General features: G+C 39.0%; 1 protein-coding gene across 1 annotated transcript; it reads left to right on the top strand.

Annotated features, from left to right (window-relative positions):
* The first annotated feature begins 19,272 nt into the window (after positions 1-19,272).
* On the top strand, positions 19,273-49,935 carry zbtb11 (zinc finger and BTB domain containing 11). The gene is made up of 10 exons (XM_061978403.2): positions 19,273-19,813; positions 30,625-30,842; positions 35,580-35,811; positions 35,891-36,876; positions 40,538-40,849; positions 43,133-43,529; positions 46,841-46,958; positions 47,017-47,175; positions 47,250-47,425; positions 49,285-49,935. Exons 1-10 carry the CDS (start codon positions 19,504-19,506, stop codon positions 49,791-49,793), a joined length of 3,417 nt encoding a protein of 1,138 aa, XP_061834387.2. The 5' UTR covers positions 19,273-19,503; the 3' UTR covers positions 49,794-49,935.
* The last annotated feature ends 17,565 nt before the right edge of the window (positions 49,936-67,500 follow it).

The following is a 67,500-nucleotide window of genomic DNA, read 5'->3' as shown; positions in this document are numbered from 1 at the left end:
GGCAAGTATCAAAATCCATGAATTTTAGGTTCAAAGGAGTAAAATTAGCTAAAATACTAGCCTAAACCATTAGCACGCAAACATAGGAAAATTTAGCCTACTTCTAAGATGGCGCCAAGTATCAATATCCATGATTTTTACGTTTGATTGAATAAAATTAGCTAAAATACTAGCCTAAAACATTAGCATGCTAACGTAAGGCATAATTAAAATTGTTTTGTAAACGGTCTTTTACCTCAGCTTTTTGTAAACATTGCGGATAATTTACGAATGCGTGTTTTGGTAATTCTCACCTAAAATATGTGTTTTTGTAAATATCGGAGATAATTTAGCGTGTTCGATAAAGTAAAAAAAAACGGTTAAAAGTCAAAACATTGAGGAGGATGGACGTGTCAGTGAAGTTTTTAGTGAATCAGAAAGGTGGTACAGTCAACGTCAATGAAATTCAAACATTTTGGGGTTTTCGTAAACGTCAAAAAGACAATTAAGACTTTGATTAACCTAAGCGTAGAGACATTTTGTTTTTTGAAAGGCTTTCAACAATAGTTTTTTGCAGAAAATACGTGATTTTGTAAACAGCGGCGATCATTTGGCATGTTCAGTGAAACCAACGCATATGCTGCTCCGCCGCTCCCAGTCTGTGGAACGCTCTCCCTGACCACCTGAGGGCACCACAGACTGTGGATGCTTTTAAAAAAGGCTTGAAAACACTTCTTTTTAAAAAAGCCTTTTTTTTTTTTAGATATATTATATATAAAAAAAATGTTACCTTGAAAATCATTTTTTACCTTGAAAATCATTTTTTACCTTGAAAATCATTTTTTACCTTGAAAATCATTTTTAACCTTGAAAAAAAAATTTTACCTTGAAAATTTTTTTTTACCTTGAAAATCATTTTTTACCTTGAAAATCATTTTTTACATTGAAAAAAAATTTTTTCCTTGAAATTTTTTTTTACCTTGAAAATCATTTTTTCCTTGAAAAAAAAATTTTCCCTTGAAAAATTTTTTTTACCTTGAAAATCATTTTTTACCTTGAAAATCATTTTTTACCTTGAAAATCATTTTTTACATTGAAAAAAAATTTTACCTTGAAAAATTTTTTTTACCTTGAAAATCATTTTTTCCTTGAAAATCATTTTTAACCTTGAAAAAAAATTTTACCTTGAACATTTTTTTTTACCTAGAAAATAATTTTTTACCTTGAAAATAATTTTTTACCTTGAAAATCATTTTTAACCTTGAAAAAAAAAATTTACCTTGAAAAATTTTTTTTACCTTTAAATTTTTTTTTTTACCTCAAATCATTTTTTACCTTGAAAATCATTTTTTTACCTTGAAAATCATTTTTAACCTTGAAAATCATTTTTTACCTTGAAAATCATTTTTTACCTTGAAAAAAAAATTTTACCTTGAAAAAAATTTTTTACCTTGAAAATCCTTTTTTACCTTGAAAATTTTTTTTACCTTGAAAATCATTTTTTACCTTGAAAATCATTTTTAACCTTAAAAAAATAATTTTACCTTGAAAATTTTTTTTTACCTTAAAAATTTTTTTTACCTTGAAAATCATTTTTTACCTTGAAAAAAAAATGTTATCTTGAAAAAAGTTTTTCAAGATACGAGTTTTAGCTATTTGGCTGTTCTAGTTTTTATTTTTTTAAATTTTTTATTATCTTTTTATTTTTATTTTTTTTAATACACTGCAGCACTTTGAGGTTGTTTACCCAATGTAAAGTGCTTTTTACAAATAAAATCTATTATAATTATTATTATTATGTTAGCGTACACGTCAAGCGTGGAAAAATGTCGATTAAGAATCTTAAGTGAGGTTATTCTGGTAATCACCAACGACGATGTAAGCCTCTGTTAGTCTAACTTACATGTTTTTATAAGCATCATAAAGTAATGCAAAGTCTTTGATGAAACTAAAAAACTTGCGTAAACATCGACAGAGTCAAAACATCAAAGTCGAGAAGTCAACAACACCCATGTTTTTGTTAACGTTAAAGAAAGCAGACTTGTGTTTTTGTTAACATAAAGACGAAACAAGAACCGGAAGCACATTGGAGACAACGAGTGACGCGCCATATCCCAAACAAGCTAATCTGTTCTTTGTGCTAACAATCAGTAGCAAAGATTAGCATGCTAACGCTAGGCTACGTCATTATCTTGACCTCGTCTTGGCGCGTTGATGAATACTAAAGCCGTCTTATTGGCTATTCATCTGAGATCCGGTAGTTTTTATCTGGAAACACAAAGTGCTTGAAAGTGTTGAAGGCTTAAGAGTGCAAGTCAACACAGATAAGTGACTTATCTCCGCACCCTTCAGGGGGGGTTAGCGTGTTTTCTGCCCGAGTATCGGTTTTCTACGGACACACCGAAACATCTAGACTGTGGAAACATCACCTTGTTGCTGGACGTAGATACATTCTAGCTCCTCGTTGAACGGCTGACTTAAAGCTACATATTATGACATTTATAGGATTGGCTAACTTTAGCCACGCGTTTACTTGTACTCATAAAACATACGCTAAGTTACTTTTGGCCTAAATTAATATAGATTTATGGCTAAATGAACTAAAAATATCAATACAACAGTAGAATTTAGCATGCTAACAGTTAGCATGTGTCAAGTACATTCTAGCTCCTTGTTGAACGGCTGACTTAAAGCTACATTTTACGACATTTATACGATTGGCTAATTTTAGCCACGCGTTTACTCTCATAAAACATACGCTAAGTTACTTTTGACCTATATTAAGATAGATTTATGGCTAAATGAACTAAAAATATCAATACAACAGTAGAATTTAGCATGCTAACAGTTAGCATGTGTCAAGTACATCCTCGCTCCTTGTTGAACGGCTGACTTAAAGCTACATTTTACGACGTTTATACGATTGGCTAACTTTAGCCACGCGTTTACTTGTACTCATAAAACACATGCTAAGTTACTTTTGGCCTAAATTAAGATAGATTTATGGCTAAATTAACTACAAATATCAATACAACAGTAGAATTTAGCATGCAATCGTTGCTAACGGTTAGCACATGTCAAGTACATTCTAGCTCCTTGTTGAATGGCTGACTTAAAGCTACATTTTACGACATTTATACGATTGGCTAACTTTAGCCACGCGTTTACTCTCATAAAACATACGCTAAGTTACTTTTGGCCTTAATTAAGATAGATTTATGGCTAAATGAACTAAAAATATCAATACAAGAGTAGAATTTAGCATGCTAACAGTTAGCATGTGTCAAGTACATTCTCGCTCCTCGTTGAACGGCTGACTTAAAGCTACATTTTACGACGTTTATACGATTGGCTAACTTTAGCCACACGTTTACTTGTACTCATAAAACATATGCTAAGTTACTTTTGGCCTAAATTAAGATAGATTTATGGCTAAATGAACTAAAAATGTAAATACAACAGTAGAATTTAGCATGCTAACAGTTAGCATGTGTCAAGTACATTCTAGCTCCTCGTTGAATGGCTGACTTAAAGCTACATTTTACGACATTTATACGATTGGCTAACTTTAGCCACGCGTTTACACTCATAAAACATACGCTACGTTACTTTTGGCCTAAATTAAGATAGATTTATGGCTAAATGAACTAAAAATATCAATACAACAGTAGAATTTAGCAGGCTAACAGTTAGCATGTGTCAAGTACATTCTAGCTCCTCGTTGAACGGCTGACTTAAAGCTACATTTTACGACATTTATACGATTGGCTAACTTTAGCCACGCGTTTACTTGTACTCATAAAACATACGCTACGTTACTTTTGGCCTAAATTAAGATAGATTTATGGCTAAATTAACTAAAAATATTAATACAACAGTAGAATTTAGCATGCAATCGTTGCTAACGGTTAGCACATGTCAAGTACATTCTAGCTCCTCGTTGAATGGCTGACTTAAAGCTACATTTTACGACATTTATACGATTGGCTAACTTTAGCCACGCGTTTACACTCATAAAACATACGCTACGTTACTTTTGGCCTAAATTAAGATAGATTTATGGCTAAATGAACTAAAAATATCAATACAACAGTAGAATTTAGCAGGCTAACAGTTAGCATGTGTCAAGTACATTCTAGCTCCTCGTTGAACGGCTGACTTAAAGCTACATTTTACGACATTTATACGATTGGCTAACTTTAGCCACGCGTTTACTTGTACTCATAAAACATACGCTACGTTACTTTTGGCCTAAATTAAGATAGATTTATGGCTAAATTAACTAAAAATATTAATACAACAGTAGAATTTAGCATGCAATCGTTGCTAACGGTTAGCACATGTCAAGTACATTCTAGCTCCTCGTTGAATGGCTGACTTAAAGCTACATTTTACGACATTTATACGATTGGCTAACTTTAGCCACGCGTTTACACTCATAAAACATACGCTACGTTACTTTTGACCTATATTAAGATAGATTTATGGCTAAATGAACTAAAAATATCAATACAACAGTAGAATTTAGCATGCTAACAGTTAGCATGTGTCAAGTACATTCTAGCTCCTCGTTGAACGGCTGACTTGAAGCTACATTTTACGACGTTTATACGATTGGCTAACTTTAGCCACGCGTTTACTTGTACTCATAAAACATATGCTAAGTTACTTTTGGCCTAAATTAAGATAGATTTATGGCTAAATTAACTAAAAATATCAATACAACAGTATAATCTAGCATGCTAACAGTTAGCACGTGTCAAGTACCTTCTAGCTCCTCGTTGAATGGCTGACTTATAGCTACATTTTACGACATTTATACGATTGGCTAACTTTAGCCACGCGTTTACACTCATAAAACATACGCTATGTTACTTTTGGCCTAAATTAAGATATAAATTATGGCTAAATGAACTAAAAATATCAATACAACAATAGAATTTAGCATGCTAACAGTTAGCATGTGTCAAGTACATTCTAGCTCCTCGTTGAACGGCTGACTTGAAGCTACATTTTACGACGTTTATACGATTGGCTAACTTTAGCCACGCGTTTACTTGTACTCATAAAACATATGCTAAGTTACTTTTGGCCTACATTAAGATAGATTTATGGCTAAATGAACTAAAAATATCAATACAACAGTAGAATTTAGCATGCTAACAGTTAGCACGTGTCAAGTACATTCTAGCTCCTCGTTGAATGGCTGACTTATAGCTACATTTTACGACATTTATACGATTGGCTAATTTTAGACATGCGTTTACTCTCAGAAAACATACGCTACGTTACGTTTGGCCTAAATTAAGATATACATTTTGGCTAAATGAACTAAAAATATCAATACAACAGTAGAATTTAGCATGCTAACAGTTAGCACGTGTCAAGTACCTTCTAGCTCCTCGTTGAATGGCTGACTTATAGCTACATTTTACGACATTTATACGATTGGCTAACTTTAGCCACGCGTTTACACTCATAAAACATACGCTATGTTACTTTTGGCCTAAATTAAGATATAAATTATGGCTAAATGAACTAAAAATATCAATACAACAGTAGAATTTAGCATGCTAACAGTTAGCACGTGTCAAGTACATTCTAGCTCCTCGTTGAACGGCTGACTTGAAGCTACATTTTACGACGTTTATACGATTGGCTATCTTTAGCCACGCGTTTACTTGTACTCATAAAACATATGCTAAGTTACTTTTGGCCTAAATTAAGATAGATTTATGGCTAAATGAACTAAAAATATCAATACAACAGTAGAATTTAGCATGCTAACAGTTAGCATGTGTCAAGTACATTCTAGCTCCTCGTTGAAAAGTTAGCCCGCTTGTAAAATGGCGCCAAGTATCAAAATACATGAATTTTAGGTTCAAATGAGTAAAATTTGCTAAAATACTAGCCTAAACCATTAGCATGCAAACCTAGGAAAAGTTAGCCTACTTCTAAGACTAAGTAACAAAATGCATGATTTCTAGGTTTGAATGGGGAAAAAAATAGCTAAAATACTAGCCTAAAATGTTAGCATGCTAACGTAAGGCATAATTTAAAAAAATTATTTGACAATACAAATCTGTGTGTTTTGTAAACAGTCAGTTCTCAACTCAGCTAATTTAGCGCCTTATGAAACTAAAGCACGTTAACGTACGCATCAACAACTAAAAGTCAAAGACTTAATGAAAAACAGTTAAAACTTGGACTAACCTAGCGTAAGCGTAAAGACATTCATGTTCGTTTTTAAGTCTTCAACAATACAAATGCGTATTTTGTTAATTCTCACCTAAAAATGTTAAGGTTTGATTGAATAAAATTAGCTAAAATACTAGCCTAAAACATTAGCATGCTAACGTAAGGCATAGTTAAAATTGTTTTGTAAAACTGTCTTTTAACTCAACTTTTGGTAAACGTTGCAGATAATTTACGAATGCGTATTTTGTTAATTCTCACCTAAAACATGTGTTTTGGTAAACATCGGAGATAATTTAGCGTGTTCGACATTGGCGTTGTTAGGCCTATTTTAGGGGGGCTCAAGCCCCCCTAAAATATTCTTAAGCCCCCCTAAATAATTTGGTGTTTTTTGTTTTTTTTTTTACAAATAAATGCCGACATATTCATTATAAAGTGGCCCAAATATGAGTTTAAATAAATAATCATATAACCTGTTATTATTCACTCAGTTTCCCCTCACTTCGTAGCGTAAGGTAGAGAGCCCCTTTAGTGCGTCGGTATCCAATCCATTCCACTTGTTCATATAGAAAATGCCCACATCACTCAAATTCCAGCCCGCATTTTCTCTGCGACCTTGCTTGCGGTCCTGCAGGTGAACGAAGCACATTATCTTCCTTTACAATGTGTGTGCAATTGTAAATCATTTATTTTTTAAGTTTTGTGTTTCTTGTAGAATCTATATAAAGTAATATACATTAGCCTATTGTTAAAATAATGAAAAAAAACATCATTAAATATATTTGTTTTATTTTATTGTTACATTAATAGCTGTTTGATTATTATAGGATGGCTTGTTAAACATTTAATAGGATTTTAAGAGGGAGGAAAAACCAAGACATTTAATATAAAATGTAAAATGAATAAATACATAAAAAGAAAAAGAAAATATATGGTTAAAAGCCAAGACATTTCATTTCGTCCCGTGCATTTTTTTAAAATAATAATAATAACAATGAATAATTTCTAAGTCTTTGTTAGCCGTTTGTGAAGTTTTGTGCTCGTGCGTAACATTCGCTCGCATCCTGTGCATCTCCTGGGGGCAAAGCCCCCCCTGTCCTTAAAAGCTAGTGACGCCCCTGGTGTTCGATAAAGTCTAAAATAAAAAATACAAAAATAAAAAAGACAAACTTGGCTTATCTAAAGTAATATGATAATATAATAACCTTTTCTAGGTTGCTGTCTTTTATAAATATGACAAAATGTAATATCTAAACATGTCAATGGAGATATCTAACTCCCATTCCAAAAAAAATGATTCACACAAACAACAATTATTAACCACAAAAATTATTAGAAATGTTTTTTTCCACCAATAATTTGACATTGTACTTCTCTAACTTCAGGAAGATTTACATATGTCATAAATATTGTCCTTATTTTTGCTTGGCTAAACTCTTGGGATTCTTAACGTATTATTTTCTTAACGACGTCCTCGTGTATTTGTTATATTATCACACAAATTACGTGAAGTTTTCTCAGAAAATGAGTTGTTTTATAATGTAACATTTGTTGAGTCCGCAAAGATCTGAGGGTATTGGTATGATGTCATGATGTTATAAAAACTTCAAAAACAAAACTCCTTTAGAGTTCCACTGGATTTTCTGTTAACAAGAATATGCCGGTTGTTTTTAATGGTGTATTATGGGGAGAAAAGTTGTGTTTAAACGTTCATTTCCAGTAAAGTAGGGTCGTCTTCGGTTTGTAAAACAAGCCTTTGATTACGGCGCCATCTTGTGGCGTACCATTGTGGCGTTCACTTCCGCCCTGCCTGACGCAACATCCGGTTGTGCAGCAGCCATTTTGTCTGTTCGGCCACTTCTACTCCGACGTTTGGGAAACTGCCGTTCCACCTTGATAGACACTCCCAAAAATAGTTACAATGCCCCACTTTAAAGTTTTATAGCAGCAGAACGTCGGGTAAAGTCCTTCATACCGACAGCCATCAGACTGTATAATGCATATGTTCCTTTTGACTGTACATGTACTGTAAATGTATAACGTATGTATATTATTCACATGTATAACAGACTGTATTTATATTATTCACATGTGAATAATGCTGTATAATAGACTGTATTTATATTATTCACATGTGAATGATGCTGTATAATAGACTGTATTTATGTTATTCTCATGTGAATAATGCTGTATAACAGACTGTAGTTATATTATTCACATGTGAATAATGCTGTATAATAGACTGTAGTTATATTATTCACATGTGAATAATGCTGTATAACAGACTGTATTTATGTTATTCACATGTGAATAATGCTGTATAATAGACTGTATTGATATCATTCACATGTGAATTATGCTGTATAACAGACTGTATTTATATTATTCACATGTGAATAATGCTGTATAATAGACTGTATTTATATTATTCACATGTGAATAATGCTGTATAATAGACTGTAGTTATATCATTCACATGTGAATAATGCTGTATAATAGACTGTATTTATATTATTCACATATGAATAATGCTGTATAATAGACTATATTATTCTCATGTGAATAATGCTGTATAATAGACTGTATTTATATTATTCACATGTGAATAATGCTGTATAATAGACTGTAGTTATATTATTCACACGTGAATGATGCTGTATAATAGACTGTATTTATATTATTCACATGTGAATAATGCTGTATAACAGACTGTATGTATATTATTCACATGTGAATAATGCTGTATAACAGACTGTATTTATATTATTCACATGTGAATAATGCTGTATAATAGACTGTAGTTATATTATTCACATGTGAATAATGCTGTATAACAGACTGTATTTATGTTATTCACATGTGAATAATGCTGTGTAATAGACTGTATTGATATCATTCACATGTGAATTATGCTGTATAACAGACTGTATTTATATTATTCACATGTGAATAATGCTGTATAATAGACTGTATTTATATTATTCACATGTGAATAATGCTGTATAATAGACTGTATTTATATTATTCACATGTGAATAATGCTGTATAATAGACTGTATTTATATTATTCACATGTGAATAATGCTGTATAACAGACTGTATGTATATTATTCACATGTGAATAATGCTGTATAACAGACTGTATTTATATTATTCACATGTGAATAATGCTGTATAATAGACTGTAGTTATATTATTCACATGTGAATAATGCTGTATAACAGACTGTATTTATGTTATTCACATGTGAATAATGCTGTATAATAGACTGTAGTTATATTATTCACATGTGAATAATGCTGTATAACAGACTGTATTTATGTTATTCACATGTGAATAATGCTGTGTAATAGACTGTATTGATATCATTCACATGTGAATTATGCTGTATAACAGACTGTATTTATATTATTCACATGTGAATAATGCTGTATAATAGACTGTATTTATATTATTCACATGTGAATAATGCTGTATAATAGACTGTATTTATATTATTCACATGTGAATAATGCTGTATAATAGACTGTATTTATATTATTCACATGTGAATAATGCTGTATAACAGACTGTATGTATATTATTCACATGTGAATAATGCTGTATAACAGACTGTATTTATATTATTCACATGTGAATAATGCTGTATAATAGACTGTAGTTATATTATTCACATGTGAATAATGCTGTATAACAGACTGTATTTATGTTATTCACATGTGAATAATGCTGTATAATAGACTGTATTGATATCATTCACATGTGAATTATGCTGTATAACAGACTGTATTTATATTATTCACATGTGAATAATGCTGTATAATAGACTGTATTTATATTATTCACATGTGAATAATGCTGTATAATAGACTGTAGTTATATCATTCACATGTGAATAATGCTGTATAATAGACTGTATTTATATTATTCACATATGAATAATGCTGTATAATAGACTATATTATTCTCATGTGAATAATGCTGTATAATAGACTGTATTTATATCATTCACATGTGAATAATGCTGTATAATAGACTGTAGTTATATTATTCACATGTGAATAATGCTGTATAACAGACTGTATTTATGTTATTCACATGTGAATAATGCTGTATAATAGACTGTATTGATATCATTCACATGTGAATAATGCTGTATAACAGACTGTATTTATATTATTCACATGTGAATAATGCTGTATAACAGACTGTATTTATATTATTCACATGTGAATAATGCTGTATAATAGACTGTATTTATGTTATTCACATGTGAATAATGCTGTATAATAGACTGTAATGTGAATAATGCTGTATAACAGACTGTATTTATGTTATTCACATGTGAATAATGCTGTATAATAGACTATAATGTGAATAATGCTGTATAACAGACTGTATTTATATTATTCACATGTGAATAATGCTGTATAATAGACTGTATTTACATTATTCACATGTGAATAATGCTGTATAACAGCCTGTATTTATTACTCACATGTGAAAAATACCTAAGTGTTTATTGTCTATTGTGAGCGAACTGTGGTCAATAAAGTACTTTCTATTCTATTCTATTCTAAAATTGTATTTGAATCATTCAACTTCTAAGATAGCGCCAAGTATCACAATCCATTATTTTAGGTTTAAATTAATAAAATTAGCTAAAATACTAGCATAAAATGTTATCATGCTAACATAGGAAAAGTTAGCCCACTTCTAAGAAAGCGCAAAGTATCGAAAATCTTATTTTTTTTTAGGTTCAAATGAATAGAATTAGCTAAAATACTATCATAAAACATTAGCGTGCCAACATAGGAAAAGTTAGCCCACTTCTAAAATGACGCCAAGTATCAAAATCCATGAGTTTTAGGTTCAAAGAAGTACAATTAGCTAAAATACTAGCCTAAACCATTAGCATGCAAACCTAGGAAACGTTAGCCTACTTCTAAGACCAAGTAACAAAATGCATGATTTCTAGGTTTGAATGGGGGAAAAAATAGCTAAAATACTAGCCTAAAATGTTAGCATGCTAACGTAAGGCATAATTTAAAAAAATTATTTGACAATACAAATCTGTGTGTTTTGTAAACAGTCAGTTCTCAACTCAGCTAATTTAGCGCCTTATGAAACTAAAGCACGTTAACGTACGCATCAACGACTAAAAGTCAAAGACTTGTTGAAAAACAGTTAAGACTTAGACTAACCTAGCGTTAGCGTAAAGACATTTATGTTCGTTTTTAAGTCTTCAACAATACAAATGCGTATTTTGTTAATCCTCACCTAAAATTTTTTAGGTTTGATTGAATAAAATTAGCTAAAACACTAGCCTAAAACTTTAGCATGCTAACATAAGGCATAGTTAAAATTGTTTTGTAAAACTGTCTTTTAACTCAACTTTTGGTAAACATTGCAGTGTTTTGTTAATTATCACCTAAATATGTGTTTTGGTAAACATCGGAGATAATTTAGCGTGTTCGATGAAGTCTAAAATAAAAATACAAAAATAAAAAAGACAAACTTGGCTTATCTAAAGTCTAAATGTGTCTAACAAAGATAATACATTGGGGGCTTTCCTGTCATTTTACATTGTCTAAGTTTTAACTAAAAAAAGAGAAATGAGAGAAATTGGGTTTCACTTTTTAAAAAAATCTACTTTTGCATATGAGAACATTTCCCCAGCAACCTGATAATATAATAACCATTTCTAGGTTGCTGTCTTTTATAAATATGACAAAATGTAATATCTAAACATGTCAATGGAGATATCTAACTCCCATTCCAAAAACAAATGATTCACACAAACAACAATTATTAACCACAAAATTTATTGGAAATGTTTATTCCACCAATAATTAGAGACCGCAATGTCCCTTTGGGACAGAGGACCCTATTGTATTTTGTGCGTTTTATTATTATTATTATTCCGCCGCCTCTTTGAGCTGTAATTTGACCCCCTTAACATGCTTCAAAACTCACCATATTTGACACACACATCAGGACTGTCAAAAATTGCCATCTAATCAAAAAACCAAACCCCAAAACTCAAAATTGCGCTCTAGCGCCCCCTAGGAAAAAACACAGACAAAACTGCTTGTAACTTCCAGTAGCAATGTCGTAGAGACATGAAACAAAAACCTCTATGTAGGTCTGACTTAGACCTAGATTTCATACATTGACATCATACAGCAAAAATTAACAGGAAGTTGGCAATTCCCCCTTCAAAACAAAAGTTTACTAAAAACAGTCACTTTTGCCTCTTTGAGCTGTAATTTGACCCCCTTAACACGCTTCAAAACTCACCAAAACACACATCAGAACTGGCAAAAATTGCGATCTAATAAAAAAGCCCAACCCCAAAACTCCAAATTACGCTCTAGCGCCTCCTAGGAAGAAAACAGACACAACTGCTCCTAGGAAGAAAACTCAGACAAAACTGCCTGTAACTTCCAGTAGGAATGTCATAGAGACATGAAACAAAAACCTCTATGTAGGTCAGGCCCGGCCCTAACCAATCTGGCGCCCTAGGCAAGATTTTAGGTGGCGCCCCCCCACATCGGCAGTGAAGTGTATATACTCACAAGAAACCGAATAGCTTTGTCTTTGACCTTTTTTTTTACTTAAAGAAAGCAAATTAACAATCAGAATAGTTAACAAGATAAAAAAAATATGAATAAATAAATGAATGCAAAAAATAAAAAATGAATATATGAAATACAATATTTTTTACATACCGGTACATATTGCTTAATTTACATTAATGATGTGCACTTTAACAACTAGGCTTACAACTATACCTAATATATAAAGGGGTGGAAAAGTGACTATTACCTGCAGGGCAAACATTAGCTAACCAGAAGGCAATAACAATGTAAACAAAAAACACCTGCTTAAAAGATCTAATACAAATGTCCCTGAGGAATGTAAGGTGGGAGTACTGTAATTACCTAACGTTACATTATTATTGTCCATAACAATTTAGCCCCCTCCACAATATTAACCCGACGTTAAAACAGAACTTTATTGATTAGCAATTGCCGAATCATGTAACATTAGCTTAATGCTAAAAAGCCAGGTTACTATCACATTCTGTAACAGACAAATAATTTCATGTAGGCTAACGTTACCTACCTGCTACCTCTGTCTTTTCTTGTTTCTCCTCCACTTCTTTTCTCTTATTTCTTCCCTGGGCACCTGACAGTTTTGGCCGTTTTGACATCTTGTGTTGATTTTTTGATGTGGTGATGTCCAAAAAGAGTCATGATACGGGAAGGGAGGGGGCGGGGGCGGGGGGGTGTAATGTTGTAACAAATAATATTTCTATTATATAGGCTTTACTTTGCATTTTAATTAACGTGGGATTATTTTTTGTATTTAGAAATAATAGTACCAACTTTTTTTTTTTTTTCTCCAACATTTGTGGCACTGGCGTGGCGCCCCCTGATGGACGGTGCCCTTAGCATTTGCCTATACGGCCTATGCCACGGCCCGGCCCTGATGTAGGTCTCACTTAGACCTACATTTCATATATTGACAACCCCCAGCAAAAATCAACAGGAAGTTTGCAATTCCCCCTTCAAAACAAAAGTTTTGTAAAAACAGGTCACCTATTTTCAAACATTATCTCCTCTGAGCGCGTTTGTTGTGTCGGCTTCAAACTAGCACAGGAGAGGGATTGAAACCTTCTGATTAAAAGTTGACCAAAGAGTTTTAATTACTGTTTCGGTTTGGATTTTATGTGCCGTCAAAGTCGGTCCCGTCCATCGCTGCTTGCAGCTTTAATTTGACATTGTACTTCTCTAACTTCAGGAAGAATTCCATATGTCATAAATATTGTCCTTATTTTTGCTTGGCTAAACTCTTAGTATTATTAACGTATTATTTTCTTAACGACGTCATCGTGTATTTGTTATATTATCACACAAATTACGTGAAGTTTTCTCAGAAAATGAGTTGTTTTATAATGTAACATTTGTTGAGTCCGCAAAGATCTGAGGGTATTGGTATGATGTCATGATGTTATAAAAACTTCAAAAACCAAACTCCTTTAGAGTTCCACTGGATTTTCTGTTAACAAGAATATACCGGTTGTTTTATTGGTGTATTATGGGGAGAAAAGTTGTGTTTAAACGTTCATTTCCAGTAAAGTAGGGTCGTCTTCGGTTTGTAAAACAAGCCTTTGATTACGGCGCCATCTTGTGGCGTAACCATTGTGGCGTTCACTTCCGCCCTGCCTGACGCAACATCCGGTTGTGCAGCATCCATTTTGTCTGTTCGGCCACTTCTACTCCGACGTTTGGGAAACTGCCGTTCCACCTTGATAGACACTCCCAAAAATAGTTACAATGCCCCACTTTAAAGTTTTATAGCAGCAGAACGTCGGGTAAAGTCCTTCATACCGACAGCCATCAGACTGTATAATGCATATGTTCCTTTTGACTGTACATGTACTGTAAATGTATAACGTATGTATATTATTCACATGTATAATAGACTGTATTTATATTATTCACATGTGAATAATGCTGTATAACAGACTGTAGTTATATTATTCACATGTGAATAATGCTGTATAATAGACTGTAGTTATATTATTCACATGTGAATAATGCTGTATAATAGACTGTAGTTATATTATTCACATGTGAATAATGCTGTATAACAGACTGTATTGATATTATTCACATGTGAATAATGCTGTATAACAGACTGTATTTATATTATTCACATGTGAATAATGCTGTATAACAGACTGTATGTATATTATTCACATGTGAATAATGCTGTATAACAGACTGTATTTATATTATTCACATGTGAATAATGCTGTATAATAGACTGTAGTTATATTATTCACATGTGAATAATGCTGTATAATAGACTGTATTTATGTTATTCACATGTGAATAATGCTGTATAATAGACTGTATTGATATCATTCACATGTGAATTATGCTGTATAATAGACTGTAGTTATATTATTCACATGTGAATAATGCTGTATAATAGACGATTTATATTATTCACATGTGAATAATGCTGTATAATAGACTGTATTGATATCATTCACATGTGAATTATGCTGTATAACAGACTGTATTTATATTATTCACATGTGAATAATGCTGTATAATAGACTGTATTTATATTATTCACATGTGAATAATGCTGTATAATAGACTGTATTTATATTATTCACATGTGAATAATGCTGTATAATAGACTGTAGTTATATCATTCACATGTGAATAATGCTGTATAATAGACTGTATTTATATTATTCACATATGAATAATGCTGTATAATAGACTATATTATTCTCATGTGAATAATGCTGTATAATAGACTGTATTTATATCATTCACATGTGAATAATGCTGTATAATAGACTGTAGTTATATTATTCACACGTGAATGATGCTGTATAATAGACTGTATTTATGTTATTCACATGTGAATAATGCTGTATAATAGACTGTATTGATATTATTCACATGTGAATTATGCTGTATAACAGACTGTATTTATATTATTCACATGTGAATAATGCTGTATAACAGACTGTATTTATATTATTCACATGTGAATAATGCTGTATAATAGACTGTATTTATGTTATTCACATGTGAATAATGCTGTATAATAGACTGTAATGTGAATAATGCTGTATAACAGACTGTATTTATGCTATTCACATGTGAATAATGGTGTATAATAGACTATAATGTGAATAATGCTGTATAACAGACTGTATTTATATTATTCACATGTGAATAATGCTGTATAATAGACTGTATTTACATTATTCACATGTGAATAATGCTGTATAACAGCCTGTATTTATTATTCACATGTGAAAAATACCTAAGTGTTTATTGTCTATTGTGAGCGAACTGTGGTCAATAAAGTACTTTCTATTCTATTCTAAAATTTTATTTGAATCATTCAACTTCTAAGATAGCGCCAAGTATCACAATCCATTATTTTAGGTTTAAATTAATAAAATTAGCTAAAATACTAGCATAAAATGTTATCATGCTAACATAGGAAAAGTTAGCCCACTTCTAAGAAAGTGCGAAGTATCGAAAATCTTATTTTTTTTTAGGTTCAAATGAATAGAATTAGCTAAAATACTATCATAAAACATTAATGTGCCAACATAGGAAAAGTTAGCCCACTTCTAAAATGACGCCAAGTATCAAAATCCATGAGTTTTAGGTTCAAAGAAGTACAATTAGCTAAAATACTAGCCTAAACCATTAGCATGTAAACCTAGGAAAAGTTAGCCTACTTCTAAGACCAAGTAACAAAATGCATGATTTCTAGGTTTGAATGGGGGAAAAAATAGCTAAAATACTAGCCTAAAATGTTAGCATGCTAACGTAAGGCATAATTTAAAAAAATTATTTGACAATACAAATCTGTGTGTTTTGTAAACAGTCAGTTCTCAACTCAGCTAATTTAGCGCCTTATGAAACTAAAGCACGTTAACGTACGCATCAACGACTAAAAGTCAAAGACTTGTTGAAAAACAGTTAAGACTTAGACTAACCTAGCGTTAGCGTAAAGACATTCATGTTCGTTTTTAAGTCTTCAACAATACAAATGCGTATTTTGTTCATTCTCACCTAAAAATGTTAAGGTTTCATTGAATAAAATTAGCTAAAATACTAGCCTAAAACATTATCATGCTAGCGTAAGGCATAGTTAAAATTGTTTTGTAAAACTGTCTTTTAACTCAACTTTTGGTAAACATTGCAGATCATTTAAGAATGCGTCCATCCATCCATCTATCCATCCATCTTCTTCCGCTTATCCGAGGTCGGGTCGCAGGGGCAGCAGCCTAAGCTGTGGGACCCCGAGGCGTTCCCAGGCCAGCCGGGAGACATAGTCTTCCCAACGTGTCCTGGGTCTTCCCCGCGGCCTCCTACCGGTCGGACGTGCCCTAAACACCTCCCTAGGGAGGCGTTCGGATGGCATCCTGACCAGATGCCCGAACCACCTCATCTGGCTCCTCTCCATGTGGAGGAGCAGTGGCTTTACTTTGAGCTCCCCCCGGATGGCAGAGCTTCTCACCCTATCTCTAAGGGAGAGCCCCGCCACCCGGCGGAGGAAACTCATTTGGGCCGCTTGTACCCGTGATCTTCTCCTTTCGGTCATAACCCAAAGCTCATGACCATAGGTGAGGATGGGAACGTAGATCGACCGGTAAATTGAGAGCTTTGCCTTCCGGCTCAGCTCCTTCTTCACCACAACGGATCGATACAGCGTCCGCATTACTGAAGACGCCGCACCGATCCGCCTGTCGATCTCACGATCCACTCTTCCCTCACTCGTGAACAAGACTCCGAGGTACTTGAACTCCTCCACTTGGGGCAAGATCTCCTCCCCAACCCGGAGATGGCACTCCACCCTTTTCTGGGCGAGAACCATGGACTCGGACTTGGAGGTACTGATTCTCATCCCAGTCGCTTCACACTCGGCTGCGAACCGATCCAGTGAGAGCTGAAGGTCCTGGCCAGATGAAGCCATCAGGACCACATCATCTGCAAAAAGCAGAGACCTAATCCTGCAGCCACCAAACCGGATCCCCTCAACGCCTTGACTGCGCCTAGAAATTCTGTCCATAAAAGTTATGAACAGAATTGGTGACAAAGGGCAGCCTTGGCGGAGTCCAACCCTCACTGGAAACGTGTCCGACTTACTGCCGGCAATGCGGACCAAGCTCTGACACTGATCATACAGGGAGCGGACTGCCACAATAAGACAGTCCGATACCCCATACTCCCTGAGCACTCCCCACAGGACTTCCCGAGGGACACGGTCAAATGCCTTCTCCAAGTCCACAAAACACATGTAGACTGGTTGGGCAAACTCCCATGCACCCTCAAGGACCCTGCCGAGAGTATAGAGCTGGTCCACAGTTCCACGACCAGGACGAAAACCACACTGTTCCTCCTGAATCCGAGGTTGGACTATCCGGCGTAGGCTCCTCTCCAGTACACCTGAATAGACCTTACCGGGAAGGCTGAGGAGTGTGATCCCACGATAGTTAGAACACACCCTCCGGTTCCCCTTCTTAAAGAGAGGAACCACCACCCCGGTCCGCCAATCCAGAGGTACCGCCCCCGATGTCCACGCGACGCTGCAGAGTCTTGTCAACCAAGACAGCCCCACAGCATCCAGAGCCTTAAGGAACTCCGGGCAGACCTCATCTACCCTACTCTAAGAATGCGTGTTTTGTTAATTCTCACCTAAAACGTGTTTTGGTAAACATCGGAGATAATTTAGCGTGTTCGATGAAGTGTAAAATAAAAATACAAAAATAAAAAAGACAAACTTGGCTTATCTAAAGTAAACTAAATGTGTCTAACAAAGATAATACATTGGGGGCTTTCCTGTCATTTTAAATGTTCCAAGTTTTACCTAAAAAAAGAGAAATGAGAGAAATTGGGTTTCACTTTTTAAAAAATCTACTTTTGCATATGAGAACATTTCCCTAGCAACCTGATAATATAATAACCATTTCTAGGTTGCTGTCTTTTATAAATATGACAAAATGTAATATCTAAACATGTCAATGGAGATATCTAACTCCCATTCCAAAAACAAATGATTCACACAAACAACAATTATTAACCACAAAATTTATTGGAAATGTTTATTCCACCAATAATTTGACATTGTACTTCTCAAACTTCAGGAAGAATTACATATTGTCCTTATTTTTGCTTGGCTAAACTCTTAGGATTATTAACGTATTATTTTCTTAACGACGTCCTCGTGTATTTGTTATATTATCACACAAATTACGTGAAGTTTTCTCAAAAAATGAGTTGTTTTATAATGTAACATTTGTTGAGTCCGCAAAGATCTGAGGGTATTGGTATGATGTCATGATGTTATAAAAACTTCAAAAACCAAACTCCTTTAGAGTTCCACTGGATTTTATGTTAACAAGAATATGCCGGTTGTTTTTATTGGTGTATTATGGGGAGAAAAGTTGTGTTTAAACGTTCATTTCCAGTAAAGTAGAGTAGTCTTCGGTTTGTAAAACAAGCCTTTGATTACGGCGCCATCTTGTGGCGTACCATTGTGGCGTTCACTTCCGCCCTGCCTGACGCAACATCCGGTTGTGCAGCAGCCATTTTGTCTGTTCGGCCACTTCCACTCCGACGTTTGGGAAACTGCCGTTCCACCTTGATAGACACTCCCAAAAATAGTTACAATGCCCCACTTTAAAGTTTTATAGCAGCAGAACGTCGGGTAAAATTTTTATTTGAATCATTCCGCGCCCGGAGAGGCCAAAGTTAGCCCCGTCCGCTCGGAAACATGTCGTGCGAGGAGAGCTACTTGGCCATCCTTCGCTATCTGACGGATGAAGGAGAGCCGTACGCCCCCGGCACTCCGGGCAACACCAAGAGGAAGATACGCAAAGCGGCGGCCTGCTACGTGGTGCGGGATGGCGTTTTGTTCTACCAGCGCCGGCGGAAGGGCCAGGACGCGTTCAGCGAGCTGGAGGTGGTGCTGCAGGACCCCCGCAGGAAGGAACTGATCAGCCGCGCACACGTCCTGGAAGGCGGGGAGCACCTCAACCAGCAGCTCACCTGGGAGACCATCTCTCAGAAGTACTGGTGGAGAGGTAAGGCGCGCTGCTACGGCTTGAGAAAAATCAAGAAAAAAATCAAACAAAAATAAATAAAAGGCCAGCTAGTGTGACGAGAAAGGAACGTGACGTTAGCATGTTAGCATCAAGACAACGTCACAGCCGACTACACATTGTATATACATAAATGTCGCCATCGTGTGGCGAGATGAAGTACCGTCCCGGTATTAAACTTCTAAACAATTATCCATCCATGTAAATCAGCATTTTTCAACCTTTTTTGAGCGAAGGCACATTTTTTCATTGAAAAAATACGCACATAATATAAATATGTATGTATATATATATATATATATATATATGTATGTGTGTGGGAAAAAAAATCACAAGACTACTTCATCTCTACAGGCCTGTTTCATGAGGGGTTCCCTCAATCATCAGGAGATTTTAATGGAAGCATTCACATACCATGGTTTATATAGGGCACAGAGTGGGTGGGTACAGGCTGGCGTAGAGGCGTGGCGATTGGCTCATGTGTTACCTAGGAGGTGTTTCCGTCTATGGCGGCATGTTGTTACAATTTCGCTGCGCTTGTTGAGGGATGACAGGTCTGGACGGTAAATAATAAACAGTTTCTCTTTCAAGCATAGGTTGCATCTTTTATTACCACTATTGTAAGGTGTGCTGGATGCAAGAATTTGCCATGTTATTGAATATTCAACATTATTGTCTTTCAGGTCCCAAATGTGTTTGCTGAGTTCTGTGGTATTCCGCAGGTTTTGGTTCCTGAAAGAAGCCTTGTGATTGTTCCATCTGGTTTTGAACTCTCCTTCGGTTAATCCTACATATGTGTCGGATGTGTTAATGTCCTTGCGTGTTACCTTAGATTGGTAGACAACTGATGTTTGTAAGCACCCCCCGTTGAGAGGGCAATCAGGTTTCTTGCGGCAGTTGCAGCCTTTGTTGGTTTTGGGGTCGCTCTGTCCGGGGGCCGACGGCTCATTTGCAATTGTTTTGTTGTGGTTTGAGATAATTTGTCGTATATTGTTCATACAGCTGTAGCTCAATTTAATGTTGTTCTTGTTGAATACTTTTCTTAGGGTGTTGTCTTTGGGAAAGTGTTTGTCAATCAGATTGAGGAATTTGTGTCCAATGTTAGTTGAGACGTTTTTGCTGTATGGGGGGTTGTACCAGATGATGTCGTTTCGTTTTCTGTTCTTTTTTGGTTGGTTTCCTGGCGTGGGTTCATAGGTGAGGGTGAAATTGTATCCGCTTTCATCAAGGGCTTTTTGGTACGGGGGGGTTGCTTGGTCAAATTCAGCTTTGCTAGATGACAGCTGTATGAACAATATACGACAAATTATCTCAAACCACAACAAAACAATTGCAAATGAGCCGTCGGCCCCTGGACAGAGCGACTCCAAAACCAACAAAGGCTGCAACTGTCGAAAGAAACCTGATTGCCCTCTCAACGGGGGGTGCTTACAAACATCAGCTGTCTACCAATCTAAGGTAACACGCAAGGACATTAACACATCCGACACATATGTAGGATTAACCGAGGGAGAGTTCAAAACCAGATGGAACAATCACAAGGCTTCTTTCAGGAACCAAAACCTGCTGAATACCACAGAACTCAGCAAACACATTTGGGACCTCAAAGACAATAATGTTGAATATTCAATAACATGGCAAATTCTTGCATCCAGCACACCTTACAATAGTGGTAATAAAAGATGCAACCTATGCTTGAAAGAGAAACTGTTTATTATATACCGTCCAGACCTGTCATCCCTCAACAAGCGCAGCGAAATTGTAACAGCATGCCGCCACAGACGGAAACACCTCCTAGGTAACACATGAGCCAATCACCACGCCCCTACACCAGCCTGTACCCACCCACTCTGTGCCCTATATAATCCATGGTATGAGAATGCTCCCATTAAAATCTCCTGATGATTGAGGGAACCCCCCCTCATGAAACAGGCCTGTAGAGATGAAATAGTCTTGTGATTTTTTCCCCCCACCCACGACCACGCCCCCCACCCCCCACCTCCCGAAATCGGAGGTCTCAAGGTTGGCAAGTATGGTCTGGTGTGCCGTGGTAGATTGTCATTTCACCTATTTGGGTTAAAAATATTTTTTGCAAACCAGTAATTATAATCCGCAAATAAATTTGAAAAGTCAAATAATTTTATGACCTTTAATTTGAGTTGAATTTGTTACACCTGGGGATGTAACGGTTAAAAAAAATTCTTATCATGATGATTGTGACCAAAATGATCACGGTTATTGTTATCGCGGTATTGCTGAAAGTGCTCAAAAAGTACCTTTACACACACTAAAATGTTTTAACCAAGTTTATTTCTTAAATAACTAAATAAAGACACAAAATACTTTCTTGGCAGAGGAAACATTAAATATTGTTAATCTTATTGCATTTTAATTTCTAATTGTTTTAGAATTTTTTTTTTTAATAAATGCAATTTGGGTGATCAGTTCGCTTCACTTCCTGTTTATGTGACGTCGCGCTTGTTGATATTTCATATTGGCAAAGACGTTATTTCCTGTTTTCATGTTAGCATTTAAGCTAGCTAGCAAGGTAACGATAGGCCGCCCACCGTTTTATCAAAGTGCAGTTCTCAATCACGTTTTTTGATCATTTTAGTTTAATACGTTAATACTAACCTGCCATAGCTCGGTTGGTAGAGTGGCCGTGCCAGCAACTTGAGGGTTCCAGGTTCGATCCCCGCTTCCGCCATCCTAGTCACTGCCGTTGTGTCCTTGGGCAAGACACTTTGCCCACCTGCTCCCAGTGCCACCCACACTGCTTTAAATGTAACTTAGATATTGGCTTTCACTATGTTAAGTGCTTTGAGTCAATAGAGAAAAGAGCTATATAAATATAATTCACTTCACTAGTCGTCTGGGAATTTTACAGTCGTTATCGTTATTACTGTTTCCACATTCTTTTCAAGTTAAACAAAAGATATGGCTTGAACTCCAAAAATAACGTCTCAAATTCTAAAAACTAAATGGAAACATTTAAATAATGTCTATTATAGCATCACTTGAAATGAACAAATTACATTTGTGGTAAATTGTAACTTCTGATTACGGTCTTTAATATTGTGTAGTGCATACTTGCCAACCCTTCCGGATTTTCCGGGAGACTCCCGAAATTCAGCGCCTCTCCAGAAAACCTCCCGGGACAAATTTTCTCCCGAAAAACTCCCGAAATTCAGGCGGACCTGAGTGACGTGTATGACAACACACAACAACAGTGTCTACCGTAAAGCAGTTCGTCTGCCGTAAACAGCAATGTTGTGACACTTTTAAACAGTACAATACTGCCATCTACTGTACATGCATATGTGACCCACCCATAATGTGTCACATTTTTGTGTTGATTTATTTATTTTATTTTGTGGTTTGAATTCGTTTTTGGAGCTGTCATTACACATTTATCAGTATTCACATTGGTCAGTAGGGGGCAGTAGGGCGTTTCTTCCCTATTGAATGCTATCACCTGCAGACCGGAAGTGTCTTGTCATTCTGATGAGAGCGACCAGTCTGTGAACAATTGAAACGTCCTGTGTGCTTTTTCCTCCTGTATAACAGGTTAGGTTTGGTGAATCAACTCACTGAATAATATCCATGTGATCTTTATAAGTTTAAGTACACATTCTGATGGTGGAGCCTAACTCTAAAGTGTTTGTGAGTTGTAGTTTGTAAATGAACACTGAAATTCAAGTATTTATTTTATTTATATATATATATATATATATATATATATATATATAGCTATAATTCACTGAAAGTCAAGTATTTCTTATATATATATATATCTTAACCACGCCCACAACCACGCCCCCGCCCCCCATCCCCCACCTCCCGAAATCGGAGGTCTCAAGGTTGGCAAGTATGGTGTAGTGTAACATTGTTAGACTAATTGTTCAAAGTTTCATCATTTTGATGACAATGTATTTTACACTATTTTGAAGTTATAATGCATCACATTAAATGACTTGTTTTATAGAAGATACTTTAATTCCTAATTGCCGATGAGAAACATTGACTGTGATTTAAAATGTACATGAGGTTTATAGTAATCATTCTATGAAGTAAGTCGAAATGTGTCGCATATGGCGTCATGTATGTTTTTCTTCTTTGCGGTTTAATGAACATTCTGGTCCAGCAGCTTGTGCGTAGCGTTGAAACAAGCGAGAGTGAGTGTAGAGTTTGGGCAGAAAATGCCGACTTGCTGTTCTTTTCTTGGGTGGTCCAATTGTTCAAATCTAGAGATAGGAAAGCGCTTTCAGAGAGTCCCGAAAAAAGTGGTTCATAAAGGCAATAAAGTCAGGGGAAACAAAGGAAATGGCTCTAAAAAATATCACTTTCAACATCTTGTGTCTGCAGTGATCACTTTGTAAAATGTTTGATCACTTGATCTGTTTGAGAAACTTTCAGGTTTTGTTCTCTACCGTATTAGTAGTGTTTGAGAGCAGAACTAAACGTAAAGAAAGGACAAGCGTTCCCGTTTGTTTGTTCTTTTGTGGTTGCTATGCCTAAATATAACTAAAAAGACCCGATTGTAAGAAATAAACTAATGTTACATTATGTCCTAGTAGCGGTGTAACGGTACTAGGGATGTCCCGATCCAGGTTTTTGCACTTCCGATCCGATACCGATATTGTTTTTGCACTTCCGATCCGATACCGATACTGACCGATACCGATACTGACCGATAATGGCCTATCTGAGCATGTATTAAAGTTTAAAGTTATTTAGCCTACTTAGTTGTCAGAATCATGTTGAAAAGGGTTTTAGTACTCTTGATAACAACTAGCCAGCTGAATTAGGGGAGTTTGAATAATACACAATGGTTGGTAACAAGAAACTGACCTGTTTATTCAAGGATAAACACAAAATAGACAAAATTATACATGACAAACAGAAATGGCATCATTGAAACTAGGGCTGGGCGATATGGCCTTTTTTTAATATTGCGATATTTAAGGCCATATTGCGATACACGATATATATCTCGATATTTTGCCTTAGCCTTGAATGAACACTTGATGCATATAATCACAGCAGTATGATGATTCTATGTGTTTTGATTGATTGATTGAGACTTTTATTAGTAGGTTGCACAGTGAAGTACATATTTCGTACAATTGACCACTAAATGGTAACACCCCAATAAGTTTTTCAACTTGTTTAAGTCGGGGTCCACTTAAATTGATTCATGATACAGATATATACTATCAGATATATACTATCATCATAATACAGTCATCACACAAGATAATCACATTGAATTATTTACATTATTTATAATCCAGGGTGTGGAGGGGGGCGCCGGATGTAAGTGTCAAAAAGACAACTAAAAGAGTTTGATATGAGAATAAATCTAAAGTTAAAATATAGGGTAGAAATGAACCCATTTGCAGGAAATGTAGTCTTGATTTTCAAAATGTTCTTTCAAGGTTTGCATGTCTACATTAAAACATTCTTCTTCATACTGCATTAATATATGCTACTTTTAAACTTTCATGCAGAGAAGGAAATCACAACTTAAAAAAATCACTATTTTTTTCATACGGTGTTGATGTGGAAATGTTTGCCTCGGCATTTTGATGGTGTGGACGTGTGGCACCGAATGGAGATAAGCGTCTCGACAGACCTTACAATATTTGAACAATGATGACGAAAACTGTTTTCTCTGTCGTGTCCGTGTGTCGAAAATTGTTATGCGCTTATTTTTTTATTTGATTTTGTGCGTGGCATAGATTTGTCGTGCGCAGAGGACGCTTGAGCAGGCGCGCACCTTAGCGGCTGCGCTAGCATCACAGCTAACGTTAGCCATGCTGCTACCTCGCTCTCTGCTGGGAGAGGGCGTATACGTATATGACGTATGACGTGACAGTATGTGACGTGTGTAAGAAGGTGCGCTCGCTGTCTGTGAGAGGGAGACACAGGAAAGAATGAGAAGAGCCTGTCGTGTAATGCCAGCAGCTAAAAGTAACTGCGTTAGAATCCACCTGTGGACCTGTGGATGTGCTGAAGGTGTACTGGAAAATGCGGAACGGAGCTTAGGGAACAGCAGAAAAGTGGAATGTATTATTTAAATCGGTGCGTTGGAAAACACGGACCGGAGTTTTTAAACTGGATCTGGATCGGCATTTTCCCATGCCTTACCGATACGCATTTTTTTGCGAATATCGGCATCCGATCCAAATATCGGATCGGGACATCCCTAAACGGTACACAAAAAATTTGGTTCGGTACGTACCTCGGTTTAGAGGTCACGGTTCGGTTCATTTTCGGTACAATAAGAAAACAACAAAATATAAATTTTTGGGTTATTTATTTACAAAATTTGCAAAATCTTCCAACAAAAATATTTTTCTTAGTGTAATATTTGATGTGAAGTAATGGGAACCTTGGATAGGTCAATAATTCATAATAACATTGATTTTGATTCAGTATTATGTTTTGAGCAATGAAAATTGCTTATGTTTTGAAAGAAAAAAAAAAACAGCTTTGTTTTATTAGTCAACATTGCAACTTTTTCTAAATTACATTTAACCTTTAAGCTTTTTGATTTCAGTTTTGTTATGTTTCTGTTTATTTTAATAGTATTTTTAGAATGTGCCGTGGGCCTTTAAAACATTAGCTGTGGGCCGCAAATGGCCTCCGGGGCACACTTTTGACACCCCTGCTATAGATAATAAAAAATTAAATCTATGGATAAAAAGCAGAGCCTGGCGACGCATGCACGTTTATTATAACTCTCTCTCTCTCTCTCTCAGTCTCTGCCCCTCCCTCACCAATGCTGCTGCACACACAATTTGTTTTGTTTTTAACCCATTCTTAGCCCTGAACGTACATTGAAAATTCTCGCAACTCTAACTCAAAATGCCGGACATTTGAGGCATTTAAGAAACTCCGCCCTGACAGCTCCGCAAAAGAGGACATGTCCGGTGAAAAGAGGACATATGGTCAGTCTATCCTAGCCCGTTAGCTGCTAGCATGCCGTGTGTTGTGCCTCGGTGTGCATTGTTTACACAACGTGCGTTACGCTACTTCATATGTCCGTGTGGAAACTCGTTCGGTACACCTCCGAACCGAACCGGAACCCCCGTACCGAAACGGTTCAATACAAATACACGTACCGTTACACCCCTAAGTCCTAGTAATAGTTATTGTTGGTCCAATCCACCATCTTTTCTTTGTCGATTTTCATAATAGAAACTCAAAGCTAAATTGTTGTGCGGGAAAGCCAAGTGCTTTACTCTCCATAGATGACCACATTATAATGTCTTTGGTGATATTTGTTAGCATCAAGAAATATCCTTAATATATACTAGATGAATAACTCTCTAGTCGAACCTCGGATTCAGGAGGAACAGTGTGGTTTTCGTCCTGGTCGTGGAACTGTGGACCAGCTCTATACTCTCGGCAGGGTCCTTGAGAGTGCATGGGAGTTTGCCCAACCAGTCTACATGTGCTTTGTGGACTTGGAGAAGGCATTCGACCGTGTCCCTCGGGAAGTCCTGTGGGGAGTGCTCAGAGAGTACGGGGTATCGGACTGTCTGATTGTGGCAGTCCGCTCCCTGTATGATCAGTGTCAGAGCTTGGTCCGCATTGCCGGCAGTAAGTCGGACACGTTTCCAGTGAGGGTTGGACTCCGCCAAGGCTGCCCTTTGTCACCGATTCTGTTCATAACTTTTATGGACAGAATTTCTAGGCGCAGTCAAGGCGTTGAGGGGATCTGGTTTGGTGGCTGCAGGATTAGGTCTCTGCTTTTTGCAGATGATGTGGTCCTGATGGCTTCATCTGGCCAGGATCTTCAGCTCTCACTGGATCGGTTCGCAGCTGAGTGTGAAGCGACTGGGATGAGAATCAGCACCTCCAAGTCCGAGTCCATGGTTCTCGCCCGGAAAAGGGTGGAGTGCCATCTCCGGGTTGGGGAGGAGATCTTGCCCCAAGTGGAGGAGTTCAAGTACCTCGGAGTCTTGTTCACGAGTGATGGAAGAGTGGATCGTGAGATCGACAGGCGGATCGGTGCGGCGTCTTCAGTAATGCGGACGCTGTATCGATCCGTTGTGGTGAAGAAGGAGCTGAGCCGGAAGGCAAAGCTCTCAATTTACCGGTCGATCTATGTTCCCATCCTCACCTATGGTCATGAGCTTTGGGTTATGACCGAAAGGACAAGATCACGGGTACAAGCGGCCGAAATGAGTTTCCTCCGCCGGGTGGCGGGGCTCTCCCTTAGAGATAGGGTGAGAAGCTCTGCCATCCGGGAGGAGCTCAAAGTAAAGCCGCTGCTCCTCCACATCGAGAGGAGCCAGATGAGGTGGTTCGGGCATCTGGTCAGGATGCCACCTGAACGCCTCCCTAGGGAGGTGTTTAGGGCACGTCCGACCGGTAGGAGGCCGCGGGGAAGACCCAGGACACGTTGGGAAGACTATGTCTCCCGGCTGGCCTGGGAACGCCTCGGGGTCCCACGGGAAGAGCTGGACGAAGTGGCTTGGGAGAGGGAAGTCTGGGCTTCCCTGCTTAGGCTGCTGCCCCCGCGACCCGACCTCGGATAAGTGGAAGAAGATGGATGGATGGATGGATGAATAACTCTCTGGTAGGTTCAACAGCATATACTGAATCCTGATAACGCTAGCAATTATTGATGAACAACAGGACATCTACAGCTAAATAATGAGACAATAGGAACTTGACATCATAACAACACCCGCAGACATGAATTCTAGATGACAGGCTAATATTTGTGGCAGGAAATCAACTGCAAACAAACATCCTTTTTCTCATTAGCGTGACGATGCATGAATAAATCGATTGTTTAATTTGTGCACCCCTCAGATGTAAAGATTCTCTAAATCCGAGTGTCGAAAGTGAGGTCGTAGCGAGCGGTACCGTCTTGATGATGAATGGTTTAAATCTTTAAAATAGTATTTTTCATAAGAGTGTATACATCCACTCCATCCCATTTAAAAAAAATAAAATAAAATAAAAATCCTGATCGCTGGTATATTTGCCTCTACACCTTTCAAAATACACTCAAATCGCGCTGATGCAGATAAATCAACAGTCTGGTGTGCCGTGTGAGATTATGTAATTTCACCTAAATGGTTTAAAAATATTTTTCAGAAATCTGTAATTATAATCCACAAATAATGTGCCGTTGTTGAGTGTCGGTGCTGTCGAGAGCTTGGCAGAGTAACCCTGTAATACTCTTCCATATCAGTAGGTGGCAGCAGGTAGCTAATTGCTTTGTAGATGTGGGAAACAGCGGGAGGCAGCGTGCAGGTAAAAAGGTGTCTAATGCTTAAACCAAAAATAAACAAAAGGTGAGTGCCGCTAAGAAAATGCGTTGAAGCTTAGGGAAGGCTATGCAGAATGAAACTAAAACTAAACTGGCTACAAAGTAAACAAAAAACAGAATGCTGGACGACAGCAAAGACTTACTGTGGAGCAAAGACAATGTACATCCGAACATAATAATAATAATAACTGGGATTTATATAGCGCTTTTCTAAGTACCCAAAGTCGCTTTACATGTAGAACCCATCAATCGTTCACACCTGGTGGTGGTAAGCTACTTTCATAGCCACAACTGCCCTGGGGTAGACTGACGGAAGCGTGGCTGCAATTTGCGCCAACGGCCCCTCCGACCACCACCTATCATTCATCATTCAATTCACCGGTGTGAGTGGCACCGGGGGCAAAGGGTGAAGTGTCCCGCCCAAGGACACAACGGCAGCGATTTTTGGATGGTAAGAGGCGGGGAGCGAACCTGCAACCCTCAGGTTTCTGGCACGGTTGCTCTACCCACTACGCCATGCCGCCCCAAAGACAATGTACATCCGAACATGACATGACAATCAACAATGTCCGCACAAAGAAGGATAAAAACAACTGAAATATTCTTGATTGCTAAAACAAAGTATATAGGAATATCGCTCAAAGGAAGACTTGAAACTGCTACAGGAAAATCCGAAGGCACACCACCAGCAGAAATCATTAAAAAACGAAACTCTGTTGACAGTAAAAAGTTGTTTTCGCAATTGTTAGAAATGACTTTAAAGCATAACCAAGCATGCATCAATATAGCTCTTGTCTCAAAGTAGGTGTACTGCCACCACCTGTCACATCACACCCTGACTTATTGGACTTTTTTGCTGTTTTCCCTGTGTGTAGTGTTTTACTTCTTGTCTTGCACTCCTATTTTGGTGGCTTTTTCTCTTTTTTTTGGTATTTTCCTGTAGCAGTTTCATGTCTTCCTTTTGAGCGATATTTCCCGCATCTACTTTGCTTTAGCAATCAAGAATATTTCAGTAGTTTTTATCCTTCTTTGTGGGGACATTGTTGATTGTCATGTCATGTTCGGATGTACATTGTCTTTGCTCCACAGTAAGTCTTTGCTGTCGTCCAGCATTCTGTTTTTTGTTTACTTTGTAGCCAGTTCAGTTTTAGTTTCGTTCTGCATAGCCTTCCCTAAGTTTCAATGCCTATTCTCAGGGGCACTCACCTTTTGTTTATTTTTGGTTTAAGCATTAGACACCTTTTTACCTGCACGCTGCCTCCCGCTGTTTCCGACATCTACAAAGCAATTAGCTACCTGCTGCCACCTACTGATATGGAAGAGTATTACACGGTTACTCTGCTGAGCTCTAGACAGCACCGACACTCAACAACAACACATCACTTGCAGACTATAATTAGTGGTTTCATTGCATAGCAACACATTGTTGTTGATACAGCAGTGTGGTTATTGCATGAAATGCTTGACTTCTATCCGCGATGTGGCCTCTTGACGTCCTAAGGTATCCAGAAGCAGTTGAAGGACCACATACGAGAGTGTGAGAACTGCGCACGTCGGCGGGCCACAGATGAAGGGTCAGGGCGAGGGATGTCCATCTTCGGCCGACTGACCAAACGCAAGGTGGCCGACGACGAGGATCTGGAGGAGGAGGAAGAGCTTGATGATGGCCTGTTTTTCATGGACAGATCCAAGGTGTCAGACAATGAGGAACTGGTTTATGTAAGTCACTTATACTTTCTCATCTAAGGCAACTATGGTGATTTATAGTAGTCAGTTATTTGTATTCATGTGAGTCAATTATGCTGATTTATGCAAATTAACTGTGGGGATTGATGTAAGTTAATTATGATAGCTTATGAAAGTCAATTGTTTTTGTAAGTTAATTATGATAGCTTACGAAAGTCAATTGTTTTTGTAAGTTAATTATGATAGCTTATGAAAGTCAATTGTTTTTGTAAGTTAATTATGATAGCTTACGAAAGTCAATTGTTTTTGTAAGTTAATTATGATAGCTTATGAAAGTCAATTGTTTTTGTAAGTTAACTTTGATAGCTTACGAAAGTCAATTGTTTTTGTGAGTTAACTATGATAGCTTATGAAAGTCAATTGTTTTTGTAAGTTCATTATGATAGCTTATGAAAGTCAATTGTTTTTGTAAGTTCATTATGATAGCTTATGAAAGTCAACTGTTTTTGTAAGTTCATTATGATAGCTTATGAAAGTCAATTGTTTTTGTAAGTTCATTATGATAACTTATGAAAGTTAATTGTTTTTGTAAGTTCATTATGATAGCTTATGAAAGTCAATTGTTTTTGTAAGTTCATTATGATAGCGTATGAAAGTCAATTGTTTTTGTTAGTTAATTATGATAGCGTATGAAAGTCAATTGTTTTTGTAAGTTAATTATGATAGCTTACGAAAGTAATTGTTTTTGTAAGTTAATTATGATAGCTTATGAAAGTCAATTGTTTTTGTAAGTTAATTATGATAGCTTATGAAAGTCAATTGTTTTTGTAAGTTCGTTATGATAGCTTATGAAAGTTAATTGTTTTTGTAAGTTCATTATGATAGCTTATGAAAGTCAATTGTTTTTGTAAGTTCATTATGATAGCTTATGAAAGTCAATTGTTTTTGTTAGTTAATTATGATAGCTTATGAAAGTCAATTGTTTTTGTAAGTTCATTATGATAGCTTATGAAAGTCAATTGTTTTTGTAAGTTCATTATGATAGCTTATGAAAGTCAATTGTTTTTGTTAGTTAATTATGATAGCTTATGAAAGTCAATTGTTTTTGTAAGTTCATTATGATAGCTTATGAAAGTCAATTGTTTTTTTAAGTTAACTTTGATAGCTTACGAAAGTCAATTGTTTTTGTAAGTTAAACTATGATAGCTTATGAAAGTCAATTGTTTTTGTAAGTCCATTGAGAAAGCTTACGAAAGTCAATTGTTTTTTGTAAGTTCATTATGATAGCTTACGAAAGTCAATTGTTTTTGTAAGTTCATTATGATAGCTTATGAAAGTCAATTGTTTTTGTAAGTTCATTATGATAGCTTATGAAAGTCAATTGTTTTTGTAAGTTCATTATGATAGCTTACGAAAGTCAATTGTTTTTGTAAGTTCATTATGATAGCTTATGAAAGTCAATTGTTTTTGTAAGTTCATTATGATAACTTATGAAAGTCAATTGTTTTTGTAAGTTCATTATGATAGCTTACGAAAGTCAATTGTTTTTGTAAGTTCATTACGATAGCTTACGAAAGTCAATTGTTTTTGTAAGTTCATTATGATAGCTTATGAAAGTCAATTGTTTTTGTAAGTTCGTTATGATAGCTTACGAAAGTCAATTGTTTTTGTTAGTTAATTATGATAGCGTATGAAGGTCAATTGTTTTTGTAAGTTCATTATGATAGCTTACGAAAGTCAATTGTTTTTGTAAGTTCATTATGATAGCTTACGAAAGTCAATTGTTTTTGTAAGTTCATTATGATAGCTTATGAAAATCAATTGTTTTTGTTAGATAATTATGATAGCGTATGAAGGTCAATTGTTTTTGTAAGTTCATTATGATAGCTTGCGAAAGTCAATTGTTTTTGTAAGTTCATTATGATAGCTTATGAAAGTCAATTGTTTTTGTAAGTTAATTATGATAGCGTATGAAGGTCAATTGTTTTTGTAAGTTCATTATGATAGCTTACGAAAATCAATTGTTTTTTTAAGTTAACTTTGATAGCTTACGAAAGTCAATTGTTTTTGTAAGTTAACTATGATAGCTTATGAAAGTCAATTGTTTTTGTAAGTTAACTATGATAACTTATGAAAGTCAATTGTTTTTGTAAGTTCTTTATGATAGCTTACGAAAGTCAATTGTTTTTGTAAGTTAACTATGATAGCTTATGAAAGTCAATTGTTTTTGTAAGTTCATTATGATAGCTTACGAAAGTCAATTGTTTTTGTTAGTTAATTATGATAGCGTATGAAAGTCAATTGTTTTTTGTAAGTTTGTTATGATAGCTTATGAAAGTCAATTGTTTTTGTAAGTTCATTATGATAGCTTATGAAAGTAAATTGTTTTTGTAGGTTCATTATGATAGCTTACGAAAGTCAATTGTTTTTGTAAGTTCATTATGATAGCTTATGAAAGTCAATTGTTTTTGTAAGTTAATTATGATAGCTTATGAAAGTCAATTGTTTTTGTAAGTTCATTATGATAACTTATGAAAGTCAATTGTTTTTGTTAGTTAATTATGATAGCTTACGAAAGTAATTGTTTTTGTAAGTTAATTATGATAACTTATGAAAGTCAATTGTTTTTGTAAGTTCATTATGATAGCTTGCGAAAGTCAATTGTTTTTGTAAGTTCATTATGATAACTTAAGAAAGTCAATTGTTTTTGTAAGTTCATTATGATAGCTTACGAAAGTCAATTGTTTTTGTAAGTTCATTATGATAGCTTGCGAAAGTCAATTGTTTTTGTAAGTTCATTATGATAGCTTATGAAAGTCAATTGTTTTTGTAAGTTAATTATGATAGCGTATGAAGGTCAATTGTTTTTGTAAGTTCATTATGATAGCTTGCGAAAGTCAATTGTTTTTGTAAGTTCATTATGATAGCTTATGAAGGTCAATTGTTTTTGTAAGTTCATTATGATAGCTTACGAAAATCAATTGTTTTTTTAAGTTAACTTTGATAGCTTACGAAAGTCAATTGTTTTTGTAAGTTAACTATGATAGCTTATGAAAGTCAATTGTTTTTGTAAGTTAACTATGATAACTTATGAAAGTCAATTGTTTTTGTAAGTTCTTTATGATAGCTTACGAAAGTCAATTGTTTTTGTAAGTTAACTATGATAGCTTATGAAAGTCAATTGTTTTTGTAAGTTCATTATGATAGCTTACGAAAGTCAATTGTTTTTGTTAGTTAATTATGATAGCGTATGAAAGTCAATTGTTTTTTGTAAGTTTGTTATGATAGCTTATGAAAGTCAATTGTTTTTGTAAGTTCATTATGATAGCTTATGAAAGTAAATTGTTTTTGTAGGTTCATTATGATAGCTTACGAAAGTCAATTGTTTTTGTAAGTTCATTATGATAGCTTATGAAAGTCAATTGTTTTTGTAAGTTAATTATGATAGCTTATGAAAGTCAATTGTTTTTGTAAGTTCATTATGATAACTTATGAAAGTCAATTGTTTTTGTTAGTTAATTATGATAGCTTACGAAAGTAATTGTTTTTGTAAGTTAATTATGATAACTTATGAAAGTCAATTGTTTTTGTAAGTTCATTATGATAGCTTACGAAAGTCAATTGTTTTTGTAAGTTCATTATGATAACTTAAGAAAGTCAATTGTTTTTGTAAGTTCATTATGATAGCTTACGAAAGTCAATTGTTTTTGTAAGTTCATTATGATAGCTTGCGAAAGTCAATTGTTTTTGTAAGTTCATTATGATAGCTTATGAAAGTCAATTGTTTTTGTAAGTTAATTATGATAGCGTATGAAGGTCAATTGTTTTTGTAAGTTCATTATGATAGCTTACGAAAATCAATTGTTTTTTTAAGTTAACTTTGATAGCTTACGAAAGTCAATTGTTTTTGTAAGTTAACTATGATAGCTTATGAAAGTCAATTGTTTTTGTAAGTTAACTATGATAACTTATGAAAGTCAATTGTTTTTGTAAGTTCATTATGATAGCTTACGAAAGTCAATTGTTTTTGTTAGTTAATTATGATAGCGTATGAAAGTCAATTGTTTTTTGTAAGTTTGTTATGATAGCTTATGAAAGTCAATTGTTTTTGTAAGTTCATTATGATAGCTTATGAAAGTAAATTGTTTTTGTAGGTTCATTATGATAGCTTACGAAAGTCAATTGTTTTTGTAAGTTCATTATGATAGCTTATGAAAGTCAATTGTTTTTGTAAGTTAATTATGATAGCTTATGAAAGTCAATTGTTTTTGTAAGTTCATTATGATAACTTATGAAAGTCAATTGTTTTTGTTAGTTAATTATGATAGCTTACGAAAGTAATTGTTTTTGTAAGTTAATTATGATAGCTTATGAAAGTCAATTGTTTTTGTAAGTTCATTATGATAGCTTACGAAAGTCAATTGTTTTTGTTAGTTAATTATGATAGCTTTTGAAAGTCAATTGTTTTTGTTAGTTCATTATGATAGCTTATGAAAGTCAATTGTTTTTGTAAGTTCATTATGATAGCTTATGAAAGCCAATTATGGTGCTTGATGTACATCAATTATGGGAAAAGGTGTGACTATAACAGAATTACACTGGTTTATGTAAGTCAATTATGATAGTTTATAGGGATGTTCCAATCAGCAATTTATACTGCTGATTCCGATCTTCCATGAGCGAGATCTGCCAATACCGATCCCATGTGTCAACTTAAAATGTTATATATATAGTTGATAATGAGTCCTAATGCCATGAAACGTGTTCCAGGTGAACAGCACAGGTGAGGTGAACCAGTTCCTGTCCCAACACGGACAAACCATGTTGGACAAGCTCAACCAGCAGCGCCTCGGCAATAAATTCTGTGACATCACGCTGCTGATCGAGGGCGAGGAATACCGGGCGCATAAAGCCGTGATGGCGGCGTGCAGCGAGTACTTCAACGAGCTCTTCTTCGAGAAGGGCGCCGCCACCACGCACGAAGCCGTGGTCGACCTCGCCGGTGAGTTTGCGTGTCGTCCGCGCGAGTCGCGCCGCCGCCGCTCGCTTTTCACCGGCTGTGGATTTCTCTCGCCGCGCAGGTTTCACCAAAGACAGCTTCCTGCCGCTGCTGGACTTCGCCTACACGTCCACGCTCACGTTCAACTTCAGCATCATGGCGGAGATCGCCAACCTGGCGCGCCACCTGCTGATGTCGGAGGTGCTGCAGATCTGCGAGTCGGTGCACAAGCAGGTGGAGGGGCGGCAGCTGATGCTGTACCAGCGAAGGCACGTCCACACGGTGGTGCCCGACCATGTGGCGTCCCCTCAGGACGCCGCGGACGGAGGCGGCGCGTACACGGTCACCATTCAGAGTGACGGCAGCGCAGTCGTGACCCACACAGGACTGGCAGTGGCAGGCGAGCCCTTTACCATCGTGGCGCCTGGCGGTACCGAGCAGCAGGTGGCCGTCGATGCTCAGGCAGTAGAGGGCACCACGGTGCTGCAAGGCGAGGACGGCCAGACGCTGACGCTAATAGCGCACGCCGGTCAAGCGGCTCTCATCTCCCACGGCGGCGAGGGCGAGGAGGGGGAAACCATGACGGTGGTCACCCACAGCGGACAAGCGGGTGTCGGCAAATCCTTCTGCTTGGCCATCGAGCAGCCCCAGGCGGCAGAGGCAGAGGCAGAGACATTTGTCTTAAACGTGGAGGCGGACCCGGCCGAGCCCTCGGAGGTCACCCCGCCTGAGGCGCCCACCCCGGCGGTAGCCGAGGGTACGGCCACCGAGACGTTGGCGCCGGACCAGCTTGATCCTCCGCCCCAGAAACGTAAACGTGGGCGGCCGGCCAAAGTGAAGAAGGAGGTGGAGGTGGAGGTGGAGGTGTTGGCGCCCCCGGTGGAGCAGGAGGAGGAGGGGGGGCTCTCCACCGATGAAGACAAGCAGGGGGACATGTCCGACCCCAGCAAACGACGACTGCGGCAACGCTCAATGGCGGAAGGAGGCTACGCGCGTCTGCACATGGGCCTGGAGGGCGAGGAGGAGGGAAAGAGAGTCGCAACCCCCCCACACACCACCACCCCAAAGGTAAAAACATGAATGTCATTATTACCCGCTTTTAATGTACATCGCTCTGGGTAGTAATAATAATAATAATTAAAGCTGCAAGCAGCGTTGGTCGGGCCCGCGTGTCCCAATACTTTTGTCCAGTGTAAGTGTCCCAATACTTTTGTCCAGTAGCCCAATGCTTTTGTTCAGTGGTAGTAGTAAGTGTCCCAATACTTTTGTCCAGTGGTAGTCCTAAGTGTCCCAATACTTTTGTCTACTTTTAGTCCGAATTGTCCCAATACTTTTGTCTAGTGTACCTACCTTGTCTGCATTGTGTGGGCACGCTGGTGCTTCTTGCTTTTAAGCAGCCATCTAGAGAAAACAGCAGTGCAGCAGCATCAGTGCAGCAGCATCAGCGCAGCAGCATCAGCGCAGCGGTTCTTTGAAGGCTCATAAAATCAAAACCGGAGCAGTTAGAAAAATTATTTCGATAACTTTTATTTGGAAGGGTTCAATCTCTCTCCTGTGTTAGTTTGAAGCAGAAACGACAAACGCGCTCAGAGGAGATCATGTTTGAAGAGAAGTGACCGGTTTATAAAAAAAAATTGTTTTGAAGGGGAAATTGCAAACTTCCTGTTGATTTTTGCTGAGGGTTGTCAATCTATGAAATGTAGGTCTAAGTAAGACCTTCATAGAGGTTTTTGTTTCATGTCTCTCCGACTTTCCCAGTGGGAGTTACAGGCAGTATTGTCATTTTTTTCTTCCGAGGAGCAGTTTTTTCTGCGTTTTATTAAAAAATTGCGGTAGAGCACAATTTTGAGATTTGGGGTTCGGTTTTTTCATTAGATCGCAATTTTAGCCAGTCTGATGTGTGTGTTCAGTTTGGTGAGTTTTGAAGCATGTTAAGGGGGTCAAATTACAGCTCAAAGAGACAAGTGACTGTTTTTAGTACTTTTTTGTCTTGAAGGGGGAATTGCCAACTTCCTGTTGATTTTTGCCCGAGAATATACTATTATGAAATCTAGGTCTAAGTCACACCTACATAAAGGTTTTTGTTTCATGTCTCTCCGACCTTCCTAGTGGGAGTTACAGGCAGTCTAGTTTTTTTTTTCGTAGGGGGCGCTAGAGCGCAGTTTTGAGGTTTGGTTTTTTAATAAAAAGTTTTGCCGTATATTACTGATGTGTGTGTAAAATTTGGTGAGTTTTGAAGTATGTTAAGGGGGTCAAATTACAGCGCAAAGTTGCGGAATAATAATAATAATAATAAAACCTTAGAAATTCAATAGGTCCTTATGTCCCATTGCATAAGGACTCCTTTTGCAATGGGCCATGCGGGCCCTAATAATAATTATAATCATTAAAGCTGCGAGCAGCGTTGAACGGGTCCTCGCACTCCCGTGCCGTTCGGGTTCAAGCGAGTCGGCGCGCATTGCTGACGCCTGGGCTTTAACGTTAGCATGTTAACGTGTGGCGTGTGTCGGGTACCAAGTTAGGACTGCAGTTTCCGTCTCAAATAATGAACTATTGTTATCATGCTGGCATGCTAACAGCTAGCACGTGTCACGTACCAAGACACACATGACTCTTTTGTACGGCTGTAAAATTGACAAAAAAAAAGCATGCTAACAGTTAGCATGTGTCAAGTAGCAAGATATATGACTCTGAGGTGTACGGCTGTAAAATTAACCAAAGAAAAGCATGCTAACTGTTAGCATTTGTCAAGTAGCAAGGTATATGACTCTGAGGTGTACGGCTGTAAAATTGACCAAAAAAAGCATGTTTAACAGTTAGCTATCATGTGAACTTTAGCATGCTATCAGTTAGCATGTGTCAAGTACCAAGGTATATGACTCCGAGGTGTACGGCTGTAAAATTGACAAAACAAAAGCATGCTAACAGTTAGCATGTGTCAAGTAGCAAGATATATGACTCTGAGGTGTACGGCTGTAAAATTGACCAAAGAAAAGCATGCTAACTGTTAGCATTTGTCAAGTAGCAAGGTATATGACTCTGAGGTGTACGGCTGTAAAATTTACAAAAAAAAGCATGCTAGCAGTTAGCATGTGTCAAGTAGCAAGATATATGACTCTGAGGTGTACGGCTGTAAAATTGACTAAAAAAGCATGCTAACAGTTAGCATGTGTCAAGTAGCAAGATATATGACTCTGAGGTGTACGGCTGTAAAATTGACTAAAAAAGCATGCTAACAGTTAGCATGTGTCAAGTAGCAAGGTATATAACTCTGAGGTGTACGGCTCTAAAATTGACCAAAAAAAGCATGCTAACCGTTAGCATTTGTCAAGTAGCAAGGTATATGACTCTGAGGTGTACGGCTGTAAAATTGACCAAAAAAAGCATGTTAACAGTTAGCTATCATGTGAACTTTAGCATGCTATCAGTTAGCATGTGTCAAGTACCAAGGTATATGACTCCGAGGTGTACGGCTGTAAAATTGACAAAAAAAAGCATGCTAACAGTTAGCATGTGTCAAGTAACAAGATATATGACTCTGAGGTGTACAGCTCTAAAATTGACCAAAAAAAGCAGGCTAACATTTAGCATTTGTCAAGCAGCAAGATATATATATGACTCCGAGGTGTACGGCTGTAAAATTAACCAAAGAAAAGCATGCTAACTGTTAGCATTTGTCAAGTAGCAAGATATATGACTCTGAGGTGTACGGCTCTAAAATTGACCAAAAAAAGCATGCTAACAGTTAGCATTTGTCAAATAGCAAGGTATATGACTCCGAGGTGTACGGCTATAAAATTTACTAAAAAAGCATGTTAACATTTAGCATTTGTCATTTACCAAATTATATGACTCCGAGGTGTACGGCTGTAAAATTGACAAAAAAAGCATGCCAACAGTTAGCATGTGTCAAGTAGCAAGATATATGACTCTGAGGTGTACGGCTCTAAAATTGACCAAAAAAAGCATGCTAACAGTTAGCATGTGTCAAGTAGCAAGATATATGACTCTGAGGTGTACGGCTCTAAAATTGACCAAAAAAAGCATGCTAACAGTTAGCATTTGTCAAATAGCAAGGTATATGACTCCGAGGTGTACGGCTGTAAAATTGACCAAAAAAGCATGCTAACAGTTAGCATTTGTCAAATAGCAAGGTATATGACTCCGAGGTGTACGGCTGTAAAATTGACTAAAAAAGCATGTTAGCATTTAGCATTTGTCATTTACCAAGTTATATTACTCCGGGGTGTACGGCTGTAAAATTTACTAAAAAAGCATGTTAACATTAAGCATTTGTCATTTACCAAGGTATATGACTCTGAGGTGTACGGCTGTAAAATGTACCAAAAAAAGCATGCTAAAAGTTAGCTATCATGTGAACTTTAGCATGCTATCAGTTAGCTTGTGTCAAGTAGCAAGATATATGACTCTGAGGTGTACGGCTGTAAAATTGACAAAAAAAATAGCATACGAACAGTTAGCTTGTGTCAATTACGAAGTTAGCTAAAATAGTTAGCACGCTAACGTCAGCACGTTAACGTTAGCATAATAACAGCTATGACAATGTTCCCAATGCTTGACCAACCATCAACGATTTCGGGAGGATCAGAGCACATGGAAGGACGTTATGGCCGTTACACCTTTTCACCACAAGGGGGCGATGTTGGTGTCAAAATAAAGTCTGGGTGTAATTGGTGTGTAATAATAATAATAATAATAATGTGTGTAGGTGGTCCAGAGGCCCGGAAAGAGGGGGCGCCCTCCCAAGCAGCCGGTGGAGAACTCTGCAGCAGAAGAGAAGGAGTCCGCGGGAGAAGTTGACGTCCCTGTGAATGTTTCTTCCGAACACGTTGACTCTGACGAGGCCGCCACCAAGTCGGCGGACCCTGAGGCGGCAACAGAAGAGGGAGACAAAGCGCCGGCAGACGGCGCCACGGAGGGAGACTACACGTGTATGGAGTGCGGCATGTCCTTCCCAAGGCGCTACGCCCTCATCATGCACGCCATGAAGCACGACAAGGCGCGAGGATACAAGTGCAGTGTAAGCCACGCCCACCTTGGTCAGCAGGAATATACTATATATACTATATCGTCATTGCAGCAGCATTGTGGAAAATATATACATCAAATAAGATTCAAAGACAGAAGTAGTCTATAATGTACACACGCAAACTTTGTAAGGTGTTGTTGCAACATTTATTTGACAAATCCTATATTTGTTTTTCCATTTGAAACCAACAAACAATGTCAAGTTTTCACTTGCATTTTTTAAACAAAGACTAAAAAACAATTAGCTCCTTAGTTTTCCGAATGTATCATCTATTAGGGACTTTTATTACCTTATCACTTGGCTCTCACGTATGTATATATATATATATATATATATATATATATATATATATATATATATATATATATATATATATATATATACAGGTAAAAGCCAGTAAATTAGAATATTTTGAAAAACTTGATTTATTTCAGTAATTGCATTCAAAAGGTGTAACTTGTACATTATATTTATTCATTGCACACAGACTGATGCATCCAAATGTTTATTTCATTTAATTTTGATGATTTGAAGTGGCAACAAATGAAAATCCAAAATTCCGTGTGTCACAAAATTAGAATATTGTGTAAGGGTTACATTTTGAAGACACCTGGTGCCACAAACTAATCAGCTGATTAACTCAAAACACCTGCAAAGGGCTTTAAATGGTCTCTCAGTCCAGTTCTGAAGCCTACACAAACATGGGGAAGACTTCAGATTTGACAGCTGTCCAAAAGGCAACCATCGACACATTGCACAAGGACGGAAAGACACAAAAGGTTATTGCTGAAGAGGCTGGCTGTTCTCAGAGCTCTGTGTCCAAACACATTAATGGAGAGGCAAAGGGAAGGAAAAACTGTGGTCAGAAAAAGTGTACAAGCGATAGGGATCACCGCGCCCTGGTCAAGATTGTGAAAAAAAAAACATTCAAAAATGTGGGGGAGATTCAGAAGGAGTGGACAGCTGCTGGAGTCAGTGCTTCAAGATCCACCACCAAGAGACGCTTGAAAGACATGGGTTTCAACTGCCGCATACCTCGTGTCAAGCCACTGTTGACCAAGAAACAGCGCGAAAAGCGTCTCACCTGGGCTAAGGAAAAAAAGAGCTGGACTGCTGCTGAGTGGTCCAAAGTCATGTTTTCTGACGAAAGCAAATTTTGCATTTCCTTTGGAAATCGAGGTCCCAGAGTCTGGAGGAAGACAGGAGAGGCACAGGATCCACGTTGCCTGAAGTCTAGTGTAAAGTTTCCACCATCAGTGATGGTTTGGGGTGCCATGTCATCTGCTGGTGTCGGTCCACTCTGTTTCCTGAGATCCAGGGTCAACGCAGCCGTCTACCAGCAAGTTTTAGAGCACTTCATGCTTCCTGCTGCTGACCTGCTCTATGGAGATGGAGATTTCAAGTTCCAACAGGACTTGGCGCCTGCACACAGCGCAAAATCTACCCGTGCCTGGTTTACGGACCATGGTATTTCTGTTCTAAATTGGCCCGCCAACTCCCCTGACCTTAGCCCCATAGAAAATCTGTGGGGTATTGTGAAAAGGAAGATGCAGAATGCCAGAGCCAAAAACGCAGAAGAGTTGAAGGCCACTATCAGAGCAACCTGGGCTCTCATAACACCTGAGCAGTGCCAGAAACTCATCGACTCCATGCCACGCCGCATTAACGCAGTAATTGAGGCAAAAGGAGCTCCAACCAAGTATTGAGTATTGTACATGCTCATATTTTTCATTTTCATACTTTTCAGTTGGCCAACATTTCTAAAAATCCCTTTTTTGTATTAGCCTTAAGTAATATTCTAATTTTGTGACACACGGAATTTTGGATTTTCATTTGTTGCCACTTCAAATCATCAAAATTAAATGAAATAAACATTTGAATGCATCAGTCTGTGTGCAATGAATAAATATAATGTACAAGTTACACCTTTTGAATGCAATTACTGAAATAAATCAAGTTTTTCAAAATATTCTAATTTACTGGCTTTTACCTGTAGACTCTGTGTTTTTTCCTGACCTGACGTATTAAAAATATATGTATGTATGTGTCTGTGTGTATATATATATATATAATATAAACTTGATAATTGACACTCTTACCTGATCACTTCCTGTGTTTTTTGGTTACCAGAGAGCGAGTGCTTTTGTTCATGGAACCTACCTTTCTTCACTACTATCTACTATCAATTTACGATATTTTTGTCGCCCATCCCCTACTTTGAAGTGCATATTTGTGTGCATGTTATATTCATCAAAGTGTTTGTGCTTGCTGTAGCTGTGCAACAAAGAGTTCCAGTACGTGGCCTCGCTGCGCGCCCACCTGACCCGCCACAAGCAGAGGAGCAGCCAGCGAGCGCCCGCCGCCTCCAAAGTGTCGGACGAGGAGCGCGGCAACAAGACGACGGCGGCGCCGCCGCAGACCACGCGCAAGTATGTGTGCGACCTCTGCGGCAAGACGCTGCCCCGCCTCTACTCGCTCAGCGTGCACATGCTGCAGCACACGGGCGTGCGGCCGCACGCGTGCAAGGTGTGCGGCAAGACCTTCGCCCACAAGTACAACCTGAAGATGCACCGTGTTCTGCATGACGTCACCAAGCAGTTCCAGTGTCAGCACTGCGACAAGTCCTTTGTCAGCAAGCGCAACATGGAGGAGCACACCAGCCTGCACACAGGTCACCAAAACCCCACACACCTGCAAGCACACCCGCAAACACCAGGCACACCCGCAAACACCAGGCACACCCGCAAACAACAGACACACGTGCGAACACCAGGCACACCATCAAACAACAGCCATACCCTCGAAAACCCAGCACACCCGCAAACACCAGCCACACCCGCAAACACCAGCCACACCCTCAAACACCAGCCACACCCTCAAACACCAGCCACACCCTCAAACACCAGCCACACCGGCAAACACCAGCCACACTGGCAAACACCAGCCACACCTGCAAACACCAGCCACACTGGCAAACACCAGCCACACCTGCAAACACCAGCCACACCCTCAAACACCAGCCACACCCTCAAACACCAGCCACACCCTCAAACACCAGCCACACCGGCAAACACCAGCCACACCGGCAAACACCAGCCACACTGGCGAACACCAGCCACACCCGCAAACATCAGCCACCCCGCACACTGGCAAACATCAGCCACACCGGCAAACACCAGCCACACCCTCAAACACCAGCCACACTGGCAAACACCAGCCACACCGGGAAACACCCTGCACACCCGCAAACATCAGCCACACCCTGCACACCCACCTACACCAGCCACACCCTCAAACACCCCGCACACCCGCAAACACCCCGCACACCCGCAAACGTCAGCCACACCCGCACACCCTCCAACACCGGACTCACCCTCCAACACCAGGCTCACCCGCAAACACACCACACACCGGCATACATAAGCCACATACCCCGCAAACATAAGCCACACCCTGCACACCTGCAAACACCCCGCACACAGACAAACATCAGCCACACCCGCAAACACCAGCCACACCGGCAAACACCAGCCACACCCGCAAACATCAGCCACCCTGCACACCGGCAAACACCAGCCACACCGGCAAACACCAGCCACACCGGCAAATACCAGCCACACTGGCAAACACCAGCCACACCGGGAAACACCCTGCACACCCGCAAACATCAGCCACACCCTGCACACCCTCAAACACCCCGCACACCCGCAAACGTCAGCCACACCCGCACACCCTCCAACACCGGACTCACCCTCCAACACCGGGCTCACCCTCCAACACCAGGCTCACCCGCAAACACACCACACACCAGCATACATAAGCCACATACCCCGCAAACATAAGCCACACCCCGCACACCCGCAAACACCCCGCACTCAGACAAACATCAGCCACACCCGCAAACATCAGCCACACCCAGCCACACCGGCAAACACAAGGCTCACCCGCAAACACCAGCCACACCCGCAAACGCCACACCCGCAAACATCAGCCACCCCGCACACTGGCAAACATCAGCCACACCAGAAAACACCAGCCACACCGGCAAACACCAGCCACACCCTCAAACACTAGCCACACTGGCAAACACCAGCCACACCGGCAAACACTCTGCACACCCGCAAACATCAGCCACCCGGCACACTGGCAAACATCAGCCACACCAGCAAACACCAGCCACACCGGCAAACACCAGCCACACCCTCAAACACCAGCCACACCGGCAAACACCAGCCACACCGGCAAACACCCTGCACACCCGCAAACATCAGCCACACCCCGCACACCCACCTACACCAGCCACACCCGCGAACACCCCGCACACCCGCAAACGTCAGCCACACCCGCACACCCTCCAACACCGGACTCACCCTCCAACACCAGGCTCACCCGCAAACACACCACACACCGGCATACATAAGCCACATACCCCGCAAACATAAGCCACACCCCGCACACCCGCAAACACCCCGCACACAGACAAACATCAGCCACACCCGCAAACATCAGCCACACCGGCAAACACAAGGCTCACCCGCAAACACCAGCCACACTCGCAAACGCCACACCCGCAAACATCAGCCACCCCGCACACTGGCAAACATCAGCCACACCAGCAAACACCAGCCACACCGGCAAACACCAGCCACACCCTCAAACACCAGCCACACCCTCAAACACCAGCCACACCGGCAAACACCCTGCACACCCGCAAACATCAGCCACACCCCGCACACCCACCTACACCAGCCACACCCTCAAACACCCCGCACACCCGCAAACGTCAGCCACACCCGCACACCCTCCAACACCGGACTCACCCTCCAACACCAGGCTCACCCGCAAACACACCACACACCGGCATACATAAGCCACATACCCCGCAAACATAAGCCACACCCCGCACACCCGCAAACACCCCGCACACAGACAAACATCAGCCACACCCGCAAACATCAGCCACACCCAGCCACACCGGCAAACACAAAGCTCACCCGCAAACACCAGCCACACCCGCAAACATCAGCCACCCCGCACACTGGAAAACATCAGCCACACCAGCCACACCGGCAAACACCAGCCACACCCTCAAACACCAGCCACACCCTCAAACACCAGCCACACCGGCAAACACCCTGCACACCCGCAAACATCAGCCACACCCTGCACACCCACCTACACCAGCCACACCCTCAAACACCCGCAAACACCCCGCACACCCGCAAACGTCAACCACACCCGCACACCCTCCAACACCGGACTCACCCTCCAACACCAGGCTCACCCGCAAACACACCACACACCGGCATACATAAGCCACATACCCCGCAAACATAAGCCACACCCCGCACACCCGCAAACACCCCGCACACAGACAAACATCAGCCACACCCGCAAACATCAGCCACACCCAGCCACACCGGCAAACACAAAGCTCACCCGCAAACACCAGCCACACCCGCAAACGCCACACCCGCAAACATCAGCCACCCCGCACACTGGCAAACATCAGCCACACCAGCCACTCCGGCAAACACCAGCCACACCGGCAAACACCAGCCACACCCTCAAACACCAGCCACACCGGCAAACACCCTGCACACCCGCAAACATCAGCCACACCCTGCAGACCCACCTACACCAGCCACACCCGCAAACACCCCGCACACCCGCAAACGTCAGCCACACCCGCACACCCTCCAACACCGGACTCACCCTCCAACACCAGGCTCACCCGCAAACACACCACACACCGGCATACATAAGCCACATACCCTGCAAACATAAGCCACACCCCGCACACCCGCAAACACCCCGCACACAGACAAACATCAGCCACACCCGCAAACACAAGGCTCACCCGCAAACACCAGCCACAACCGCAAACGCCACACCCTCAAACGCCATGCACACCCTAAAAAACTCCGCTCACCCTCCAACACCAGGCTCACTCTCAAACAGCGTTTCCATGTTTGTCTGCAGGTGAGTCCAAGTACCTTTGCAACAAGTGCGGAGCCACCTTCTATCGAGCCTCGGCGCTGAGCAAACACCTGAAGAAGCACAAACCTAAACCGGACGTGCGGGCGTTCGCTTGTTCCCGGTGAGTTTGGCGTCCCGCCTCCTTCCCAATAACGCCCCTGACGGACTGTTTTTGGCAGCTGCGACAAGCGCTTCTTCGAGGCCAAAGACCTGCAGCAGCACATGAACAAGCACTTGGTCCTCAAGCCCTTCCAGTGCGACGTGTGTGGGAAGTGCTACAGCTGGAAGAAGGACTGGTACTCGCACGTCAAGTCGCACAGCGTGGTGGAGCCGTACAAGTGAGTGGCGTAACGCCGTCGTCCGCAGGTCACGTTTCACGCGCCAAAACGCCACGCCCTCTTCTCCTCTTCAGGTGTAACGTGTGCGGGAAGGAGTTCCTGGAGAAAGCGCTCTTCAGGAGGCACGTGAAAAAGGCCACGCATGGCAAGAAAGGCCGCGTCAAACAGAACCTGGAGCGCCACTGCGAGCATTGTGGCAGGAAGTTTGTCCAGCTCAGGGAGTACCGGCGTCACATGAACACTCATCAAGGTAACTACTATAGTATGTTATACTTCTAGTGCAGGAGGAAGTGGAGCTCATGTCTATTAATAACTATTTTATATTTAGGGTTGCACGATATAGACGATATACAATATCAACCAGTGTTTCCCCTTAATGTACCGTATTTTCCGCACCATAAGCCGCCCCGTGTTATAAGCCGCGCATTCAATGAACGGCATATTTCAAAACTTTGTCCACCTATAAGCCGCCCCGTGTTATAAGCCGCATCTAACTGCGCTAAAGGAATGTCAAAAAAACAGTCAGATAGGTCAGTTAAACTTTAATAATATATTAAAAACCAGCGTTCTAACAACTCTGTTCACTGCCAAAATGTACGGTAATGTGCAAATGTGCAATCACAAACATAGTAAAATTCAAAATAGTGCAGAGCAATAGCAATAACTTAATGTTGCTCGAACGTTAATGTCACAACACACAAAATAAACATAACACTCACTTTCTGAAGTTATTCTTCATTCATAAATCCCTCGAATTCTTCTCCTACGGTGTCCGAATTAAAAAGTTGGGCGAATTACGGGATCCAAAATGGCCGGCTCCGTCTCGTCGAAGTCATCAGAGTCAGTGTCGCTGTTGTTTTTCCAGCAGTTCCGTGAATCCTGCCTTCCGGAAAGCTCGGACCACAGTTGAGACCGAAATATCCGCCCAGGCATTTACGATCCACTGGCAGATGTTGGCGTATGTCGTCCGGCGCTGTCTCCCTGTCTTAGTGAAGGTGTGTTCGCCTTCAGTCATCCATTGTTCCCACGCCGTTCGCAGTCGTGCTTTAAATGCCTTGTTGACACCAATATCGAGCGGTTGGAGTTCTTTGGTTAATCCACCCGGAATGACGGCGAGTGTTGTATTTGTGTGCTTCACTTGTTTTTTGACACCATCTGTGATGTGGGCGCGCATGGAGTCGTATATCAACATGGACGGAGCTGCGTGAAAAAAGCCACCCGGCCTCTTCGCGTAAACTTACCTTAACCACTCGCTCATCTTTTCTTCATCCATCCCTTCGAGTTAGCTTTTATGATGACGCCGGCTGGAAAGTTCTCTTTTGGCAAGGTCTTCCTTTTGAATATCACCATGGGTGGAAGTTTCTGGCCATTAGCATGGCAAGCTAGAACCACAGTGTGTCGCTTAGTAGGAGCCATTTTGTGGTCTTTACAGATGTAAACACACAAAGGAAATGAAACGTAATACCCGCGCGCTTCTTCTATGGGGGCGGGTGCTTACCTTGGCGTAGAAGAAGAAGCACTTCCTCTTCTACGGGGAAAAAAGATGGCGGCTGTTTACCGTAGTTGCGAGACCTAAACTTTATGAAAATGAATCTTAATATTAATCCATATATAAAGCGCACCGGGTTATAAGCCGCACTGTCAGCTTTTGAGTAAATTTGTGGTTTTTAGGTGCGGCTAATAGTGCGGAAAATACGGTAGGTTTTTTTTCCCGTAGGGGGCGCTATAGCGCAATTTTGAGTTTTGAGGTTTGGTTTTTTGATAAAAAGTTTTGCCGTATATTACTGATGTGTGTGTAAAATTTGGTGAGTTTTGAAGTATGTTAAGGGGGTCAAATTACAGCGCAAAGTTGCGGAAGAATAATAATAATAAAACCTTAGAAATTCAATAGGTCCTTATGTCCCATTGCATTGGGAGTCCTTATACAATGGGCCATGCGGGCCCTAATAATGAAAATAAATAAGTGTGCAATGATATCGGTCCTATAAATGTGTAATTATGTAATGTTGTATTAATATTTGGTCCCTGAATGAGGTTTGGTGTTACGTCATCCAGATTTTTGTCAATTCAGCATTTCAGTTGTGGGATCAAATGTGAACCCCTTTCCAGGAATAAAGCCCTTCGAGTGCGTGACCTGCGGCGTGGCGTGGGCCGACGCCCGCTCCCTCAAGCGCCACGTGCGCACGCACACGGGCGAGCGTCCGTACGTGTGCCCCGTCTGCCAGGAGGGCCACATCGACGCCCGCACGCTACGCCGCCACATGACCAAGCACCACGTGGACAGCCTGCCGGGCAAGATCATGCTGGAGAAGGACACGCTGCAGTTCCACAACCAGGGCACGCAGGTGGAGCACGCCGTCAGCATTCTGCCCGCCGACCTGCCGCCCGAGCTCCGCCTCGCCCAGCCGCCGCCCTCCGAGGAGATCGAGACGGTGCTCATCACCGAGGAGACGGTGGAGGCCATGGACGCCGTGGAGGCGGTGCAGGTGGCCGACGGCGCGGTGCTGTCGGATCAGGGCATCATGCAGGTGGTCAACTACGTCCTGGCGCAGCACGCCATCACCGGCGTCAAGGTGGAGGAGGCGCCTGAGGCCGTCCAGACCATGGAAGTGGAGTGAACCTTTTCTTACCGTGTACATATTCTTATTGTTATTAATATCCATATGCAAATCATGTCGGCCCACAAGAACACTCAGGTGAAAACTTTCTAGAAATGAGCTCATTAAACCGACACTGACACATCTTCTCCTTTGTTCACTCTTTGATCACGGCAGGCTCGCCGCCGCAAGGCGGAAGGCTCACCAGCATTGGAAGCGGACACTTCATTAGGTACACCCGCCTGAGAGACAAAGGTACCGTTTGACCGCAGCCCGCTGACGTGTGTCAGTAAGGTCACGATTAGGGATGTAACGAGAAAACCCCCAAGAAACAACTAATATATTTAGTAGTACTTTTAAATCAAAATGATGCAAAAAAAACGATTGATAACTGCACTTTCATAAACTATCGAAAACAAGAGTCATTAACGTCTTGCCCCATTAAGAACCCAAATACCCCAATCTAAACGTATATAAACACATTACTGTCTGAACAACTAAGGTGTATTGTTACCTTTTTAAATCAAAATGATGAAAAAAATTATAACTTCACTTTGATAAACTCACGCACTGACTCGCGCTTGCTTAAATGCTAACATGAAAACAAGAGACATTAACGTCTTGCCCCATTAAGAACCCAAATACCCCAATCTAAACGTATATAAACACATTACTGTCTGAACAACTAAGGTGTATTATTACCTTTTTAAATCAAAATGATGAAAAACTGATAACTGCACTTTGATAAACTCACGCACTGACTGGTGCTAGCTTAAATGCTAACATGAAAACAAGAGACATTAACGTCTTGCCCCATTAAGAACCCACACACCCCAATTTAAACGTATATAAACACATTACTGTCTGAACAATTAAGATATATTGGTACCGATTTTAATCAAAATGATGGAAAAACTGATAACTGCACTTTGATAAACTCACGCACTGACTCGCGCTTGCTTAAATGCTAACATGAAAACAAGAGACATTAACGTCTTGCCCCATTAAGAACCCAAATACCCCAATTTAAAAGTATATAAACACATTACTGTCTGAACAACTAAGGTGTATTATTACCCTTTTAAAATCAAAATGATGAAAAAATTGATAAACTTACGCACTGACTGGCGCTTGCTTAAATGCTAACATGAAAACAAGAGACATTAACGTCTTGCCCCATTAAGAACCCACATACCCCAATCTAAACGTATAAAAACACATTACTGTCTGAACAACTAAGGTGTATTATTACCCTTTTAAAATCAAAATGATGAAAAACTGATAACTGCACTTTGATAAACTCACGCACTGACTGGCGCTTGCTTAAATGCTAACATGAAAACAAGAGACATTAACGTCTTGCCCCATTAAGAACCCACACACCCCAATTTAAACGTATATAAACACATTACTGTCTGAACAATTAAGATATATTGGTACCGATTTTAATCAAAATGATGGAAAAACTGATAACTGCACGTTGATAAACTCACGCACTGACTGGCGCTTGCTTAAATGCTAACATGAAAACAAGAGACATTAACGTCTTGCCCCATTAAGAACCCAAATACCCCAATTTAAAAGTATATAAACACATTACTGTCTGAACAACTAAGGTGTATTATTACCCTTTTAAAATCAAAATGATGAAAAACTGATAACTGCACTTTGATAAACTCACGCACTGACTGGCGCTTGCTTAAATGCTAACATGAAAACAAGAGACATTAACGTCTTGCCCCATTAAGAACCCACACACCCCAATTTAAACGTATATAAACACATTACTGTCTGAACAATTAAGATATATTGGTACCGATTTTAATCAAAATGATGGAAAAACTGATAACTGCACTTTGATAAACTCACGCACTGACTCGCGCTTGCTTAAATGCTAACATGAAAACAAGAGATATTAACGTCTTGCCCCATTAAGAACCCAAATACCCCAATTTAAAAGTATATAAACACATTACTGTCTGAACAACTAAGGTGTATGTACCTTTTTAAATCAAAATGATGAAAAAATTGATAGCTGCACTTTGATAAACTCACGCACTGACTGGCGCTTGCTTAAATACTAACATGAAAACGAGACATTAACGTCTTTCCCCATTAAGAACCCACATACCCCAATCTAAACGTATATAAACACATTACTGTCTGAACAACTAAGGTGTATTATTACCCTTTTAAAATCCAAATGATGAAATATTGATAAACTTACGCACTGACTGGCGCTAGCTTAAATGCTAACATGAAAACAAGAGTCATTAACGTCTTGCCCCATTAAGAACCCAAATACCCCAATTTAAAAGTATATAAACACATTACTGTCTGAACAACTAAGGTGTATCATTACTTTTTTAAATCAAAATGATGAAAACATTGATAACTGCACTTTGATAAACTCACACACTAACTGGCGCTAGCTTAAATGCTAACATGAAAATAACGCCCTTCAAAATACCCCAATCTAAACGTATATAAACACAATACTGTCAGAAAAAAATAAGACATCCATTTGTGTACATTGAACCTACAAGATGTGCTCTTTGAGATCAAAGTGATCCTTCTGCAGGTGAAAAATGAGAATATCCTTAAAAAATGTGTTTATACCAGCCATTACCTTATTTTCCGGACTGTTAGACGCTACTTTGTTCCCCACACTTTGAACCCTGTGTCTTATACAACGGTGCGGCTAAATTATGGAATGGATAAAGCAAAGAAATCAAACAACGTACTAAAATGATGTAGTTTAAGAAACTAATCAAATTGAAGGAGAATCCTGATAAACATATTGAACTTTATTAAAAACAGAAGTCTTCTACTCTGACACTGTAAAATATGACTTTAGTGGTTTCAGTGCACAGATGGAGGATGAATAAAAACTTCTATTTTGTTTGATCAGCCGTTTGTTACCGTTTGGAAACACTTATGTAAATAAACATTTACAGAATGTTTATGTGTAAGTAACTCATTTCAAATCTGCAGCTTATAGTCCGGTGCGGCTTATAGGCGTAAAATCTTTTTTTCTTCTAAAATTTAGTGGGTGCGGCTTATAGGCGTAAAATCTTTTTTTCTTGTAAAATTTAGTGGGTGCGGCTTATAGGCGTAAAATCTTTTTTTCTTCTAAAATTTAGTGGGTGCGGCTTATAGGCGTAAAATCTTTTTTTCTTCTAAAATTTAGTGGGTGCGGCTTATAGGCGTAAAATCTTTTTTTCTTCTAAAATTTAGTGGGTGCGGCTTATAGGCGTAAAATCTTTTTTTCTTCTAAAATTGAGTGGGTGTGGCTTAAAGGCGTAAAATCTTTTTTTCTTCTAAAATTTAGTGGGTGCGGCTTATAGGCGTAAAATCTTTTTTCTTCTAAAATTGAGTGGGTGCGGCTTATAGGCGTAAAATCTTTTTTTCTTCTAAAATTGAGTGGGTGCGGCTTATAGGCGTAAAATCTTTTTTTCTTCTAAAATTGAGTGGGTGCGGCTTATAGGCGTAAAATCTTTTTTTCTTCTAAAATTTAGTGGGTGCGGCTTATAGGCGTAAAATCTTTTTTTCTTCTAAAATTGAGTGGGTGCGGCTTATAGGCGTAAAATCTTTTTTTCTTCTAAAATTTAGTGGGTGCGGCTTATAGGCGTAAAATCTTTTTTTCTTCTAAAATTGAGTGGGTGCGGCTTATAGGCGTAAAATCTTTTTTTCTTCTAAAATTGAGTGGGTGCGTCTTATAGGCGTAAAATCTTTTCTTTTTTTTAAATTTAGTGGGTGCGGCTTATAGGCGTAAAATCTTTTTTTCTTTTAAAATTTAGTGGGTGCGGCTTATAGGCGTAAAATCTTTTTTTCTTTTAAAATTTAGTGGGTGCGGCTTATAGGCGTAAAATCTTTTCTTTTTTTTTAAATTTAGTGGGTGCGGCTTATAGGCGTAAAATCTTTTTTTCTTGTAAAATTTAGTGGGTGCGGCTTATAGGCGTAAAATCTTTTTTTCTTCTAAAATTGAGTGGGTGCGGCTTATAGGCGTAAAATCTTTTTTTCTTGTAAAATTGAGTGGGTGCGGCTTATAGGCGTAAAATCTTTTTTTCTTCTAAAATTGAGTGGGTGCGGCTTATAGGCGTAAAATCTTTTTTTCTTGTAAAATTGAGTGGGTGCGGCTTATAGGCGTAAAATCTTTTTTTCTTCTAAAATTGAGTGGGTGCGGCTTATAGGCGTAAAATCTTTTTTTCTTCTAAAATTGAGTGGGTGCGGCTTATAGGCGTAAAATCTTTTTTTCTTCTAAAATTTAGTGGGTGCGGCTTATAGGCGTAAAATCTTTTTTTCTTCTAAAATTTAGTGGGTACGGCTTAGGCGTAAAATCTTTTTTTCTTCTAAAATTGAGTGGGTGCGGCTTATAGGCGTAAAATCTTTTTTTCTTCTAAAATTTAGTGGGTGCGGCTTATAGGCGTAAAATCTTTTTTTCTTCTAAAATTTAGTGGGTGCGGCTTATAGGCGTAAAATCTTTTTTTCTTCTAAAATTGAGTGGGTGCGGCTTATAGGCGTAAAATCTTTTTTTCTTCTAAAATTTAGTGGGTGCGGCTTATAGGCGTAACATCTTTTTTTCTTCTAAAATTGAGTGGGTGCGGCTTATAGGCGTAAAATCTTTTTTTCTTCTAAAATTTAGTGGGTGCGGCTTATAGGCGTAAAATCTTTTTTTCTTCTAAAATTTAGTGGGTACGGCTTAGGCGTAAAATCTTTTTTTCTTCTAAAATTGAGTGGGTGCGGCTTATAGGCGTAAAATCTTTTTTTCTTCTAAAATTTAGTGGGTGCGGCTTATAGGCGTAAAATCTTTTTTTCTTCTAAAATTGAGTGGGTGCGGCTTATAGGCGTAAAATCTTTTTTTCTTCTAAAATTGAGTGGGTGCGGCTTATAGGCGTAAAAATCTTTTTTTCTTCTAAAATTGAGTGGGTGCGGCTTATAGGCGTAAAATCTTTTTTTCTTCTAAAATTTAGTGGGTGCGGCTTATAGGCGTAAAATCTTTTTTTCTTCTAAAATTTAGTGGGTGCGGCTTATAGGCGTAAAATCTTTTTTTCTTCTAAAATTTAGTGGGTGCGGCTTATAGGCGTAAAATCTTTTTTTCTTCTAAAATTTAGTGGGTGCGGCTTATAGGCGTAAAATCTTTTTTTCTTCTAAAATTTAGTGGGTGCGGCTTATAGGCGTAAAATCTTTTTTTCTTCTAAAATTGAGTGGGTGCGGCTTATAGGCGTAAAATCTTTTTTTCTTCTAAAATTGAGTGGGTGCGGCTTATAGGCGTAAAAATCTTTTTTTCTTCTAAAATTGAGTGGGTGCGGCTTATAGGCGTAAAATCTTTTTTTCTTCTAAAATTTAGTGGGTGCGGCTTATAGGCGTAAAATCTTTTTTTCTTCTAAAATTTAGTGGGTGCGGCTTATAGGCGTAAAATCTTTTTTTCTTCTAAAATTTAGTGGGTGCGGCTTATAGGCGTAAAATCTTTTTTTCTTCTAAAATTTAGTGGGTGCGGCTTATAGGCGTAAAATCTTTTTTTCTTCGAAAATTGAGTGGGTGCGGCTTATAGGCGTAAAATCTTTTTTTCTTCTAAAATTTAGTGGGTGCGGCTTATAGGCGTAAAATCTTTTTTTCTTCGAAAATTTAGTGGGTGCGGCTTATAGGCGTAAAATCTTTTTTTCTTCTAAAATTGAGTGGGTGCGGCTTATAGGCGTAAAATCTTTTTTTCTTGTAAAATTTAGTGGGTGCGACTTATAGGCGTAAAATCTTTTTTTCTTGTAAAATTTAGTGGGTGCGGCTTATAGGCGTAAAATCTTTTTTTCTTCAAAAATTTAGTGGGTGCGGCTTATAGGCGTAAAATCTTTTTTTCTTCTAAAATTTAGTGGGTGCGGCTTATAGGCGTAAAATCTTTTTTTCTTCTAAAATTTAGTAGGTGCGGCTTATAGGCGTAAAATCTTTTTTTCTTGTAAAATTTAGTGGGTGCGGCTTATAGGCGTAAAATCTTTTTTTCTTCAAAAATTTAGTGGGTGCGGCTTATAGGCGTAAAATCTTTTTTTCTTCTAAAATTTAGTGGGTGCGGCTTATAGGCGTAAAATCTTTTTTTCTTCGAAAATTTAGTGGGTGCGGCTTATAGGCGTAAAATCTTTTTTTCTTCTAAAATTGAGTGGGTGCGGCTTATAGGCGTAAAATCTTTTTTTCTTGTAAAATTTAGTGGGTGCGACTTATAGGCGTAAAATCTTTTTTTCTTGTAAAATTTAGTGGGTGCGGCTTATAGGCGTAAAATCTTTTTTTCTTCAAAAATTTAGTGGGTGCGGCTTATAGGCGTAAAATCTTTTTTTCTTGTAAAATTTAGTAGGTGCGACTTAGGCGTAAAATCTTTTTTTCTTCTAAAATTGAGTGGGTGCGGCTTATAGGCGTAAAATCTTTTTTTCTTGTAAAATTTAGTGGGTGCGACTTATAGGCGTAAAATCTTTTTTTCTTGTAAAATTTAGTGGGTGCGGCTTATAGGCGTAAAATCTTTTTTTCTTCAAAAATTTAGTGGGTGCGGCTTATAGGCGTAAAATCTTTTTTTCTTCTAAAATTTAGTGGGTGCGGCTTATAGGCGTAAAATCTTTTTTTCTTCTAAAATTTAGTAGGTGCGGCTTATAGGCGTAAAATCTTTTTTTCTTCGAAAATTTAGTGGGTGCGGCTTATAGGCGTAAAATCTTTTTTTCTTCTAAAATTGAGTGGGTGCGGCTTATAGGCGTAAAATCTTTTTTTCTTGTAAAATTTAGTGGGTGCGACTTATAGGCGTAAAATCTTTTTTTCTTGTAAAATTTAGTGGGTGCGGCTTATAGGCGTAAAATCTTTTTTTCTTCAAAAATTTAGTGGGTGCGGCTTATAGGCGTAAAATCTTTTTTTCTTGTAAAATTTAGTAGGTGCGACTTATAGGCGTAAAATCTTTTTTTCTTCTAAAATTGAGTGGGTGCGGCTTATAGGCGTAAAATCTTTTTTTCTTGTAAAATTTAGTGGGTGCGACTTATAGGCGTAAAATCTTTTTTTCTTGTAAAATTTAGTGGGTGCGGCTTATAGGCGTAAAATCTTTTTTTCTTCAAAAATTTAGTGGGTGCGGCTTATAGGCGTAAAATCTTTTTTTCTTCTAAAATTTAGTGGGTGCGGCTTATAGGCGTAAAATCTTTTTTTCTTCTAAAATTTAGTAGGTGCGGCTTATAGGCGTAAAATCTTTTTTTCTTGTAAAATTTAGTGGGTGCGGCTTATAGGCGTAAAATCTTTTTTTCTTCAAAAATTTAGTGGGTGCGGCTTATAGGCGTAAAATCTTTTTTTCTTCTAAAATTTAGTGGGTGCGGCTTATAGGCGTAAAATCTTTTTTTCTTCGAAAATTTAGTGGGTGCGGCTTATAGGCGTAAAATCTTTTTTTCTTCTAAAATTGAGTGGGTGCGGCTTATAGGCGTAAAATCTTTTTTTCTTGTAAAATTTAGTGGGTGCGACTTATAGGCGTAAAATCTTTTTTTCTTGTAAAATTTAGTGGGTGCGGCTTATAGGCGTAAAATCTTTTTTTCTTCAAAAATTTAGTGGGTGCGGCTTATAGGCGTAAAATCTTTTTTTCTTCTAAAATTTAGTGGGTGCGGCTTATAGGCGTAAAATCTTTTTTTCTTCTAAAATTTAGTAGGTGCGGCTTATAGGCGTAAAATCTTTTTTTCTTGTAAAATTTAGTGGGTGCGGCTTATAGGCGTAAAATCTTTTTTTCTTCAAAAATTTAGTGGGTGCGGCTTATAGGCGTAAAATCTTTTTTTCTTCTAAAATTTAGTGGGTGCGGCTTATAGGCGTAAAATCTTTTTTTCTTCTAAAATTTAGTAGGTGCGGCTTATAGGCGTAAAATCTTTTTCTTGTAAAATTTAGTGGGTGCGGCTTATAGGCGTAAAATCTTTTTTTCTTCTAAAATTTAGTGGGTGCGGCTTATAGGCGTAAAATCTTTTTTTCTTCTAAAATTGAGTGGGTGCGGCTTATAGGCGTAAAATCTTTTTTTCTTCTAAAATTGAGTGGGTGCGGCTTATAGTCCTGAGAATACAGTAGATTCACAAGTGAAACTAATATGTGACAAAGGCTCTTTCATAACATGCAACTCAATATTTTTCAAGACTTATTGTGCTATTATTTTGATGATCATAGCTTACACCTTATGGAAACCTGCACTTAAAAATTTCCGAAAATTTGGGGTTTCAAAAACTGTCAACCCTATTCGTCAAAATGAAATGGTAGCTTCACATATGTTACTTTGTATGTAATACCGTATTTTCCGCACCATAAGGCGCCCTGGGTTATAAGCCGCGCCTTCAATGAACGGCATATTTCAAAACTTTGTCCACCTATAAGCCGCCCCGTGTTATAAGCCGCATCTAACTGCGCTAAAGGAATGTCAAAAAAACAGTCAGATAGGTCAGTCAAACTTTAATAATATATTAAAAACCAGCGTGATGTGGGCGCGCACGGAGTCGTATATCAACATGGACGGAGCTGCGTGAAAAAAGCCACCCGGCCTCTTCGCGTAAACTTAAACTTACCTTAACCACTCGCTCATCTTTTCTTCATCCATCCCTTCGAGTTAGCTTTTATGATGACGCCGGCTGGAAAGGTCTCTTTTGGCAAGGTCTTCCTTTTGAATATCACCATGGGTGGAAGTTTCTGGCCATTAGCATGGCAAGCTAGAACCACAGTGAAGGATGACTTCTCATTCCCTGTGGTGCGAATATTCACCGTACGTGCTCCCGTTGTATCCACAGTGCGGTTCACAGGAATATCAAAAGTCAGTGGAACCTCGTCCATGTTGATAATGTTCTCTGGCCGGATCTTTTTTTCAGCTATCTTGTTTTTACAATATGCACGGAAAGTAGCCAGCTTTTCTTGAAAGTCTTTAGGCAGTTGCTGTGAAATAGTAATCCGTGTGCGGATGGAGAGATTGCGTATTTTCATGAACCGGATCCCCGTCGCTTAGTAGGAGCCATTTTGTGGTCTTTACAGATGTAAACACACAAAGGAAATGAAACGTACGGTAATATCCGCGCGCTTTTTCTTCTTCTACGCGGGCGGGTGGTTGCTTACAGTAGAAGAAGAAGCGCTTCCTGTTCTATGGGGGCGGGTGCTTACCTTGGCGGTTGCTTGCGTAGAAGAAGAAGCACTTCCTCTTCTACGGGGAAAAAAGATGGCGGCTGTTTACCGTAGTTGCGAGACCGAAACTTTATGAAAATGAATCTTAATATTAATCCATATATAAAGCGCACCGGATTATAAGGCGCACTGTCAGCTTTTGAGAAAATTTGTGGTTTTTAGGTGCGCCTTATAGTGCGGAAAATACGGTAATTGTATATCACTAGGGGTGTAACGGTACGTGTATTTGTATCAAACCGTTTCGGTACGGGGGTTCCGGTTCGGTTTGTAGGTGTACCGAACGAGTTTCCACACGGACATATTAAGTAGCGTAACGCACGTTGTGTAAACAATGCACACCGAGGCACAACACACGGCATGCTAGTAGCTAACGGGCTAGGATAGACTGACCATACGTCCTCTTTTCACCGGACATGTCCTCTTTTGCGGAGCTGTCAGGGCGGAGTTTCTTAAATGCCTCAAATGTCCGGCATTTTGAGTTAGGGTTGCGAGAATTTTCAATGTACGTTCAGGGTTAAGAAGGGGTTAAAAACAAAATATATTGTGCGCGCAGCAGCATTGGTGAGGGAGGGGCAGAGAGAGAGAGAGAGAGAGAGTTATGATAAACGCGCATGCGTCGCCAGACTATGCTTTTTATCCATAGCTTTAATTTTTTATTATCTATAGCAGGGGTGTCAAAAGTGTGCCCCGGAGGTCATTTGCGGCCCACAGCTAATGTTTTAAAGGCCCACGGCACATTCTAAAAATACTATTAAATTAAACAAAAGTGAAATATAAAAGCTTAAAGGTTAAATGTAATTTAGAAAAAGTTGTAATGTTGACTAATAAAACATAGCTGTCTTTTTTTCTTTCAAACTGTCATTGTTCAAAACATAATATTGAATCAAAATCAATTTTATTATGAATTATTGACCTATCCAAGGTTCCCATTACTTCACATCAAATATTCCACTAAGAAACAATATTTTTGGTGGAAGATTTTGCAAATTTGGTAAATAAATAACCCAAAAATGTATATTTTGTTGTTTTCTTACTGTACCGAAAATGAACCGAACCGTGATCTCTAAACCGAGGTACGTACCGAACCGAAATTTTTGTGTACCGTTACACCACTATATATCACATATTAGTTTTGAAGTTGAATTGCTGAAATGAATGGACTTTGACACCATATTCTAAGTTTTGGAGTTTCACCTGTATAGTCCGAGGGATACAAGAGGGAAGCGTTTAATGGTGCGTTCAAGTGCCGCTGGACAGAGTAGGGCCCCGCAGGCTTTTTACTTAAATACACCTTAAAGTGCTACAGTGCAAAGCAATATTCAAAACAATAAAAGCTCAGCCATTAATCTGATCAAACAGTAAGACTAAAACATTATCAGTGAAGCATAAAAAACACAAAACATGCAAAATATAGGCTTTTCTAACTTTATTTTAGTTATTAAAAAAACTTGGTTAAAAGATTTCGGTGGGTTTAATTAAGTACTTTGAGAACATTCAACAATACCACGATAATAACTGATATGAAATGTTTATATCGTTACATCCCTAGTCAGAATATTAGGTTCAGATGTCAGCACCATGTTGAACTTTATTATTACAGTATTATTATTATTATTACAGTAGCAGTATTTATCGGGACAGTTGTTGGTGCGGGTGTACCAAATGTTGTGTCCTGTCTGTGCAAAAAGAAAATAGGAAATGGGAACACTTCTTGCTTCAACAGAGAGTTGCTAAAGTGCTAAACGCTAACTTGCTTAAAAGAGCCATATGTAATTAAAGCTGCAAGCAGCATTGGTCGGGCCCGCGTATTTGGCACGTGCTAGTCCTAAGTGTCCCAATACTTTTGTCAAGTTTTAGTCCCAAGTGTCCCAATACTTTTGTCAAGTTTTAGTCCCAAGTATCCCAATACTTTTGTCCAGTTTTCGGCCTAAATGTCCCAATACTTTTGTCCAGTGGTAGTCATAAGTGTCCCAATACTTTTGTCTACTTTTAGTCCGAAGTGTCCCAATACTTTTGTCTAGTGTACCTACCTTGTCTGTATTGTGTGGGCACGTTGGGGCTTCCTGCTTTTAAGCAGCCATCTTGAGAAAACAGCAGCGCAGCAGCATCAGCGCAGCAGCATCAGCGCAGCGGTTCTTTGAAGGCTCATAAAATCAAAACCGGAGCAGTTAGAAAAATTATTTCGATAACTTTTATTTGGAAGGGTTCAATCTCTCCCCTGTGTTAGTTTGAAGCCGAAACGACAAACGCGCTCAGAGGAGATAATGTTTGAAGAGAAGTGACCGGTTTATAAAAAAATTTTGTTTTGAAGGGGAAATTGCAAATTTCCTGTTGATTTTTGCTGAGGGTTGTCAATCTATGAAATGTAGGTCTACGTGAGACCTACATAGAGGTTTTTGTTTCATGACTTTCCCAGTGGGAGTTACAGGCAATTTTGTCATTTTCTTCTTCCGAGGAGCAGTTTTTTCTGCGTTTTATTAAAAAATTGCGGTAGAGCACAATTTTTAGATTTGGGGTTAGGTTTTTTTATTAGATCACACTTTTTGCCAGTCCTGATGTGTGCGTTCAGTTTGGTGAGTTTTGAAGCATGTTAAGAGGGTCAAATTACAGCTCAAAGAGGCAAAAGTGACTGTTTTTAGTACTTTTTTGTCTTGAAGGGGGAATTGCCAACTTCCTGTTGATTTCTGCCCGATGATGTACAATTATGAAATGTAGGTGTAAGTCAGACCTACATAAGGAATTTTGTTTCATGTCTCTCCGACCTTTCTAGTGGGAGTTACAGGCAGTCTAGTTTTTTTTTTTCCTAGGGGGCGCTAGAGCGCAATTTTGAGTTTTGGGGTTTTTTTTTTTTATTAAAAGACAATTTTCGCAGGTCCTGATGTGTGGGTCAAATATGGTGAGTTTTGAAGCATGTTAAGTGTGTCAAATTAGTGCTCAAAGAGGCGGCGGAATAATAATAATAATAAAACCTTAGAAAAACAATAGGTCCTTATGTCCCATTGCATAAGGACTCCCGAAAGGAGTCCTTTTGCAATGGGCCATGCGGGCCCTAATAATCTGGCCAGAAATAGTACTGCAATCACGGTCAAGATTCTGTAGTCCCCTCTCCCTGACTGAGGTTGCCAGATACGCAGCCAAACCCAGCTGGATGGACTGGGCTACTCCAAGGTTGAGGTGCTGGGACCACAATAACTGAATAGACAAGCGTTTTGTCAATAACAAATCTCTAACCAACGCATTTCACACAGAAATGAGGCTATTTTCCGGAAGAAGTAGGTCATGCCTGCGTACAATATCACAACAATCATATAGTTATTGTCAGTATTATCAGAAAACAAAGACTACAACCAACACTAGCAATGGTTATACTGGTGAAAATAAGTAGAGCATGCTTAGCAGCCTAATGTAAGCCCAAAACTAAAGAGGAGACATTTTACTAAGGTATAGGCTACTGTTTCAAACCTTTCAGATTGCCATATAACTTGGTACATGTAGTCCACAATATGCAAACACCAATCTTTTATCATGTGATTTGGCTGTCTCCGTACGTTTCACATTGCCGTGCTAATGTTGGAACCCATTTCCTCAGCGTATCAGCATATTGAGCAGGAAATAAGTTTTATTTGTCGAAAATATATTTTGCCCTCAGTTGGGGTATATACTGTATTTCCCGTTAGCCCTTATGTCCATATGTCATTGACCAGGCTAGCATGCTAAGGTTGCAGGAACATACTATCTTTGTTAGACAAGACCATAGACTGTATTGGACAATATAGTTTACATTCCGAATGTCCATTTCCATTTATTGCAAGTAATAAGAAAACGTAAATGCCTGACTTACCTATCAAGGAGGAAATGAGCAAGTTTGTCGTCTGATGAAAAAAATCTTCAATGGTCTCCATCTTCCAAAGTCATCCCCGATACAAATCCATACCTGCCAACTACTCCGGTTTTCTCGTAATTAGTACGGTTTTCATCAACCTATTCCGGGTTACGGTTGCAGTGATAAAAAATACGGTTTTTCATTAATTAAATTTTTTTTTTTTTTTTAAAGTTTTATTCACGAAATCGCGTAACAACAATGACAATCGACACTGCTTCCCGTAACTTCCTATCGAGCCATTCCGAATGCCATGCGCGAGGCTATTTATAGCACCGCTGCCAAGCACGAGGCACCTGTTGCCATTGTTTCCAAACGAGCGAACGATCATGGAATCAGCCGGAGAAAAATCGCAAACGAGTCTTAAACCGAAAAGAAAACTGCAGTCATTCCGTGAAGAATATTCAAAAGCCTATCCGGGAATAATAATCCGTTCCAAAAAGGGTAAAAACTACACGAATTGCACCTTGTGCAGACAAGATTTTTCGATCGGACACGGAAAAAAAAACACAAGTCTAATCATTTTTGCAGTATGATCAATCTGATAGAATAAATTTGGATTTTAGCCACAAAAAGGTAATGACACCAATGTTATCTATTGGAATTGTTTAGTACTGTTATACTGTTAAAAGTGTTTATACTATTTATGCTTTCAAGTCCAAGTTGAAGAAATCTTGTTAAATGTTGACAGCATAACTACCAAAATACAGAAGTATGTCCTTAATATTTTTGCAGTGCTATTTCTGTTGAAAAGTTCAAATGATTACATTAGAGATGTGATGTGCCACTTTTCAAGTGTCTGATGGCTTCAATTAATTTTCATTAATTTTTCATATTTTGAATTCTTTTGAAAGGCTTACAAAAAAAACTACATTTGAATTGTAATTCCATGCTATTGACAGGACTATTAATTTTAATGAAGTTAGCTTACCATGTTTACAGTATGATAATTGTGATAGAAATGTGAATTTTAGGCACAGAATATTTTTTACAATTGAACAAGGCAGTAGATTATACACGGAGGAATTAGCGATGTAAAAGACCACGTTGGGACAAAAAAAACACAAGTCTAATGCCGTTGCTAGCGATACAAGTTGAAAACTTTCAACGTTTTTCGTCGCCCAAACAGATTCTTTGGATGTGATACCGTATTTTCCGCACCATAAGGCGCCCTGGGTTAAAAGCCGCGCCTTCAATGAACGGCATATTTCAAAACTTTGTCCACCTATAAGCCGCCCCGTGTTATAAGCCGCATCTAACTGCGCTAAAGGAATGTCAAAAAAACAGTCAAATAGGTCAGTCAAACTTTAATAATATATTAAAACCAGCGTGATGTGGGCGCGCACGGAGTCGTATATCAACATGGACGAAGCTGTGTGAAAAAAGCCACCCGGCCTCTTCGCGTAAACTTAAACTTACCTTAACCACTCGCTCATCTTTTCTTCATCCATCCCTTCGAGTTAGCTTTTATGATGACGCCGGCTGGAAAGGTCTCTTTTGGCAAGGTCTTCCTTTTGAATATCACCATGGGTGGAAGTTTCTGGCCATTAGCATGGCAAGCTAGAACCACAGTGAAGGATGACTTCTCATTCCCTGTGGTGCGAATATTCACCGTACGTGCTCCCGTTGTATCCACAGTGCGGTTCACAGGAATATCAGTTGCTGTGAAATAGTAATCCGTGTGCGGATGGAGAGATTGCGTCTTTTCATGAACCGGATCCCTGTCGCTTTGTAGGAGCCATTTTGTGGTCTTTACAGATGTAAACACACAAAGGAAATGATAATATCCGCGCGCTTTTTCTTCTTCTACGCGGGCGGGTGGTTGCTTACAGTAGAAGAAGAAGCGCTTCCTGTTCTATGGGGGCGGGTGCTTACCTTGGCGGTTGCTTGCGTAGAAGAAGAAGCGCTTCCTGTTCTACCGGAAAAAAAGATGGCGGCTGTTTACCGAAGTTGCGAGACCGAAACTTTATGAAAATGAATCTTAATATTTATCCATATATAAAGCGCACCGGGTTATAAGGCGCACTGTCAGCTTTTGAGAAAATTTGTGGTTTTTAGGTGCGCCTTATAGTGCGGAAAATACGATAAATGCCGAAGTTTTATTTACGGAGGCAATAATTGAGCATGGACTTCCAATCGCATTGGCTGATCACATGGGACAGTTATTTCGGAAAATGTTTCCCGACTCGAAAATCGCCAAATAATATGGATGTGGTCGAACCAAAACATCAAACATTATTCAGTGTCTTGGAACAGAATCCTCAAAAAGTATCGCCGATGTCATGAAGACGGAACCATTTAGCATGTCGACTGACGGCAACACCGATTATGACGATGTAAAACTGTACCCCATTTGTGTTCGATATTTCGATGACGACATTGGCAAAGTATTGTCAGTACTTCTGTCTTTGAGGGAATGCAATACGGCTTCCACAGGCGAAAACATTTACAAAATACTCGCGGAAGAAATAGACTCAAACGAAATTCCTTGGCAGAATTTGGTTTGCTTTGCTGCCGATAATGCTGCAGTGATGATGGGATCTAAAAAGGGTGTTGCAGCTTTCATTACGGAAATGTCTCCTTCGGTTTACATCGCCGGTAAGTACAGTTCGTAGCATAAAAAAACTCACAAAACATACAATTTTAAGTAAATCTTTTATTACATAAACAATAAATCAAATCAAAAATAATTTCTGTGTACAGTATATCTTTTTATTTGTGATAACGATAACATGTTCAAAACAAGTAACATATAACTATCATACTATTCTATTACTCTTTATTAATTTGAAAAATGTCGTCATGAAGTTTTATATTTATATTTATTTGTATTTCTTTCATAAACCAACATTTCGACCTGAAGTTTCTTGTTACAATAATGTCTGCAATATCAATAATGACATGTCTTATTTATATTGTGTAATTTGAACCAAATACTCTCAAAAATCTTATTCTTTCAAGTTGTTGAACGTTTCAACATATAAAGTTAATGTCAAAAGATTTTGAATACATTTACAATCATAACTTTATTTACCAAAACACATTTGCATGGTGAACTGCATATTTTCACTGAATTTCTTTTAAAGATGTCAAGGTATGATATTGTGGTTATCAAAGAAATAATCACATAATATTGAAAAGTCACTGTGACTGATAGAAAAGTGATGGTTTTAGCAACATTTTAACCTGTCTGAATGCTAATAATCACTTTGCGTCGAACCCCCCACCAGGACTTTGTCCAGGACTTTGTCCTAGACCTACCGGGGCCTGCGGCCCCTGGACCCTGGCTACTAGGTTTTTCTGATTTCAAAAGTTGGCAGGTATGCAAATCCTGGTTTTGTTCCTGGCTTTGTCATGATTAAGTTGAGAATGGTAACTTTTAGATTGACTAAGGTCTGACATGTTTAGTAACTTCACCGGTGGCAGTAGCTAGACCAAGCTGGCGATGCGTAACTGGCAACCTGGATGTGACAAACTCACAGACTTTCTAATTGGTCAAACAGTGGAGGGCGGGGCATCAAAATGAAAACAATAATATTTCGGGGTTGTAAATCTAATTTTGAAATTAGCTTATCCCAGATGAACTACTGTTATCAGTTACCGTATATTACCAAATAGTAGCCCCGGGCGTTTATTTCACAAAATCGATTTTGGAGACAGGCGTTTAAAAGAAGTATTTGCACAAGGCTTTTGTTTATTTTTGCACCAGCCTGCACCAGGCCATTATTTGGTTACAATGGTTACTGTCCAGTATTTTTTTTTCGTACAGAAAACTTTAAATGTAAAAGCTATTGTAAACATACATCAAGCTCGTCGCTCACTTTCTTCCTACCTCCACCAGATAAGCCAGCCCGTTTTCCATCGATTGGTAATGGTAACTTTTAGATTGACTAAGGTCTGACATGTTTAGTAACTTCACCGGTGGCAGTAGCTAGACCAAGATGGCCATGCGTAACTGGCAACCTGGATGTGACAAACTCACAGACTTTGTAATTGGTCAAACAGTGGAGGGCGGGGCATCAAAATGAAAACTATAATATTTCGGGGTTGTAAATCTAATTTTGAAATTAGCTTATCCCAGATGAACTACTGTTATCAGTTACCATATATTACCAAATAGTAGCCCCGGGCGTTTATTTCACAAAATCGATTTTGGAGACAGGCGTTTAAAAGAAGTATTTGCACAAGGCTTTTGTTTATTTTTGCACCAGCCTGCACCAGGCCATTATTTGGTTACAATGGTTACTGTCCAGTATTTTTTTTCCGTACAGAAAACTTTAAATGTAAAAGCTATTGTAAACATACATCAAGCTCGTCGCTCACTTTCTTCCTACCTCCACCAGATAAGCCAGCCCGTTTTCCATCGATTGGTAATGGTAACTTTTAGATTGACTAAGGTCTGACATGTTTAGTAACTTCACCGGTGGCAGTAGCTAGACCAAGATGGCGATGCGTAACTGGCAACCTGGATGTGACAAACTCACAGGCTTTCTAATTGGTCAAACAGAGGAGGGCGGGGCATCAAAATGAAAACAATAATATTTCGGGGTTGTAAATCTAATTTTGAAATTAGCTTATCCCAGATGAACTACTGTTATCAGTTACCGTATATTACCAAATAGTAGCCCCGGGCGTTTATTTCACAAAATCGATTTTGGAGACAGGCGTTTAAAAGAAGTATTTGCACAAGGCTTTTGT

Source organism: Nerophis lumbriciformis, linkage group LG18 (assembly GCF_033978685.3).
Source record: "Nerophis lumbriciformis linkage group LG18, RoL_Nlum_v2.1, whole genome shotgun sequence".
Lineage (NCBI taxonomy): Eukaryota > Metazoa > Chordata > Actinopteri > Syngnathiformes > Syngnathidae > Nerophis > Nerophis lumbriciformis.
Note: the sequence above shows the minus strand (reverse complement) of the source record. Positions and strands in the feature narration are given on the sequence as shown.

Coding starts and splice junctions, on each gene's coding strand:
- zbtb11 (XM_061978403.2), top strand. CDS start 19,504: ATGTCGTGCGAGGAGAGCTACTTGGCCATCCTTCGCTATCTGACGGAT. Junction 19,814..30,624: donor TCAGAAGTACTGGTGGAGAG/GTAAGGCGCGCT, acceptor TGACGTCCTAAG/GTATCCAGAAGCAGTTGAAG. Junction 35,812..35,890: donor AGCCGTGGTCGACCTCGCCG/GTGAGTTTGCGT, acceptor CTCGCCGCGCAG/GTTTCACCAAAGACAGCTTC.